Source organism: Nothobranchius furzeri, chromosome 10 (genome assembly GCF_043380555.1).
Source record: "Nothobranchius furzeri strain GRZ-AD chromosome 10, NfurGRZ-RIMD1, whole genome shotgun sequence".
NCBI classification, from domain to species: domain Eukaryota; kingdom Metazoa; phylum Chordata; class Actinopteri; order Cyprinodontiformes; family Nothobranchiidae; genus Nothobranchius; species Nothobranchius furzeri.
The window spans coordinates 74177999-74250087 of record NC_091750.1 but is presented as its reverse complement, the minus strand read 5'-3'; the positions used below and the strand labels follow the sequence as shown (position 1 = coordinate 74250087).

At 43.3% G+C, this 72089-nt stretch overlaps 1 protein-coding gene across 2 annotated transcripts; it reads left to right on the top strand.

The window, feature by feature from the left end:
• Positions 1-32806: 32806 nt before the first annotated feature.
• Positions 32807-49287, top strand: LOC129156092 (uncharacterized). 2 transcript variants are annotated; one of them, XM_070555995.1, is made up of 12 exons: positions 32807-33737; positions 38970-39086; positions 39226-39329; positions 39800-40072; positions 40171-40264; positions 40388-40455; positions 40548-40766; positions 40869-40934; positions 41012-41134; positions 41268-41318; positions 41397-41459; positions 41540-49287. In XM_070555995.1, the coding sequence occupies exons 2-12, from the start codon at positions 38978-38980 to the stop codon at positions 49166-49168; spliced, it is 8799 nt and encodes a 2932-aa protein (XP_070412096.1). In that variant the 5' UTR covers positions 32807-33737; positions 38970-38977; the 3' UTR covers positions 49169-49287. The 2 variants fall into 2 exon arrangements, with proteins under 2 accessions (XP_070412096.1, XP_070412095.1); XM_070555994.1 differs by lacking the exon at positions 32807-33737 and having other exon boundaries at positions 38711-39086.
• Positions 49288-72089: the final 22802 nt, after the last annotated feature.

Here is a 72089-nt window from a genome sequence, read left to right as displayed (position 1 = left end):
TTTGCCAGAGATTCCTGCTGATTGGGTAAAAGGAGTCCAGTAGGGAGCTGTGAAAAAAGAGTGGCGTGGCGACAGGTCAAAGTTTGAGGCTTAGCCACGCCCACACCTTTCAACTTTTGAAAAATCCGACGGTTGAATTTTTTCCCCTACGTCTTAAGAGTATATAGCAGAAGTGTGAAAGCGATTGGTGAAAAAAGCAACGGAGCATCACTCTCCAAACAACGTGTACCAAAACAACTAAATCGCGTACTTGTACCAAAATGGCCGACTTCCTGTGCGACTTTGGACTTGGCTCCAAGAGACTTTTTTGTAGGTCCTGAGACTCCACATTAGTTTACCAAATTTCGTAATCCTCAGTCAAAGCATGGCTAGGGGCTGGCAGTTTTAATGGTCCTAGAGGGCGCTATTTCAGAAAATTGGCCACGCCCACAAATTTTAGCTGTCCATTTCTATTGGGGTCAGACTAGGATCACTCACAACAAATTTCGAGGTGATATCTCGATAACTTAAGGAATGAGAGGCAAACGTATTTCCATGGCGTGATGGTGATTTTCGCCATGCTCCCAAAGCCCCGCCTTTTTTCAAAACCTGCCAGTACTGGAGACCAAGTAACCTCAAGTTGTCTACTGCTGTTTGCCACAGAATCCTGGTGTTTGGGTAAAAGGAGTCCAGTAGGGAGCTGTGAAAAAAAGAGTGGCGTGGCGACAGTTCAAAGTTTGAGGCTTAGCCACGCCCACACCTTTCAACTTTTGAAAAATCCGACGGTTGAATTTTTTCCTCTATGTCTTAAGAGTATATAGCAGAAGTTTGAAGGAGATTGGTGAAAAGGGCGACGGAGCATCACTCTCCAAACAACGTGTGCGAAAACAACTAAATCGCGCACTTGGACCAAAATGGCCGACTTCCTGTGCGACTTTGCACTTGGCTCCAAGAGACTTTTTTGTAGGTCCTGAGACACCACATTAGTGTACCAAATTTCGTAATCCTCAGTCAAAGCATGGCTTGGGGCTGACAGTTTTAATGGTCCTAGGGGGCGCTATTTCAGAAAATTGGCCACGCCCACCGGATTTTCACGTCAGATTTTTTGGGGGGCCAGACTAGGATCACTCACAAGAAGTTTCGTGACGACATCTTTAGAAATAAAGAAATGGGAGGCAAACGTAAGGCCACGGCGGTACGCCTTACTTCGCCGCGCCGCCACAGCCCCGCCCTCTGCCGAAAACTCCCATAAAGTGACGCCAAGCAACCCCCACTTGCCTTGAGTTACCAGCTCCAAATTTGTGGTGATTAAGTGAAATGGGGCAATTTGGGACCTTTCACAGTAAAACTTGACCTTTTTGGTCCTGAGGGGGCGGGGCTTGTGTGATGTCATCAACCGACCATTCAATTTACTTTGTGGGTCGATGACAAATGACCACAGAAAGTTTGGTAACGCTATTCCATTCAATTATGAAGTTATAGCAATTTAAATTTTTTTGGCGAGTAGTCAAACTTTGAGGCCTGGCTCCGCCCCTTCAACATATACGAAAACTCAGAATCCTTATCTCATTTTGTTCGCCCATCCCTTCTGAGCAATTTTACACAATTTTTGAGACGATCGTGCGAAAAATGATCGAGCAATCCAATCAGAGACGGACCCTAAAAACGGCAAAAACGGCAAAAAATCGCCATTTCAACCCAAAATGGCCGACTTCCTGTTTGATATTGACCATGGTTGCAAGAGACTTTTCTGTGCGGACTGTTGAGTACTACAAGTGTACCAAATTTCATAACTGTACGATAAACTAAGCTTTATGGAGAGGGTTTTTTTTCACTTTGTAGGGGGCGCTGTTCAGCCATTTTCTTTGCGATTTTTTTGGGACCTTTAAAATATCAAATTTTTCACCAGGCCTGACAAGTGTGCAAAATATTGTGAGTTTTGGGGTATGTTAAGGTCCCCAAAAAGCTGTTCAAAGGGGGCACGGAATAACAAAAAATAATTAAAGCTGCAAGCAGCGTCGTTCGGCCCTCGCAGCTCCGCGCCGCTCCGGCCTGGCCGGCAGCCCGGGGCACCAGGGCACGTCCGCAGAACACAAACGTCGACCACCCCAACACCAGAAACTGCTAACGGCCACCTTGTCCGCAACTCACCCTGACTCAGCATCCCCTTTGAGCCCACCATTATATTTTATGTCTCAACACTAGAGAATCCTCTATCTTTACCACACTGGTGGTGTGATGACAGTGACCAACTTTAATGCTATTCTGACCATGTTTTTTAAAGTTATCGAAGGATAACGTTATCTAGGTGGCGCTGTGACCAACTACAGAAAAGTCCCATTGAGGTCAGCTTTGGTGACATTATATAACATTCACCAACCGCTTGTGCCTCATTGGCTAAAGGGCATGATTGTTCATTGCCATATTCAGTTTCGGGCAAATCGGAGGCCGTTTGTGGAAGTTACAGTCAAATGTAAGGTCATGGCGTCACGCCAGCATTCACCATGGCATCAAAGCCCCTCCCTTTCTGGAAAGCTATCAGATCTGAATGGTCTTTAAAACATCATGAAGACACTGTATGACCTGAGTGTCATTTTCACTAAATTAGAGGGGACAAATATGGGCATTTCACCATAAAACAATAGACTTCCTGTTGTCAGGGGCGGGGCTTAGGTGATGTCAGCTGTCCACATTGTTGTTGTCTTGAGATGTGGTCAGTGATCACACAGACAAAGTTTGAATTAGATCTGATCATGCACATGGGAGTTAAGTCAAGTAATGTCATGGCGAAAGGTCAAAGTTTGAGGCTTAGCCACGCCCACACCTTTATACTTATTTAAAATCCGACGGTTGAATTTTTTCCCCTTTGACTTAAAAGTACATAGCATAAGTTTGAAGGTGATCGGTGTAAAGGGCAACGGGCCATCAATGTCCAAACAACGTGTGCGAAAACCACTAAATCGAGTACTTGGACCAAAATGGCCGACCTCCTGTGCGAAATTGCGCTTGGCTCCAAGAGACTTTTTTGTAGGTCCAGAGACCCTACATGAGTGTACCAATTTTCGTAATCCTCAGTCAAACCTTGTCTTGGGGCTGACAGTTTTAATGGTCCTAGGGGGCGCTATTTCAGAATATAGGCCACGCCCACAAATCTCAGATGCCCATTTCTATTGGGGTTCAGACTAGGATCACTCACCAGACATTTTGTGGCAATGTCACGATAATTGAAGAAATGAGAGGCAAACGTATTGCCATGGCGTGATGGCGAATTTCGCCATGCTCCCAAAGCCCCGCCTTTTTTCAAAACCTGCCAGTACTGTAGACCAAGTGACCTCAACTTGTCAGCTGCTATTTACCAGAGATTCCAGGTGATTGGGTAAAAGGAGTCCAATAGGGAGCTGTGAAAAAAAGAGTGGCGTGGCGAAAGGTCAAAGTTTGAGGCTTAGCCACGCCCACACCTTTATACTTATTTAAAATCCGACGGTTGAATTTTTTCCTCTATGTCTTAAGAGGATATAGCAGAAGTTTGAAGGTGATTGGTGAAAAGGGCGATGGAGCATCACTCTCCAAACAACGTGTGCGAAAACCACTAAATCGAGTACTTGGACCAAAATGGCCGACTTCCTGTGCGACTTTGCACTTGGCTCCAAGAGACTTTTTTGTAGGTCCTGAGACACCACATTAGTGGACCAAATTTCGTAATCCTCAGTCAAAGCATGGCTTGGGGCTGACAGTTTTAATGGTCCTAGGGGGCGCTAATTCAGAAAATAGGCCACGCCCACAAACTTAAACTGACCATTTCTATTGGGGGTCAGACTAGGATCACTCACAACAAATTTTGAGGTGATATCACGATAAATGAAGAAATGAGAGGCAAACGTATTTCCATGGCGTGATGGCGAATTTCGCTATGCTCCCAAAGCCCCGCCTTTTTTCAAAACCTTCCAGTACTGGAGACCAAGTGACCTCAACTTGCCTGCTGCTATTTACCAGAGATTCCTGGTGATTGGGTAAAAGGAGTCCAATAGGGAGCTGTGAAAAAAAGAGTGGCGTGGCGAAAGGTCAAAGTTTGAGGCTTAGCCACACCCACACCTTTATACTTATTTAAAATCCGACGGTTGAATTTTTTCCTCTATGTCTTAAGAGTAAATAGCAGAAGCTCGAAGGCGATTGGTGAAAAGGGCGACGGAGCATCACTCTCCAAACAACGTGTGTGAAAACCACTAAATCGCGCACTTGGACCAAAATGGCCGACTTCCTGTGCGACTTTGCACTTGGCTCCAAGAGACTTTTTTGTAGGTCCTGAGACACCACATTATTGTACCAAATTTCGTAATCCTCAGTCAAAGCATGGCTTGGGGCTGACAGTTTTAATGGTCCTAGGGGGCGCTAATACAGAAAATAGGCCACGCCCACAAACTTAAGCTGACCTTTTCTATTGGGGGTCAGACTAGGATCACTCACAACAATGGTCGAGGTGATATCACGATAAATGAAGAAATGAGAGGCAAACGTATATCCATGGCGTGATGGCGAATTTCGCCATGCTCCCAAAGCCCCGCCTTTTTTCAAAACCTTCCAGTACTGGAGACCAAGTGACCTCAACTTGCCTGCTGCTATTTACCAGAGATTCCTGGTGATTGGGTAAAAGGAGTCCAATAAGGAGCTGTGAAAAAAAGAGTGGCGTGGCGAAAGGTCAAAGTTTGAGGCTTAGCCACGCCCACACCTTTATACTTATTTAAAATCCGACGGTTGAATTTTTTCCTCTATGTCTTAAGACTATATAGCAGAAGTTTGAAAGTGATTGGTGAAAAGGGCGACGGAGTATCACTCTCCAAACAACGTGTGTGAAAACCACTAAATCGCGCACTTGGACCAAAATGGCCGACTTCCTGTGCGACTTTGCACTTGGCTCCAAGAGACTTTTTTGTAGGTCCTGAGACACCACATTAGTGTACCAAATTTCGTAATCCTCAGTCAAAGCATGGCTTGGGGCTGACAGTTTTAATGGTCCTAGGGGGCGCTATTTCAGAAAATTGGCCACGCCCACCGGATGTTCACGTCAGATTTTTTGGGGGGCCAGACTAGGATCACTCACAAGAAGTTTCGTGACGACATCTTTAGAAATAAAGAAATGGGAGGCAAACGTAAGGCCACGGCGGTACGCCTTACTTCGCCGCGCCGCCACAGCCCCGCCCTCTGCCGAAAACTCCCATAAAGTGACGCCAAGCAACCCCCACTTGCCTTGAATTACCAGCTCCAAATTTGTGGTGATTAAGTGAAATGGGGCAATTTGGGATCTTTCACAGTAAAACTTGACCTTTTTGGTCCTGAGGGGGCGGGGCTTGTGTGATGTCATCAACCGACCATTCAATTTACTTTGTGGGTCGATGACAAATGACCACAGAAAGTTTGGTAACTCTATTCCATTCAATTATGAAGTTATAGCAATTTAAATTTTTTTGGCGAGTAGTCAAACTTTGAGGCCTGGCTCCGCCCCTTCAACATATACGAAAACTCAGAATCCTTATCTCATTTTGTTCGCCCATCCCTTCTGAGCAATTTTACACAATTTTTGAGACGATCGTGCGAAAAATGATCGAGCAATCCAATCAGAGACGGACCCTAAAAACGGCAAAAACGGCAAAAAATTGCCATTTCAACCCAAAATGGCCGACTTCCTGTTTGATATTGACCATGGTTGCAAGAGACTTTTCTGTGCGGACTGTTGAGTACTACAAGTGTACCAAATTTCATAACTGTACGATAAACTAAGCTTTATGGAGAGGGTTTTTTTTCACTTTGTAGGGGGCGCTGTTCAGCCATTTTCTTTGCGATTTTTTTGGGAACTTTAAAATATCAAATTTTTCACCAGGCCTGACAAGTGTGCAAAATATTGTGAGTTTTGGGGTATGTTAAGGTCCCCAAAAAGCTGTTCAAAGGGGGCACGGAATAACAAAAAATAATAATAATCAGAGCAAAAACAAGAGGCCTTCGCAGCGCTTTCGCTGCTCGGGCCTAATAATAATCAGAGCAAAAACAAGAGGCCTTCGCAGCGCTTTCGCTGCTCGGGCCTAATAATCGGAGCAAAAACAAGAGGCCTCCGCAGCGCTTTCGCTGCTCGGGCCTAAAAATAATAATAAACGGAGCAAAAACAAGAGGCCTTCGCAGCGCTTTCGCTGCTCGGGCCTAATAATTAAAGCTGCAAGCAGCGTCGTTCGGCCCTCGCAGTGAAGCTGCTCGCCCTCTGTCCGCACCCTCTCCGCTCCATCCCCGACGCTCTCCAAACCCAGCTCCGCGCCGCTCCGTCCTGGCCGGCAGCCGGGGGCACCAGGACACGTCTGGCAGAACAGAAACATCAACCACCCCGACACCAGAAACCGTGAACGGCCTCCTCGTCCACACCTCACCCTGACTCAGCATCCCCTCTGAGCCCACCATTACACGTCTCACCAGTAGGAGATACTCTATCTTAACCACACTGGTGATGTGATGTTCAGTCTCGGGCAAATTGGAGGCTGTTTGTGGAAGTTACAGTAAAACGTAAGGTCACAGCGTCACGCCAGAATTCGCCATGGCATCAAAGCCCCTCCCTTTCTGAAAAGCTATCAGATCTGTATGGTCATTACAACATCATGAAGACAGTGCATGACCTTAGTGTCATGTTGACTAAATTAGAGGGGACAAATATGGGCATTTCACCTTAAAACAGTAGACTTCCTGTAGTCAGGAGGCGGGGCTTAGGTGATGTCAGCTGTCCACTTTGTCACTGTCTTCAGATGTGGTCAGTGATCACACAGACAAAGTTTGAAATTGATCTGATCATGCACATGGGAGTTATTAAGTCAAGTATCGTAATGGCGACTGGTCAAAGTTTGAGGCTTAGCCACGCCCACACCTTTATACTTATTTAAAATCCGACGGTTGAATTTTTTCCTCTATGTCTTAAGAGTATATAGCAGGAGTTTGATGGTGATCGGTGGAAAGGGCGACGAGACATCATTCTCCTAATAACGTGTGCGAAAACCACAAAGTCGAGGACTTGGACCAAAATGGCCGACCTCCTGTGCGACATTGTACTTGGCTCCAAGAGACTTTTTTGTAGGTCCTGAGACACTACATTAGTGTGCCAAATTTCGTGATCCTCAGTCAAAGCATTGCTTGGGGCTGATAGTTTTAATGGTCCTAGGGGGCGCTATTTCAGAAAACTGGCCACGCCCACAAACTTCAGCTGTCCAATTATATTAGGGGTCAGAGTAAGATCACTCATCAGAAATTGTGTGGTGATGTCACAATGACTGAAGAAATGAGAGACAAACGTATTTCCATGGCGTGATTGCGAATATCGCCATGCTCCCAAAGCCCCGCCTTTATTCGAAACCTGCCAGTACTATAGACCAAGTGACCTCAACTTGTCTGCTGCTATTTGCCACTGTTTGGTGGTGATTGGTTAAAAGGAGTCCAATAGCTGTGAAAAAAAGAGTGGCGTGGCGACAGGTCAAAGTTTGAGGCTTAGCCACGCCCACACCTTTATACTTATTTAAAATCCGATGGTTGAATTTTTTCATCTATGTCTTAAGAGTGTATAAAAGATGTTTGAAGGTGATTGGTGAAAAGGGTGTTGGTGCAACACTCTCCAAACAACGTGTGCGAAAACCACTAAATCGAGTACTTGGACCAAAATGGCCGACTTCCTGTGCGACTTTGCACTTGGCTCCAAGAGACTTTTTTGTAGGTCCTGAGACACCACATTAGTGTACCAAATTTCGTACTCCTCAGTCAAAGCATGGCTTGGGGCTGACAGTTTTAATGGTCCTAGGGGGCGCTATTTCAGAAAATAGGCCACGCCCACCAGATGTTGACATCTGATTCTTTTGGGGGCCGGACTAGGATCACTCCCAAGAGGTGTCGTGGCGATATCTCTAGAAATGACGAAATGGGAGGCAAACGTATGTCCACGTCGGTACGCCTGACTTCGCCGCACCGCCACAGCCCCGCCTTCTGCAGAAAACTCTCATAAAGTGACGCCAAGCAACCCCAACTTGTCTTCAGTTACCTGCTACAAATCTGAGATGATTATTTGAAAGGGTGAATTTTGGAAAATTTCCCAGTAAAACTTGACCTTTTAAGTCCTGAGGGGGCGGGGCTTATGTGACATCACCAATCGACCATTCATTTGTCTTCGGGGGGCAATGACGATTGTCCTTAGAAATTGTTTTAACTGTAATTCTTTCATTTGTGAAATTATAGCAATTTGAATTTTTTTGGCGAGTGCTCGAACTTTGAGGCCTGGCCCCGCCCCTTCAGTATTTACGAAAAGTCAATTTTATTGTCTCATTCGAATCGTCCATCGCTTCTGTTCGATCTCGCACTATTTTTGAGACGATGGTGCGAAAAATGACCAAACTGTTCAACCAAATATAGACCCTAGAAATGGCCAAAACGGCTAAAAATCCTCATTTCAACCCAAAATGGCCGACTTCCTGTTTTATATTGACCATGGTTGCAAGAGGCTTTTCTGTGCGGACTGTTGAGTATTACCAGTATACCAAATTTCATAACTGTACGATAAACTAAGCTTTATGGAGAGGGGTATTTTTCACTTTCTAGGGGGCACTGTCGAGCCACTTTTTTATGAACTTTCACATCGCCAGTGAAATACGTAAATTTCACGCACTTTCTATATTGAGCCAGAATTTGGTGACTTTTTGGATATGCTAAGACCCCCTAAAGGCCACCAAAAGACGCGGAAGAAAAAAAAATAAATAATAATAATAATTAAAGCTGCAAGCAGCGTCGTTCGGCCCTCGCAGCTCCGCGCCGCTCCGGCCTGGCCGGCAGCCCGGGGCACCAGGGCACGTCCGCAGAACACAAACGTCGACCACCCCAACACCAGAAACTGCTAACGGCCACCTTGTCCGCAACTCACCCTGACTCAGCATCCCCTTTGAGCCCACCATTATATTTTATGTCTCACCACTAGGTAATCCTCTATCTTTACCACACTGGTGGTGTGATGACAGTGACCAACTTTAATGCTATTCTGACCATGTTTTTTAAAGTTATCGAAGGATAACGTTATCTAGGTGGCGCTGTGACCAACTACAGAAAAGTCCCATTGAGGTCAGCTTTGGTGACATTATATAACATTCACCAACCGTTTGTGCCTCATTGGCTAAAGGGCATGATTGTTCATTGCCATATTCAGTTTCGGGCAAATCGGAGGCCGTTTGTGGAAGTTACAGTCAAATGTAAGGTCATGGCGTCACGCCAGCATTCACCATGACATCAAAGCCCCTCCCTTTCTGGAAAGCTATCAGATCTGAATGGTCTTTAAAACATCATGAAGACACTGTATGACCTGAGTGTCATTTTCATTAAATTAGAGGGGACAAATATGGGCATTTCACCATAAAACAATAGACTTCCTGTTGTCAGGGGGCGGGGCTTAGGTGATGTCAGCTGTCCACATTGTCTTTGTCTTGAGATGTGGTCAGTGATCACACAGACAAAGTTTGAATTAGATTTGATCATGCATATGGGAGTTATTAAGTCAAGTAATGTCATGGCGAAAGGTCAAAGTTTGAGGCTTAGCCACGCCCACACCTTTATACTTATTTAAAATCCGACGGTTGAATTTTTTCCCCTTTGACTTAAAAGTACATAGCATAAGTTTGAAGGTGATCGGTGTAAAGGGCAACGGGCCATCAATGTCCAAACAACGTGTGCGAAAACCACTAAATCGAGTACTTGGACCAAAATGGCCGACCTCCTGTGCGAAATTGCGCTTGGCTCCAAGAGACTTTTTTGTAGGGCCAGAGACCCTACATGAGTGTACCAATTTTCGTAATCCTCAGTCAAACCTTGTCTTGGGGCTGACAGTTTTAATGGTCCTAGGGGGCGCTATTTCAGAATATAGGCCACGCCCACAAATCTCAGATGCCCATTTCTATTGGGGGTCAGACTAGGATCACTCACCAGACATTTTGTGGCGATGTCACGATAATTGAAGAAATGAGAGGCAAACGTATTGCCATGGCGTGATGGCGAATTTCGCCATGCTCCCAAAGCCCCGCCTTTTTTCAAAACCTGCCAGTACTGTAGACCAAGTGACCTCAACTTGTCAGCTGCTATTTACCAGAGATTCCAGGTGATTGGGTAAAAGGAGTCCAATAGGGAGCTGTGAAAAAAAGAGTGGCGTGGCGAAAGGTCAAAGTTTGAGGCTTAGCCACGCCCACACCTTTATACTTATTTAAAATCCGACGGTTGAATTTTTTCCTCTATGTCTTAAGAGTATATAGCAGAAGCTCGAAGGCGATTGGTGAAAAGGGCGACGGAGCATCACTCTCCAAACAACGTGTGTGAAAACCACTAAATCGAGTACTTGGACCAAAATGGCCGACTTCCTGTGCGACTTTGCACTTGGCTCCAAGAGACTTTTTTGTAGGTCCTGAGACACCACATTAGTGTACCAAATTTCGTAATCCTCAGTCAAAGCATGGCTTGGGGCTGACAGTTTTAATGGTCCTAGGGGGCGCTAATACAGAAAATAGGCCACGCCCACAAACTTAAGCTGACCTTTTCTATTGGGGGTCAGACTAGGATCACTCACAACAATGGTCGAGGTGATATCACGATAAATGAAGAAATGAGAGGCAAACGTATTTCCATGGCGTGATGGCGAATTTCGCCATGCTCCCAAAGCCCCGCCTTTTTTCAAAACCTTCCAGTACTGGAGACCAAGTGACCTCAACTTGCCTGCTGCTATTTACCAGAGATTCCTGGTGATTGGGTAAAAGGAGTCCAATAAGGAGCTGTGAAAAAAAGAGTGGCGTGGCGAAAGGTCAAAGTTTGAGGCTTAGCCACGCCCACACCTTTATACTTATTTAAAATCCGACGGTTGAATTTTTCCCTCTATGTCTTAAGACTATATAGCAGAAGTTTGAAAGTGATTGGTGAAAAGGGCGACGGAGTATCACTCTCCAAACAACGTGTGTGAAAACCACTAAATCGCGCACTTGGACCAAAATGGCCGACTTCCTGTGCGACTTTCTACTTGGCTTCAAGAGACTTTTTTGTAGGTCCTGAGACACCACATTAGTGTACCAAATTTCGTAATCCTCAGTCAAAGCATGGCTTGGGGCTGACAGTTTTAATGGTCCTAGGGGGCGCTATTTCAGAAAATAGGCCACGCCCACCAGATGTTCACATCAGATCTTTTGGGGGGCCGGACTAGGATCACTCACAAGAAGTTTCGTGACGATATCTTTGGAAATGACGAAATGGGAGGCAAACGTAAGGCCAAGGCGGTACGCCTGAATTCGCCGCGCCGCCACAGCCCCGCCCTCTGCCGAAAACTCCCATAAAGTGACGCCAAGCAACCCCCACTTGTCTTGAGTTACCAGCTATAAATTTGTGGTGATTAAGTGAAATGGGGCAATTTGGGACCTTTCACAGTAAAACTTGATCTTTTTGGTCCTGAGGGGGCGGGGCTTGTGTGATGTCATCATCCGACCATTCAATTTACTTTGTGGGTGGATGACGAATGACCACAGAAAGTTTGGTAACTCTATTCCATTCAGTTATGAAGTTATAGCAATTTAAATATTTTTGGCGAGTAGTCAAACTTCGAGGCCTGGCTCCGCCCCTTCAACATATACGAAAACTCAGAATCCTTATCTCATTTTGTTCGCCCATCCCTTCTGAGCAATTTTACACAATTTTTGAGACGATCGTGCGAAAAATGATCGAGCAATCCAATCAGAAACGGACCCTAAAAACGGCAAAAACGGCAAAAAATCGCCATTTCAACCCAAAATGGCCGACTTCCTGTTTGATATTGACCATGGTTGCAAGAGACTTTTCTGTGCGGACTGTTGAGTACTACAAGTGTACCAAATTTCATAACTGTACGATAAACTAAGCTTTATGGAGAGGGGTTTTTTTCACTTTGTAGGGGGCGCTGTTCAGCCATTTTCTTTGCGATTTTTTTGGGACCTTTAAAATATCAAATTTTTCACCAGGCCTGACAAGTGTGCAAAATATTGTGAGTTTTGGGGTATGTTAAGGTCCCCAAAAAGCCGTTCAAAGGGGCACGAGAATAATAAAAAATTAAAGCTGCAAGCAGCGTCGTTCGGCCCTCGCAGCTCCGCGCCGCTCCGGCCTAGCCGGCAGCCCGGGGCACCAGGGCACATCTGCGGAACAGAAACGTCGGCCAACCCGACACCAGAAACCGCAAACGATCACCTCATCCGCACCTCACCCTGACTCAGCATCACCTCTTATCCCGCCATTATATTACACGTCCCACAACTAGGGCATACTCTACCTTTACGACTCTGGTGGTGTGATGACACAGACCAACTGTAATGCTTTTCTGACCACGTTTTTTGAAGTTATTGTAGGTTAAACTTATCTAGGGGCTCTGGAAAGCTTTCAGATCATGAAAAACATGGGCATTTCACCATAAAACAATAGACTTCCTGTAGTAGGGGGCGGGACTTAGGGGATGTCAGCTGTCCACATTGTCATTGTCTTCAGATGTGGTCAGTGATCACACAGACAAAGTTTGATATAGATCTGATCGTGTACATGGGAGTTATCAGGTCAAGTAATGTTATGGCGACAGGTTAAAGTTTGAGGCTTAGCCACGCCCACACCTTTCTACTTATTTAAAATCTGACGGTTGAATTTTTCCTCTATGTCTTAAGAGTGTATAGCAGAAGCTTGAAGGTGATTGGTGAAAAGGGAGATGGAGCATCACTCTCCAAACGTGTGCGAAAACCACTAAATCGAGTACTTGGACCAAAATGGCCGACTTCCTGTGCGACTTTGCACGTGGCTCCAAGAGACTTTTTTGTAGGTCCTGAGACACCACATTAGTGTACCAAATTTCGTAATCCTCAGTAAAAGCATGGCTTGGGGTTGACAGTTTTAATGGTCCTAGGGGGCGCTATTTCAGAAAGTAGGCCACGCCCACAAACTTAAGCTGACCATTTCTACTGGGGTTGAGACTAGGATAACTCACAACAAATTTCGAGGTGATATCACGATAAATGAAGAAATGAGAGGCAAACGTATTTCCATGGCGTGATGGCGAATTTCGCCATGCTCCCAAAGCCCCGCCTTTTTTCAAAACCTTACAGTACTAGAGACCAAGTGACCTCAACTTGTCTGCTGCTATTTACCAGAGATCCCTGGTGATTGGGTAAAAGGAGTCCAATAGGGAGCTGTGAAAAAAAGAGTGGCGTGGCGAAAGGTCAAAGTTTGAGGCTTAGCCACGCCCACACCTTTATACTTATTTAAAATCCGACGGTTGAATTTTTTACCCTATGTCTTAAGAGTATATAGCACAAGTTTGAAGGAGATTGGTGAAAAGGGCGACGGAGCATCACTCTCCAAACAACGTGTGCGAAAACCACTAAATCGCGTACTTGGAACAAAATGGCTGACTTCCTGTGCAACTTTGCACGTGGCTCCAAGAGACTTTTTTGTAGGTCCTGAGACACCACATTAGTGTACCAAATTTCGTAATCCTCAGTAAAAGCATGGCTTGGGGCTGACAGTTTTAATGGTCCTAGGGGGCGCTATTTCAGAAAGTAGGCCACGCCTACAAACTTAAGCTGACCATTCCTATTGGGGGTGAGACTAGGATCACTCACAACAAATTTCGAGGTGATATCACGATAAATGAAGAAATGAGAGGCAAACGTATTTCCATGGCGTGATGGCGAATTTCGCCATGCTCCCAAAGCCCCGCCTTTTTTCAAAACCTTACAGTACTGGAGACCAAGTGACCTCAACTTGTCTGCTGCTATTTACCAGAGATTCCTGGTGATTGGGTAAAACGAGTCCAATAGGGAGCTGTGAAAAAAAGAGTGGCGTGGCGAAACGTCAAAGTTTGAGGCTTAGCCACGCCCACACCTTTATACTTATTTAAAATCCGACGGTTGAATTTTTCCCCTATGTCTTAAGAGTATATAGCACAAGTTTGAAGGCGATTGGTGAAAAGTGCGACGGAGCATCACTCTCTAAACAACGTGTGCGAAAACCACTAAATCACGTACTTGGACCAAAATGGCCGACTTCCTGTGCGACTTTGCACTTGGCTCCAAGAGACTTTTTTGTAGGTCCTGAGACACCACATTAGTGTACCAAATTTCGTAATCCTCAGTCAAAGCATGGCTTGGGGCTGACAGTTTTAATGGTCCTAGGTGGCGCTATTTCAGAAAATAGGCCACGCCCACCGGATGTTCACATCAGATCTTTTGGGGGGGCGGACTAGGATCACTCACAAGAAGTTTCGTGGCGATATCTTTAGAAATGACGAAATGGGAGGCAAACGTAAGGCCACGGCGGTACGCCTGACTTCGCCGCGCCGCCACAGCCCCGCCCTCTGCCGAAAACTCCCATAAAGTGACGCAAACCAACCCCCACTTGTCTTGAGTTACCAGCTACAAATTTGTGGTGATTGAGTGAAATGGGGCCATTTGGGACCTTTCACAGTAAAACTTGTCCTTTTTGGTCCTGAGGGGGCGGGGCTTGTGTGATGTCATCATCCGACCATTTAATTACTTTGTGGGTCGATGACGAATCACCACAGAAAGTTTGGCAACTCTATCCATTCAGTTATGAAGTTAAAGCAGTTTAAATTTTTTTGGCGAGTAGTCAAACTTCGAGTCCTGGCCCCACCCCTTCAACATATACGAAAACTCAGAATTTTTGTCTCATTTTGTTCGCCCATCCCTTCTGAGCAATTTTACACCATTTGTGAGACGATCGTGCAAAAAATGATCGAGCAATCCAATCAGAAACGGACCCTAAAAACGGCAAAAACGGCTAAAAATCGTCATTTCAACCCAAAATGGCCGACTTCCTGTTTGATATTGACCATGCTTGCAAGAGACTTTTCTGTGCGGACTGTTGAGTACAAAGAGTGTACCAAATTTCATAACTGTACGATAAACTAAGTTTTATGGAGAGGGTTTTTTTTCACTTTGTAGGGGGCGCTGTTCAGCCATTTTCTTTGCGATTTTTTTGGGACCTTTAAAATATCAAATTTTTCACCAGGCCTGACAAGTGTGCAAAATATTGTGAGTTTTGGGGTATGTTAAGGTCCCCAAAAAGCCGTTCAAAGGGGCACCGGAATAATAAATAATAATAAACAGAGCAAAAACAAGAGGCCTTCGCAGCGCTTTCGCTGCTCGGGCCTAAAAAGAAAGAATAATTAAAGCTGCAAGCAGCGTCGTTCGGCCCTCGCAGCGAAGCTGCTCGTCCTCCGTCCGCGCCCCCTCCGCTCCATCCCAGATGCTCTCCAAACCCAGCTCTGCGTTTCTCCGTCCTGGCCGGCAGCCGGGGGCACCAGGGCACGTCTGGCGGAACAGAAAGTCAACCACCCCGACACCAGAAACCGTGAACGGCCTCCTCGTCCACACCTCACCCTGAGTCAGCATCCCCTCTGAGCCCAGCATTACACGTCTCACCACTAGGAGATACTCTATCTTTACCACACTGGTGATGTGATGTTCAGTCTCGGGCAAATCGGAGGCTGTTTGTGGAAGTTACAGTCAAACATAAGGTCACAGCGTCACGCCAGAAATCGCCATGGCATCAAAGCCCCTCCCTTTCTGAAAAGCTATCAGATCTGAATGGTCATTACAACATCATGAAGACAGTGCATGACCTTAGTGTCATGTTGACTAAATTAGAGGGGACAAATATGGGCATTTCACCATAAAACAGTAGACTTCCTGTAGTCAGGGGGCGGGGCTTAGGTGATGTCAGCTGTCCACATTGTCACTGTCTTCAGATGTGGTCAGTGATCACACAGACAAAGTTTGAAATTGATCTGATCATGCACATGGGAGTTATTAAGTCAAGTAACGTGATGGCGACTGGTCAAAGTTTGAGGCTTAGCCACGCCCACACCTTTAAACTTATTTAAAATCCGACGGTTGAATTATTTCCTCTATGTCTTAAGAGTATATAGCAGGAGTTTGAAGGTGATCGGTGGAAAGGACGACGAGACATCATTCTCCTAATAACGTGTGCGAAAACCACTAAATCGAGTACTTGGACCAAAATGGCCGACCTCCTGTGCGACATTGGACTTGGCTCCAAGAGACTTTTTTGTAGGTCCTGAGACACTACATTAGTGTGCCAAATTTCGTGATCCTCAGTCAAAGCATGGCTTGGGGCTGATAGTTTTAATGGTCCTAGGGGGCGCTATTTCAGAAAATAGGCCACGCCCACAAACTTCAGCTGTCCAATTCTATTAGGGGTCAGAGTAAGATCACTCATCAGAAATTGTGTGGTGATGTCACAATGATTGAAGAAATGAGAGACAAACGTATTTCCATGGCCTGATGGTGAATTTCGCCATGCTCCCAAAGCCCCCTCTTTATTCGAAACCTGCCAGTACTATAAACCAAGTGACCTCAACTTGTCTGCTGCTATTTGCCAGTGATTGCTGGTGATTGGTTAAAAGGAGTCCAATAGGGAGCTGTGAAAAAAAGAGTGGCGTGGCGACAGGTCAAAGTTTGAGGCTTAGCCACGCCCACACCTTTATACTTATTTAAAATCCGTAGGTTGAATTTTTTCCCCTTTGTCTTAAGAGTCTATAGCAGAAGTATGAAGGTGATTGGTGAAAAGGGCGATGGTGCAACACTCTCCAAACAATGTGTGCGAAAACCACTAAATCGAGTACTTGGACCAAAATGGCCGACTTCCTGTGCGACTTGGTGCTTGGCTCCAAGAGACTTTTTTGTAGGTCCTGAGACACCACATTAGTGTACAAAATTTCGTAAACCTCAGTCAAAGCATGGCTTGGGGCTGACAGTTTTAATGGTCCTAGAGGGCGCTATTTCAGAATATAGGCCACGCCCACCGGATTTTTACATCACATTTTTTGGGGGGCAGGACTAGGATCACTCCCAAGAAGTTTTGTGGCGATATCTTTAGAAATGACGAAATGGGAGGCAAACGTAAGGCCTAAGCGGTACGCCTGACTTCGCCGCGCCGCCACAGCCCCGCCTTCTGCAGAAAACTCCCATAGAGTGACGCCAAGCTACCCCAACTTGTCTTCAGTTACCTGCTACAAATTTGGGGTGATTATTTGAAAGGGCGAATTTTGGAAAATTTCCCAGTAAAACTTGACCTTTTAAGTCCTGAGGGGGCGGGGCTTATGTGACATCATCAATCGACCATTCATTTGTCTTCGGAGGGTGATGACGATTGTCCATAGAACATTTCTTTAACTGTAATTCTTTCATTTATGAAATTATAGCAATTTGAATTTTTTTGGCGAGTGCTCGAAATTTGAGGCCTGGTCCCGCCCCTTCAGTATTTACGAAAAGTCAATTTTATTGTCTCATTTGATTCGTCCATCGCTTCTGTTCGATCGCACACTATTTTTTAGACGATCGTGCGAAAAATGACCAAACTGTTGAACCAAATATAGACCCTAGAAATGGTCAAAACGGGGTCAAAATGGCCACTTTAGTCCAAAATGGCCGACTTCCTGTATGATATTGACCATGGGTGCAAGAGGCTTTTCTGTGCGTATTGTTGAGATCTACAAGTGTACCAAATTTCATCGCTCTACTATGAAAAAAGGTCAAAGCGGAGGGGTATTTTTAATTTTCCAGGGGGCGCTGTTGAAACATGTTTTAACCGACTTTCACGTTGCCAGTGAAATACGTAAATTTCACGCACTTTCTATATTGGGCCAGAATTTGGTGAGTTTTTGGATATGCTAAGGCCCCCTAAAGGCCACCCAAAGACGCGGAAGAAAAAGAAAAAATAATTAAAGCTGCAAGCAGCGTCGTTCGGCCCTCGCAGCTCCGCGCCGCTCCGGCCTGGCCGGCAGCCCGGGGCACCAGGGCATGTCTGGCAGAACAGAAACGTCAATCATCCCGTCACCGGAAACAGCAAATGGCCTCCTAGTCCGCACCTCACCCTGACTAAGCATCCCCTCTGAGCTCACCATTAAATTGAATTGTAAGGTTACGGCATACGCAAGAATTCGCCATGGCATCAAAGCCCCTCCCTTTCTGGAAAGCTATCAGATTTGAATGGCCATTACAGCATCATGAAGACAGTGCATGACCTAGGTGTCATGTTGACTAAATTAGAGGGGACAAATATGGGCATTTCAGCATAAAATAATAACTTCCTTTAGTCAGGGGGCGGGGCTTAGATGATGTCAGCTGTCCACATTGTCATTGTTTACAGATATGGTCAATGATCACACAGACAAAGTTCGAAAAAGATCTGATCATGCACATGGGAGTTATTAAGTCAAGTAATGGCGAAAGGTCAAAGTTTGAGGCTTAGCCACGCCCACACCTTTCAACTTTTGAAAAATCCGACGGTTGAATTTTTTCCCCTATGCCTTAAGAGTATATAGCAGAAGTTTGAAGGCGATTGGTGAAAAGGGCGACGGAGCATCACTCTCCAAACAACGTGTGCGAAAACCCCTAAATCGCGTACTTGGACCAAAATGGCCGACTTCCTGTGCAATTTTGTGCTTGGCTCCAAGAGACTTTTTTGTAGGTCCTGGGACACCACATTAGTGTACCAAATTTCGTAATCCTCAGTGAAAGCATGGCTTGGGGCTATTAGTTTAAATGGTCCTAGGGGGCGCTATTTCAGAAATTAGGCCACGCCCACATATTTCAGCTGTCTATGTCTCTTTGGGGTCAGACTAGGATCACTCACCAGAAGTTTCGTAACGATATCACGATAAATGAAGAAATGAGAGGCAAACGTATTTCCATGGCGTGATGGCGATTTTCGCCATGCTCCCAAAGCCCCGCCTTTTTTTTGAAACCTTCCAGTATTGGATACCAAGTGACCTCAAGTTGTCTACTGCTATTTGCCAGAGACTCCTGCTGATTGGGTAAAAGGAGTCCAGTAGGGAGCTGTGAAAAAAAGAGTGGCGCGGCGACAGGTCAAAGTTTGAGGCTTAGCCACGCCCACACCTTTCAACTTTTGAAAAATCCGACGGTTGAATTTTTTCCCCTATGCCTTAAGAGTATATAGCAGAAGTTTGAAGGCGATTGGTGAAAAGGGCGACGGAGCATCACTCTCCAAACAACGTGTGCGAAAACCACTAAATCGCGTACTTGGACCAAAATGGCCGACTTCCTGTGCAATTTTGTGCTTGGCTCCAAGAGACTTTTTTGTAGGCCCTGGGACACCACATTAGTGTACCAAATTTCGTAATCCTCAGTCAAAGCATGGCTTGGGGCTATTAGTTTAAATGGTCCTAGGGGGCGCTATTTCAGAAATTAGGCCACGCCCACATATTTCAGCTCTCTATGTCTCTTTGGGGTCAGACTAGGATCACTCACCAGAAGTTTCGTAATGATATCACGATAAATGAAGAAATGAGAGGCAAACGTATTTCCATGGCGTGATGGCGATTTTCGCCATGCTCCCAAAGCCCTGCCTTTTTTTGAAACCTTCCAGTACTGGAGACCAAGTGACCTCAAGTTGTCTACTGCTATTTGCCAGAGACTCCTGCTGATTGGGTAAAAGGAGTCCAGTAGGGAGCTGTGAAAAAAAGAGTGGCGCGGCGACAGGTCAAAGTTTGAGGCTTAGCCACGCCCACACCTTTCAACTTTTGAAAAATCCGACGGTTGAATTTTTTCCTCTATGTCTTAAGAGCAGATGGCAGAAGTTTGAAGGAGATTGGTGAAAATGGCGACGGAGCATCACTCTCCAAACAACGTGTGCGAAAACCACTAAATTGCGTACTTGGACCAAAATGGCCGACTTCCTGTGCAACTTTGCACTTGGCTCCAAGAGACTTTTTTGTAGGTCCTGAGACACCACATTAGTGTACCAAATTTCGTACTCCTCAGTCAAAGCATGGCTTGGGGCTGACAGTTTTAATGGTCCTAGGGGGCGCTATTTCAGAAAATAGGCCACGCCCACCGGATGTTCACATCAGATCTTTTGAGGGGCCGGACTAGGATCACTCACAACAAGTTTCGTGACGATATCTTTAGAAATGACGAAATGGAAGGCAAACGTAAGGCCATGGCGGTACGCCTGACTTCGCCGCGCCGCCACAGCCCCACCTTCTGCCGAAAACTCCCATAAAGTGACGCCAAGCAACCTCCACTTGTCTTGAGTTAACAGCTACAAGTTTGTGGTGATTAAGTGAAATGGGGCAATTTGGGACCTTTCACAGTAAAACTTGACCTTTTTGGTCCTGAGGGGGCGGGGCTTGTGTGATGTCATCATCCGACCATTCAGTTTACTTTGTGGCTGGATGACGAATGACCACAGAAAGTTTGGTAATTCTATTCCTTTCAGTTATGAAGTTATAGCAATTTAAAATTTTTTGGCGAGTAGTCAAACTTCGAGGCCTGGCCCCGCCCCTTCAACATGTACGAAAAGTCAGAATCTTTGTCTCATTTTGTTCGCCCATCCCTTCTGAGCAATTTTACACAATTTTTGAGACGATCGTGCAAAAAATGATCGAGCAATCCAATCAGAAACGGACCCTAAAAAGGGCCAAAACGGCAAAAAATCGCCATTTCAACCCAAAATGGCCGACTTCCTGTTTGATATTGACCATGCATGCAAGAGACTTTTCTGTGCGGACTGTTTAGTACTATAAATGTACCAAATTTCATAACTGTACGATAAACTAAGCTTTATGGAGAGGGGTTTTTTTCACTTTGTAGGGGGCGCTGTTCAGCCATTTTCTTTGCGATTTTTTTGTGACCTTTAAAATATCAAATTTTTCACCAGGCCTGACAAGTTTGCAAAATATTGTGAGTTTTGGGGTATGTTAAGGTCCCCAAAAAGCTGTTCAAAGGGGGCACGGAATAACAAAAAATAATTAAAGCTGCAAGCAGCGTCGTTCGGCCCTCGCAGCTCCGCGCCGCTCCGGTCTGGACGGCAGCCCGGGGCACCAGTGCACGTCTGACAGAACAGAAACGTCAACCACCCCGACACCAGAAACCGCGAATGGCCTCCTAGTCTGCACCTCACCCTGACTCAGCATCCCCTCTGAGCTCACCATTAAATTGAATATTAAGATTACGGCGTTACGCCAGAATTCGCCATGGCATCAAAGCCCCTCCCTTTCTGGAAAGCTATCAGATCTGAATGGTCATTACAGCATCATGAAGACAGTGCATGACCTTAGGGTCATGTTGACTAAATTAGAGGGGACAAATATGGGCATTTCAGCATAAAAAATAAATTCCTGTAGTCAGGGGGCGGGGCTTAGGTGATGTCAGCTGTCCACATTGTCATTGTTTACAGATATGGTCAATGATCACACAGACAAAGTTCGAAAAAGATCTGATCATGCACATGGGAGTTATTAAGTCAAGTAAAGTAATGGCGAAAGGTCAACGTTTGAGGCTTAGCCACGCCCACACCTTTCAACTTTTGAAAAATCCGACGGTTGAATTTTTTCCCCTATGTCTTAAGAGTGTATTGCAGAAGTTTGAAGGTGATTGGTGAAAAGGGCGACGGAGCATCACTCTCCAAACAATGTGTGCGAAAACCACTAAATCACGTACTTGCACCAAAATGGCCGACTTCCTGTGCGACTTTACGCTTGGCTCCAAGAGACTTTTTTGTAGGTCCTGAGACCCCACATTAGTGTACCAAATTTCGTAATCCTCAGTCAAAGCATGGCTTGGGGCTGAAAGTTTTAATGGCTCTAGGGGGCGCTATTTAAGAATATAGGCCACGCCCACAAACTTCAGCTGTCTATTTCTCTTGGAGCTCAGACTAGGATCACTCACCAGAAGTTTCGTAGCAATATCACGATAACTGAAGAAATGAGACAAACGTATTTCCATGGCGTGATGGCGATTTTCGCCATGGTCCCAAAGCCCCGCCTTTTTTCAAAACCTGCCAGTACTGGAGACCAAGTAACCTCAACTTGTCTACTGCTGTTTGCCACAGAATCCTGGTGATTGGGTAAAAGGAGTCCAGTAGGGAGCTGTGAAAAAAAGAGTAGCATGGCGACAGGTCAAAGTTTGAGGCTTAGCCACGCCCACACCTTTCAACTTTTGAAAAATCCGACGGTTAAATTTTTTCCCCTATGTCTTAAGGGTATATAGCAGAAGTTTGAAGGAGATTGGTGAAAAGGGCGACGGAGCATCACTCTCCAAACAACGTGTGCGAAAACCACTAAATCGCGTACTTGATCCAAAATGGCCGACTTCCTGTGCGACTTTGAACTTGACTCCAAGAGACTTTTTTGTAGGTCCTGAGACACCACATTAGTGTACCAAATTTCGTAATCCTCAGTCAAAGCATGGCTTGGGGCTAATAGTTTAAATGGTCCTAGGGGGCGCTATTTCAAAACATAGGCCACGCCCACAAAATTCAGCTGTCTATTTCTCTTGGAGCTCAGACTAGGATCACTCACCAGAAGTTTCGTAGCAATATCACGATAACTGAAGAAATGAGAGACAAACGTATTTCCATGGCGTGATGGCGATTTTCGCCATGGTCCCAAAGCCCCGCCTTTTTTCAAAACCTGCCAGTACTGGAGACCAAGTAACCTCAACTTGTCTACTGCTGTTTGCCACAGAATCCTGGTGATTGGGTAAAAGGAGTCCAGTAGGGAGCTGTGAAAAAAAGAGTAGCGTGGCGACAGGTCAAAGTTTGAGGCTTAGCCACGCCCACACCTTTCAACTTTTGAAAAATCCGACGGTTGAATTTTTTCCCCTATGTCTTAAGGGTATATAGCAGAAGTTTGAAGGAGATTGGTGAAAAGGGCGACGGAGCATCACTCTCCAAACAACGTGTGCGAAAACCACTAAATCGCGTACTTGATCCAAAATGGCCGACTTCCTGTGCGACTTTGAACTTGACTCCAAGAGACTTTTTTGTAGGTCCTGAGACACCACATTAGTGTACCAAATTTCGTAATCCTCAGTCAAAGCATGGCTTGGGGCTAATAGTTTTAATGGTCCTAGGGGGCGCTATTTCAGAAAATAGGCCACGCCCACCAGATGTTCACATCAGATCTTTTGGGGGGCCGGACTAGGATCACTCACAAGAAGTTTCGTGACGATATCTTTGGAAATGACGAAATGGGAGGCAAACGTAAGGCCAAGGCGGTACGCCTGAATTCGCCGCGCCACCACAGCCCCGCCCTCTGCCGAAAACTCCCATAAAGTGACGCCAAGCAACCCCCACTTGTCTTGAGTTACCAGCTACAAATTTGTGGTGATTAAGTGAAATGGGGCAATTTGGGACCTTTCACAGTAAAACTTGATCTTTTTGGTCCTGAGGGGGCGGGGCTTGTGTGATGTCATCATCCGACCTTTCAATTTACTTTGTGGGTGGATGACGAATGACCACAGAAAGTTTGGTAACTCTATTCCATTCAGTTATGAAGTTATAGCAATTTAAATATTTTTGGCGAGTAGTCAAACTTCGAGGCCTGGCTCCGCCCCTTCAACATATACGAAAACTCAGAATCCTTATCTCATTTTGTTCGCCCATCCCTTCTGAGCAATTTTACACAATTTTTGAGACGATCGTGCGAAAAATGATCGAGCAATCCAATCAGAAACGGACCCTAAAAACGGCAAAAACGGCAAAAAATCGCCATTTCAACCCAAAATGGCCGACTTCCTGTTTGATATTGACCATGGTTGCAAGAGACTTTTCTGTGCGGACTGTTGAGTACTACAAGTGTACCAAATTTCATAACTGTACGATAAACTAAGCTTTATGGAGAGGGGTTTTTTTCACTTTGTAGGGGGCGCTGTTCAGCCATTTTCTTTGCGATTTTTTTGGGACCTTTAAAATATCAAATTTTTCACCAGGCCTGACAAGTGTGCAAAATATTGTGAGTTTTGGGGTATGTTAAGGTCCCCAAAAAGCTGTTCAAAGGGGGCACGGAATAACAAAAAATAATAATAATCAGAGCAAAAACAAGAGGCCTTCGCAGCGCTTTCGCTGCTCGGGCCTAATAATAATCAGAGCAAAAACAAGAGGCCTTCGCAGCGCTTTCGCTGCTCGGGCCTAATAAACGGAGCAGATACAATAGGCCTTCGCAGCTTCACTGCTCGGGCCTAATTAAAGCTGCAAGCAGCGTCGTTCGGCCCTCGCAGCTCCGCGCCGCTCCGGCCTGGCCGGCAGCCCGGGGCACCAGGGCATGTCTGGCAGAACAGAAACGTCAATCATCCCGTCACCGGAAACAGCAAATGGCCTCCTAGTCCGCACCTCACCCTGACTAAGCATCCCCTCTGAGCTCACCATTAAATTGAATTGTAAGGTTACGGCATACGCAAGAATTCGCCATGGCATCAAAGCCCCTCCCTTTCTGGAAAGCTATCAGATTTGAATGGCCATTACAGCATCATGAAGACAGTGCATGACCTAGGTGTCATGTTGACTAAATTAGAGGGGACAAATATGGGCATTTCAGCATAAAATAATAACTTCCTTTAGTCAGGGGGCGGGGCTTAGATGATGTCAGCTGTCCACATTGTCATTGTTTACAGATATGGTCAATGATCACACAGACAAAGTTCGAAAAAGATCTGATCATGCACATGGGAGTTATTAAGTCAAGTAATGGCGAAAGGTCAAAGTTTGAGGCTTAGCCACGCCCACACCTTTCAACTTTTGAAAAATCCGACGGTTGAATTTTTTCCCCTATGCCTTAAGAGTATATAGCAGAAGTTTGAAGGCGATTGGTGAAAAGGGCGACGGAGCATCACTCTCCAAACAACGTGTGCGAAAACCACTAAATCGCGTACTTGGACCAAAATGGCCGACTTCCTGTGCAATTTTGTGCTTGGCTCCAAGAGACTTTTTTGTAGGTCCTGGGACACCACATTAGTGTACCAAATTTCGTAATCCTCAGTGAAAGCATGGCTTGGGGCTATTAGTTTAAATGGTCCTAGGGGGCGCTATTTCAGAAATTAGGCCACGCCCACATATTTCAGCTGTCTATGTCTCTTTGGGGTCAGACTAGGATCACTCACCAGAAGTTTCGTAACGATATCACGATAAATGAAGAAATGAGAGGCAAACGTATTTCCATGGCGTGATGGCGATTTTCGCCATGCTCCCAAAGCCCCGCCTTTTTTTGAAACCTTCCAGTACTGGATACCAAGTGACCTCAAGTTGTCTACTGCTATTTGCCAGAGACTCCTGCTGATTGGGTAAAAGGAGTCCAGTAGGGAGCTGTGAAAAAAAGAGTGGCGCGGCGACAGGTCAAAGTTTGAGGCTTAGCCACGCCCACACCTTTCAACTTTTGAAAAATCCGACGGTTGAATTTTTTCCCCTATGCCTTAAGAGTATATAGCAGAAGTTTGAAGGCGATTGGTGAAAAGGGCGACGGAGCATCACTCTCCAAACAACGTGTGCGAAAACCACTAAATCGCGTACTTGGACCAAAATGGCCGACTTCCTGTGCAATTTTGTGCTTGGCTCCAAGAGACTTTTTTGTAGGCCCTGGGACACCACATTAGTGTACCAAATTTCGTAATCCTCAGTCAAAGCATGGCTTGGGGCTATTAGTTTAAATGGTCCTAGGGGGCGCTATTTCAGAAATTAGGCCACGCCCACATATTTCAGCTGTCTATGTCTCTTTGGGGTCAGACTAGGATCACTCACCAGAAGTTTCGTAATGATATCACGATAAATGAAGAAATGAGAGGCAAACGTATTTCCATGGCGTGATGGCGATTTTCGCCATGCTCCCAAAGCCCTGCCTTTTTTTGAAACCTTCCAGTACTGGAGACCAAGTGACCTCAAGTTGTCTACTGCTATTTGCCAGAGACTCCTGCTGATTGGGTAAAAGGAGTCCAGTAGGGAGCTGTGAAAAAAAGAGTGGCGCGGCGACAGGTCAAAGTTTGAGGCTTAGCCACGCCCACACCTTTCAACTTTTGAAAAATCCGACGGTTGAATTTTTTCCTCTATGTCTTAAGAGCAGATGGCAGAAGTTTGAAGGAGATTGGTGAAAATGGCGACGGAGCATCACTCTCCAAACAACGTGTGCGAAAACCACTAAATTGCGTACTTGGACCAAAATGGCCGACTTCCTGTGCAACTTTGCACTTGGCTCCAAGAGACTTTTTTGTAGGTCCTGAGACACCACATTAGTGTACCAAATTTCGTACTCCTCAGTCAAAGCATGGCTTGGGGCTGACAGTTTTAATGGTCCTAGGGGGCGCTATTTCAGAAAATAGGCCACGCCCACCGGATGTTCACATCAGATCTTTTGAGGGGCCGGACTAGGATCACTCACAACAAGTTTCGTGACGATATCTTTAGAAATGACGAAATGGAAGGCAAACGTAAGGCCATGGCGGTACGCCTGACTTCGCCGCGCCGCCACAGCCCCACCTTCTGCCGAAAACTCCCATAAAGTGACGCCAAGCAACCTCCACTTGTCTTGAGTTAACAGCTACAAGTTTGTGGTGATTAAGTGAAATGGGGCAATTTGGGACCTTTCACAGTAAAACTTGACCTTTTTGGTCCTGAGGGGGCGGGGCTTGTGTGATGTCATCATCCGACCATTCAATTTACTTTGTGGCTGGATGACGAATGACCACAGAAAGTTTGGTAATTCTATTCCTTTCAGTTATGAAGTTATAGCAATTTAAAATTTTTTGGCGAGTAGTCAAACTTCGAGGCCTGGCCCCGCCCCTTCAACATGTACGAAAAGTCAGAATCTTTGTCTCATTTTGTTCGCCCATCCCTTCTGAGCAATTTTACACAATTTTTGAGACGATCGTGCAAAAAATGATCGAGCAATCCAATCAGAAACGGACCCTAAAAAGGGCCAAAACGGCAAAAAATCGCCATTTCAACCCAAAATGGCCGACTTCCTGTTTGATATTGACCATGCATGCAAGAGACTTTTCTGTGCGGACTGTTTAGTACTATAAATGTACCAAATTTCATAACTGTACGATAAACTAAGCTTTATGGAGAGGGGTTTTTTTCACTTTGTAGGGGGCGCTGTTCAGCCATTTTCTTTGCGATTTTTTTGTGACCTTTAAAATATCAAATTTTTCACCAGGCCTGACAAGTTTGCAAAATATTGTGAGTTTTGGGGTATGTTAAGGTCCCCAAAAAGCTGTTCAAAGGGGGCACGGAATAACAAAAAATAATAATCAGAGCAAAAACAAGAGGCCTTCGCAGCGCTTTCGCTGCTCGGGCCTAATAAACAGAGCAAAAACAAGAGGCCTTCGCAGCGCTTTCGCTGCTCGGGCCTAATTAAAGCTGCAAGCAGCGTCGTTCGGCCCTCGCAGCGAAGCTGCTCGCCCTCCTTCCGCACCCCCTCCGCTCCATCCCCGACACTCTCCAAACCCAGCTCCGCGCTTCTCCATCCTGGCCGGCAGCCGGGGGCACCAGGGCATGTCTGGAAGAACAGAAAGTCAACCACCCCGACACCAGAAACCGTGAACGGCCTCCTCGTCCACACCTCACCCTGACTCAGCATCCCCTCTGAGCCCACCATTCCACGTCTCACCAGTAGGAGATACTCTATCTTTACCACACTGGTGATGTGATGTTCAGTCTCGGGCAAATCGGAGGCTGTTTGTGGAAGTTACAGTCAAACGTAAGGTCACAGCGTCACGCCGGAAATCGCCATGAGGTTTTAACTACAGTCTCTTAGCAGGTAAATAACAAGGTCATCACAATCTCTAATATTTCGTACACACTAAATGCACTGATGCAGCTCTAGCTCCCTCAGGTGGACATGTAATAAACTCCAGCAGCAGGTAGATTGAGTTAGGAACAGGTTTAACTTGTGTTTGTTATTTAATCTGAAGTCCCCTGCTAGAAAACATCAGTTTAGTTAAGAAAAAAAAGATTATCACATTAAATGCTCAGGAAATGTTGAATATGTAATGATGTTTTGCAAAAGCTTTTCTTTTCCTGTCTTTTCCTCCTTGAACGGTTGATCAAAGGCTCTTTCCCTTGACAAGCTAGAATTTAAATAGCACACTGAGCAGGATAAGCATTTCATCAGATGGTACAGTTCAAAACGGCTTCATGTTAATTATAGTTGGTCTTCTCAGTTCAAAATTGATGGCTTATTGATTATAGATTATTTGATTCATCTGTGCCTAATTATATTTAAATATGTGATGCTATTTTTATGAACTTGGCGTCCTATTATTACATCAGACAGAAAGGAGGTGTGAAGCTGTGCCTTGGTCGAAAATTAATAAGAAGCGCCAGCTTGCTTAACACGTCTCGATAGCTGGGGGTTTTAATGTGAAGAAATGCAAACCTCTGTAGTGTTCAACTGGTTCAAATCATGGTTCTGGTGTAAACTGCGCATGCATCACATACCAGAAGTACGTCGGCTGAGGAGAGCCTAGAGTCTAGAGTGGAAAAAGGTTTTCTACTATTTTGTGTGGCCAAGACCGCTGCATGGCTAATCTGAAAGGGTTTTCAATGCAAATGTTCAGTTAAAGGCCAGATGGACTAATTCAATGGTCAAGACAAAAGGTTACATATTAACGCTCTTGGAAAACATGAAGCTTCAGAATACTGTCAACAGCAGCTCTTTAGATGTCATGGTACACCTCATTTCTACTAAAGTTGTGCATAAACTGAATCCTTTAAATGGCGCTCATCATTTTGATGAATGTTAAATTCGTGGTTATTTAATTTAGGGCTGCAGCTATCGAATATTTTTGTAATCGAGAACTCTATCGAATCTTTTATCGATTAATCGAGTACTCAACTCTTTTGCTTTTGTAAATCATTAAATCAAATAGCATGTTATAAAATATGAAAGACCTCTTAAAATGAGCAAGCAATTGCCAGTTATTTTTCAAGTTTTATTCAGAATTAGTTTTCAAAACTTCAGCACTTCAACTTTACTTCACAGTAAACAAATGCCTGTGCAAAAAATAAGTATGCAACCTGAGCCGATTTTCCCCTCGTGAGAGAATCTGCCAGCACCAGAACCGTTCACGGCGCATGCTCAAACACGGCTCGCCAGCTGTTTGCCTATTAACACACGTCCGTTTTAATTTCTACACTTTTTTCACACAATAACAAGGATTGTTGAGAAAGCATGTTTGCCGCGTAGGGATGGGTACCTTTGGTATTTGAATCGATTCGGTACTAATTCCCGGTACCTACGAATCGATACCGGTACTTAACGGTACCAGTTTTCGATACTTTTGAGTGTTTAATATTTTTAATTCTCATTTATAATTTAGTATATATTTTTCTTAATTTATAACCATATTTGATAAATGTCACGATAAATAACATACAACTGTTTGTATTTTAACATCGTCCTTGTAGTTTTATAAGTTGATAATTAAACTGAAGCAAACATCTTTACTGTGAACTAAATTTACTGTGTATCTTCATTCCTTTTGCCGTCCTTTTTCATTGATTTTTCCTACTGGGAAGTTAGAATTTCCGAGGAGAAAGCGAACGCACCATTAGATGATAACAATGGTGGCAATGGAAGCTAACATATCAAGCTAACATTATCTTAAACAGTTTATTTAACTGCTGGAGCAGATTTAAACGATGATGCCTCACACTTAAATCGTTGTCGCTGGTTTCATCTTCACCCAATCACCCGTCGCATTTAGTAAAGTGAAGCCAAACTTTAGAGCGCGCTCATGTTCTTCTAGTTGGAATTTTGGAGTTCCGAGGAGAAAGCGAACGCACCATTAGTGAAACGGAAGCTAACAAATCAAGTTAACGTTATCTTAAACATTTTATTTACCTACCGGAGCAGATTAAGATGAGGATGTCTCACTTAGATTGTTGTTGCTGGTTTCACCATGCTGCTGTTTACAACTCGCTTGCAGCGACCGATGACATAACGCTCTTGCGCATGCGCAGCTGTCTAGGCAAGTTCTCGTTATGAAGGACGGGTACCGAAACGAGGCACCGTTTCAAATGAAGTGAATCGGTGCTCGTTCGGTACTGTGGAATTCGGTTGTTACCTTAAAAAGTACAGAATTTGGTACCCATCCCTAAACATTTATTTACTTTTTCGTTTTCCTCCGCCAGTCTCATAAATAACTGTGTCCTCCTGCAACAATCTCGAGGAGCAACAGACATCAATAACAACGCAATAAAAAGTCCGACGTGTTGTGTAAAAACTGCTATTTTTAGCACATTTTTAGATACGACGTGTTGCTACCAGACGCACAGTGTGAGTTGAAACTGAGTGCTACAAACGAGAAAGTCGCACAGCGTCCGCAGAATATATAGCGGACCCCCGAGTCGGCTTGCAGAAGTGACATTTACACGTGGATGTTTCCTGGTCAGGTGCTGTAGCATGGAGGATGTGGTGTTGTGGTAGGCTACCATCCTTTGACCCCTTTAAAGATTACAATTAATTTGTGGATCCATCTAATCTTCACCCTTCTCTCTCACACCCCCCTGAGCAGACCGTACCTCCAGTGGAGTGAGCACTACAAGTGAATTATCATTACTCCACTGATCCTCCTGTGGAGTACTTTTTGTGTATCTCGCTTGTGAATAAATCTTCTTTAAGTTATTCAGTTTGTCTCTGGGTCAGCTAATTTGAGTCCATCATTATTCATTATGACACAGTTTTAACTCACCACGGTGTGAGGGTTGTTTTGTTGACTTCTGGCAACTGTATGGTAGTCTCCTCCATGATTGTGATGTTGTTCAGGATGCACTCTCTAATGTGCTTGTAAGTACGAATGATGAGGGTCCACCTTGAAAATGCCACACCTTCCACTGTCTTTGGGTTTGGGTAAGCCATGCAGAGCTGGACAAAAAGGGCTTCAACAATCCGGCCACTGTCCAGGAATGCGTGCTCCAGAATAGAACCTAGGAGGACAAAAGTAAGAGAAATGGACTCAGGCAAGATCTGTAGAAGAATATGCATCAGTGGCTGAACAGCTGTGAGCAATATACCGTTTTGTCGACTCAACGCCTGGTGCAACGATTTTTTTTGTTGCTCTAAAACGGCCTTTGTTCAGGGTTGTTTGGTGGCGTGGTTAAAAAACGGTGCGCTCCTTCTTGTGCTTTGACAATCTTTTCCAAAGAGCGACAATGTTATTGGAGTCTTCAAGGGTGAGAGCCAGGCTGTGCTCTCTCAGACTGAAGAGTGCTTCAGTCAAATTCTGCACAGCTCTGAAACCTTATGTGTTGTCGGGGCCAACGGAGTCCTAAATGTTGTTTGTCACGTATTTATAATAAAAGAAATGGGCAAAAGTAGCAAAATCATATCTAACTTACCTGTCTCCTTGATGTCCCTGGAGCAGGTGTCATCAGAGTGGAAATCAGACAGCCTTGATGGAGATGCAGCTAAACATTAGTATCAAAACCTTTTATTAAACACACACACACACACTTTCAGACACAGGTTCATAGAACAAAATTAATCAGTAACCTGGTTCTAAAGTCACTTATGTCATGTGACTTTACATAATAAAAGAATCCATCTTGACTTTCCCATCTATGTGATATTTGGGCATGAACATCACTCACTTTCTTTTATTGCATCCACAGGAGCATGTTTAACTTCTACAGATGCTATCTCTAGGAAGGGTTCAGATGCAGGTGATGTCAAGAAGTCATGTGAACAGGCAGGTTGAGGAGTCTGGAGCATGGTTTCCAAAATGGGAACTGTGAGATCCACAAAATCCTCAGACTCTTCAAAGTCCTCATCTTCTGCCACAGCTACGTCCTCTGTCTCCAATGCTGCATTTGCCACTCTGCGGTCCTCAAGAACATCTCCTGTTTGGTCGTAGATATACTTGACCCCAATGAGTTTCCCTGAAAGCAATCAATCAAAAATTAACTTTAACTTTAATTAACGTTTGTTTTAACTGTAAGTCACTGTCACGACACAATTTCAGCAAACAAACACATTGTTGACTTTTAATTAGCTAGCATGAAATATTAATCTAATCAGAGCTTGGTCAAAGCTGAACTTCGTCTCCTCTGACTCGTGCATCAGCTCAGGTAACACACCTGTGTACGCCTGTGGCCCTGTGTAATTCACACAGCTCTTCCCGAGAACTTCCTGTGACAGCTGGTTTGCAGCATGCCTCAGGAGGCTGCTTTAGGGGTGAGGCTCTTATCTCCCTTCTGCTGACATGGTCTTCGTTACACCTGGCCAGGCCATCCAACAGATACGCTTGAAAAAAGGTGTCACTTGCCAGCAGTGGCGGCTGGTGAAAAATATTTTTGTTGGGGCTGTGCTATTTTTTTTTTAAACAAACTTGTGCTTTTTGAGTTTTGTGCACAACTTCACTATTTCTTGAATTAAGCACAGCTCTTTTATTTCCTGTCTTACATTATTGGACAAAGGGATTAATCCACGTATGTCTGACTACTGGCACGCTGCCTTGCGGACCAAGGTTGAAAAATACTGCATTAAATTGCACATAAAATAACATGACCATATATGGTCCACATCCACATTACTGTTTGTGAAACTAACATACTGGAGAATTTAATCAGAATAATATTAAATAAACAAGTATGTACCTGATCTTTTGCATGCTGTTGGTGAAGCTCTGGATGACCCCTGTGATGGAGACAGAGTCAATGTTCCTCTTCTGCAGCTGTCCACATGTGGCATGATCTTGTGACACAATGCCAGCAGAAAGCCGTAATCTTCCTCCAGCAGTCTCACAAAGCCTCCTGCCTCTCTCTCAGTGACTGGATTAAAGTAATCCGAGTCTCTGATCATCTGGAAAAATCTGAGGAGGTCATCCTTGTGCTCATACACTGTGTTGACAACTCTCTCTTGGACAAAATGTGCCGGTTCTGATCCACTTCTTCATTGTGTTTATTCACTGCAAGCCTGCGTCCCTCGTCTCTATCTGCATGGCTATGTTAGCTCTGCCTAGCATAGCTAGCTTCACCGTGTTGTCCATGTGTGACTGGGATAACTCATGTTTCTTCACCTTCTCAGAAAAATGTTTCATGTCCGTAACTCCTGACTCAATCCATGCCTCATCTGTCACAGTCGTTTGGAAAGCAAAATAACGCATTAGCGTGATTGCATCCAGCTAGCCAAGCCTTCCCGAAGCCTCGTGTGTACAGTTTACCTCTCTCCTCCTCCTGCTGGCTTATCTTTACGTCGGGCTGATCTGGTCCAAGCTCTTTGATATTAAGTTTTTCCACCATAGTTCTCCTCTTGAACGGATATTGGAGAAGAGACCGAACTGAATTCATTGGCTGCTGAGATCCGGTATCCATGCTGCTGCTGGTTGTAGGCGCACTGGCGTCCATGTTTGTTACGTCTGCGTGATGGCCGTGAGGAGTGACGGCCAAAAACGTGCTGGAGTCGAGAATCTCCGAGTTCTACCGAGCACTAACGAAAGCCTTTGGCGGTAGCTCTATTGCCCATCATCATCAAAGCTGAGTCCACGTATCTTCGGCTTCGTGAGGGGGCGGTCTCATGTAAAACCGAAACCATACATGGATGTAACGTGGTCTGTCGTTCAAGAAACTGATTGGTTTATTTTGAAATTTCCGAGTCTGGCTTACTGATTGGACGATAGTACATTGTGTGTTGAATAAACTTCAATCTAATTGGGAGTTTTTTTCCACGTGATGTTTTCCATCCCGCCGATTGGCTCACAGTTTGGCTATATATGTGTCATTTGAACTGCATCTAACGTCTTTTTTAGTAAGACTTCTCAGAGTGCACACGTACGTTTGTTTGGATCTTTATCTGTTGCGTTTCTTGTTCTCTGTCGTTTGTTTTAGTATGTTTGTTTATTTTTAAGCATTTTTAGTTGTTTTCATCTTGTTCACTTCTTGTCATGGTGAGTAATGAATGCTTTGATAAATAACTTCTTGTCATGGTGAGTAATGAATGCTTTGATAAATAATTTCTTGTGCAGATCTTTAAGCAAGCAGTTTTATTATCCCTGTGATTTAATTTGGAACCGAGTAAAGCTAACTGGTTGGATGGTGTGGATTCAGTTACACAGAGAGTGAAAGTGTTTGCTCAGTGCGCTAATCTGCCTATCTTTTTTGTTGAGAGATCAGCAGTGTTTGGATCCACAAAGTGTGACTACTTTGATAGTGGAAACTGTGTTTATGGCTTATTTTGTGCATTTAAAGTTCAACCGCCATTGATAGTTGTTAAAAGTTGTTAAACCTGTGCATATGAAACAAAAAATAACGCTTTTTGTTATCGATTTATTGTGAAATAACGGAAGGTGTGCTTGCTCCTTTTCCTGTTGAGCGGTTGTGATTTCTGTCCATTGACTGCGTAAGTGCTCTGTGTGTCTCCGCACTGACGCAGAAGAATGTAACGGTTTCAATATTGATTGCTGAAGTATGTTACAAAAATGTAGACATATTCGTTTTGTGGGTCATTTTTGTCACGTTTTATTTAATAGTCAATACTTGAACATTTTTCTGCATAGCAATAAAGACGTAAATGCTACATGTGCGTTTGAGAAGCAATGGCCCATCCGCCATTTTGGGTGGGTGTTTCAGTCTTCAAATGCAAGGGAACTTGTCCGTCTAACGAATGCAATGTGTTGAATGGCTTCCCATTAAACATGGCGCTGTTTCCGTCATTTTGGGTGGGTTTTTTAACTTCAATGATGTGAGTGGGTACCCATCTAAGATGGCGGTCAGCTGCTACGTCATTTCTTCCTTCAGTCGTGTAGATCAGGGATTCCCAAAGTGTGGTGCGTGCGCGAGCTGCCGCTAGGGGGTGCGCGAGGTGAAAAGTGTAATGGCTGCAGAGCTCAGAGAATTCTGTCAAAAGTCACCATTAGCGTAGCCAGAAACTCATTTGTGGGTGGTAGGGATCATGATAAAGATCTATTGGAGATCTAACCCAACTTTTGGACTGCTCTGCCAGTCACTGTGGCTCAAGCTGAGAGGAGCTTTTCAAAACTTGATCAAGTCATACCTGAGGTCACCTATGTTTCAGGGGCGGCTGACTAACCTGGCTCTGATTAGTATCAATCACTCAGTAGGGGAGCAGATTTCATATGTTGACATTATTGATGACTTTGCATCAAGGTTAGGTTTTAATTTTAGTTTGTGTTTTCTGTTCTAAGTGTAATGCTGTAGTGATTATCTTTAGTTTGTTATGTGTGAAATAATTTTGCTATTTAGTAGGGCTGCACGATATTAGGGAAACCTGCGATATTCGATAACAGTGCTTAATTTTGCAATACCGATATTACTCACGATAGATGAACAAATACTAAAGTATGCAGTGTTGATGTCGTCTGGTGTGTGACGTCTGCTCTGGGTTCAAAGCAAACAAAAACTAATGCATGAATTCCATTACAGCATACCATTTTTATTGAAAAAATATGCAGCTGCACCTGCTACTGTATTAGCAGCAAAACAACAAACTGCATGCAGGCAGTTTCTCAGTGACTTTAAAACATCACCTCCACCATAAAACTTTTTCTGATGCTCCAAATACAGGAAAACATCCCTTACCAGGGTTTTTGAATAAATAAAAAAAAAACAGAAAATAAGTTTAAATGTTAAATAATAGTTAACATCACTTAAATGCAACAGCAAATTCTCTCATTGCTACTGAACATTTTCTCCACTTATGTGGTTATGATATAAGGCTGTTGCTGTAATTGGGAAGTGAACTGTGCTGGGCCAAACTAGGAGAATATTAAGATTTTCTGAGGGAAAGAGAAAAACAATTGTCTACCTTTCAGAAGAGGAACTGGCAAAAAACTACATGGAAAATATGTGAAAACGTTTGTTTTTAACCCCAAATTGAACAAGTTTACCTGGATCTCAAAAAGCAGCTCAGATGATGAAACTGCAACTATGATTCTGATAACAAGCTAACAAATTGAACTAGCTCCTCTAAGATAACCGGCTAGCAGAGCTTCTGACTGACAGTGTATGTGCAGCAGCAAATCAACTATCCTGATTAACAAGGTTATAAAAGATCATAAATGAAAAATCACTTTGATGTGTGGGGGAACTTTTCCAGGCCCTCTTTAGCAGGGTGGGACTGGGAGGAGAGTGCTGTAGCCTTTTAGCTGGAAGCTAACTTGAGCCTGGGGCTAACGGTGGGTTGGTTCACAGGCACGTGTCGGAGTCAACCCCGTTATTATCAGCTGCTTAATGACACCGAGCGGACTCACGTTCACGTTTGAAAGCAACACTGATTACAGAAACCTCAGCACAAAGTGAGTTCGTTAATCTGAGCCAGCATGACGAACAAGGGAAGCGAGCGGCAGTGGAAAGCGGGGGGCAGAGCAGAGATAGTGGAATTTTGGGGTAAGGGTCTACGTAGGGGGCGGGCGTATTACGTGAACGGACCCGTCTGATTGGCTGCATATCAGAAGGGCTACATTTGATTGGTCAAATAATACTTCCGCTTAAAAAACAGAGTTGGTTTACAAAAAGTTGATGTATGGCACGGATACCTCAAAGGGGGACTTGCCCGGGGAGTAATTCCATGTAGAACCGCCACTGGGAACAAGCACAATTCAGCCAAAGTTTCATCATCAGGGAACATTTTCTGTGAGAAGTCTCTCTGAGAAACCGGGTTTGGAAAACTCTCGCTTCAGTGGAAGGAATCTTCCTGCATGGTTCTGCAACGTTCTCCAAGCCCCTCTCCACATCTTCAGCTCGCTGTGCACCTTATGTACATGCTGACAGTGAGCTGCACTGAGCGGTGTCCAGCTCAGATGTTCAGAAGGGAATCTTTTCTTGAGTGATTTAGCAACATCTGCGATTTGCGAAACGAATAAAGTGTCAGTTCGTCTGCGTGCGTCGGAGTAATTCTTTCTTTCTCCGTCAAAATAAATGGCCAAATACGGGAACTGTCCGGTCAACACAAGCCCTGCTTTTAACTGTTCTGTTTTCTTGTGAAAATAGATCAAATTAAACTTGATTAACACCAGAGGCAGGCGCACTGCGCCATTATCTCTGTCACTATAAATGAGGGAAAAATAAAATGATCGGATCCTTTTCTGACCTTCCCCACCTACAAAGTTTAATTACAACAATCAAACGTGACAGAGCCTGGATTTGTATTCTGAAGTCTAAACATGTTTTTTAAAAAGAAACGTATGACAAAAGTGGCACCTGCTCAGTAAAACCACCAACAGGGTGTAAAATATCAAAATATTGTAGGCAGAGACGGGCTACAGCTTCTGGATCCACTTTATATAAATCGTTTTATTGATTATCATCTTATGAAAGAGCTTTGACGTACACGAGCGACTGGTACCGGCTGTTGTCACCTGTTGTGAGCAGCGCTCTGCTGTCTGACGGTTTTGTGTTCTGGGGCAGCGGCTGGATCTCTGGGACTTGGAGCTCTCTTAGTCTCCTACACATCTTTGGGGGCAGATCTGTGGCCCCTCACGCTCTCTATTGGATGCTTTTATAGAGAAATCTTACATAAACAAGCGCGTGTACACACACAAGTGCTCACACGGTGCTCTCATAAGTATGGGGTTGGGCACGTTCCACACATGTCTTAACGCTGTCGTTGCCACTAAATGCACTATGATTTATTATTATCGTGTGATTGTATTTCTTCAAGTTGACACAGTGATGGCTTGCTCCTGTTGTGTTGTTGTGTGTCCCATTTTTTCTCTCTCTTTCTGCAGGCCTAGAAGCAGACTCTTGTGCATTATTGTTTATTTTTGTGGACCCCCACCCCCTTTTTCTCCCCCCACCTTTTGTCTTTGTCTTTATCTTTCACCTCTGATTCCGTGTCTGGTCGGAATGACAAATTATTCAAAAGCAATAAAGTTTAAAGTATCAGACGTGACATTAGCTTTGATGCTCCACCTGAGAGTAAATCTGTAAGGCTTTTCACCAACATTCAGACATCAATTCTGTTTGCTTCACAGCCAGACAGGACACGGGGAAAAAATTATAATAAAAATAATGTAATATTGTGAGTTTATTTTTAGTCATGCGAAGTTTAATGTAGAAATAAGTAAAACGTTATTAAAAGTTACAGTACTTAAAGCTAAACTGAGATTAAGTAAAATAATGTAAATACCATAAGACTATTCAAAAGTTTGACTGATAACAATGGGGTGTTTAAACTATTAAAGTTGCATTGTTTAAGACTAAATAAAAAAATATGTTGTGACTGAATATTTCATACAATGCAGTTATGAATAAATGTTTTTTAGTACATGTATTGCTGACTATTTAAATTAGTCTAAGCATTCTATATAAAATACAGCAGGTGTATGTGCACTTTCATAAGTGCAAGTAAGTACTAATCAAACTTGACATTTAATAACTTTTGATATTTTTAAACAATAGTTTGAAATTTAGCATGATTTAAAACTTCATTCTTGGGGTTTGATTAGATATTTTCATTTTTATATTATGATTCCTTGTTCAGGGGTTATCAGTAAAGTAGTAATAATTATGTTAATGTATTTTGTCATAGATGTCACACACAAGTTATGAATTTTTATCCTTTAAATTAGATTATACTGTGATTAACTCATTTAAAGAGCAAGTTGCCCCCAAATCAACTTTTTTTCTGATAAACTATATAAATGTGTGTCTAATCGTGCTACAGAAATGCGCAGTCAATAGTTCTGCACTTTAGTGCATTTTAGTTAAGATTTTAATTTTCTGCCTAAAACTGTCAGTGTTGTGCCGTTGTCAGATAAAAACTCTGCACTACATTTGAATTTAAATCTGTCATAGCTATTGACTAAGAGGTACACAGTGATGTTAGATGGTAGATTATGATGTCACAATGTTGTGAGTGTGTGTATTTGTTTGTGGCTCTACCCTCTCTATCTGCTAGACAACAGCATTTGTTGCATTTTTCAAACAGGAAGTGGGAGTTGAGTAAGAATGTGGTCATGGGTGACTTGCTCTTTAAAATTTAGGATTGTTTTTACATTTATATAAGTTTAGCAAATTGATGGTTGCATAAGATTCTAAAAGGTGTGAGTGAGTGAGTCTAATTCTGTCTTTACTGAGTACAGACACATGATAACATAGAAATCCATAGTGTTTGTGTTGCTTTTCTAATAGTGCTGTCATGTATTTTATGTTTCAAACAGCATTCACTATGCCTGGCAAAGAGTCCAAACGCAAGGCGGATGCTGCTAAGCGCAGCAATCGTCCAGCTCCGCCTATTCGTATCGGGATTCCAACGCACAGCAATGATGATGCTAATTGTATGTATTGCAGTATTATTTCGCAGAACAAAATATTGTAGTGTTTTGCAATTCATTTAATCTATACTGTATTTATGTAAGATGAAAAATTATTAGCCAAAAAGATTGTTAATTTTTGTGTGTGTTTTTGTTTTGTAAGTTTCTGGAACTGGCTTTCGTCATCGAGTTCGTCGTTGGCCGACCAGTGTGATTTCTAACAAAGCTCACAAGTTGGTCCTTCCAGATGAGATTCCTGAGAAGAAAGTGAGTGTAATGTCCACAAATATTTAAAATATAAATATAGATTTTCTTCCAATACTATCTAGCAGTACTCTGGGATTCTAAGGAAACGATCAGATGGTGTTGAAGCCGCTATCAGTTACAGTGCTGCAAACAGACTGAATCGGCTTCTTTTTGACATGTGCCTCAAGTCTACCAACTTTTGAATCTTAATAGAAAACCTAGTTGTGTTCATCTTCCTTTTTAGTCGGTGCTTCTCAATCTGTGATTTAGAACTTAAGCTGCTCAGTTATTTTTACATATCTTTATTTGTATTTATGTTGGTGTATTCTGTGATTAGTTTTACCATTTCATGTTTTATTGTTTGTAAACTTTGACTGTTTAATGTGATCTCTTTCTTCCTGAAAAGCATATTGCATTGCCGTTTGTATGAAATGTCATAGAAATACAGATTGTTTTATATTGAAATGTATTTATTAATTTTTCTAATTTAGTTCATCCTACTTGTTGGGGACTCCCACTTGAGGTCCGTGGCAGACGGCATAGTCCCTATGCCGGTTGGCGGCCTCGCTTTTGGTGTGATGTCCACTCCAGGAGCTTGTGCAGATCTTCTGCGCCTTGAGGTTTCACAGGCTGTGTTACCTCGGGAGCCTGATGCTGTTTGCGTCATGGCTCCTTCTAACAACCTTACGGCCAGCAGAACAGTTGAAGAGGCAGGGGATGCATTTGAGCGGTACCTTTTGGCTGTTCTCAGTCGCTGGCCTAAGGTGAGAGGCTGATTTGTGTAATTTTGAAGGTATGAGAAATGACAGTAAACGTACATCTTTAAAAATAATTGTATTCTTTCTTCTTTTTTTTTTTTTAGGTTTTCTGTACCTCCATGATTCCCCGTTTAGTTGGTTCCTGGGAGCGTCAAGACCTGTTTCAGCAGGAGTACCACCGCAGATCGGCTAAGCTTGGTAAGTTGCAACATAATTAGATGAAACGGTAGTATTAACGACAAGCGTTATTGCTATTTACTCTTAGGTATCAAACAATCACAATGTATAACTTTACATGAATTTTTTCTTTCTGCTTCGAAGGTGTAAGTTATGTGCCGATCCACGATCACCTACCCAGGTACCGTCTTAAACTGTGGTGCCGTGATGGTGTAAGTATATTGCTTGGAAGAAAACAAGGTAAAGGTTCTTAAGTTTGAGATGATAAATTTGTATTTTCTTTTGTTCGTGTTTGTGGTTGCAGATCCACCTCAGTGATAATCACGGGATGCCTATACTCACGCAACTGATGTGGAATGCCTCCTATCAGTTCTTGGAGACACACGCACCAAAGCCACTGGTGCAGCACCAGGTGTCTCGTCCGCAGAAAGCGAGTATTGTGCCCCGTGTGGTTGTGAAGGGTGTGGAACGCATTCCACCTCCACGCCCTTCCGAATGGACGTTTGTGAGACCTAGCGGGAAGGTGAGAGACTTTATAAAGTATAAATATTGTAAAATGTTTATAATTTTAGGCAACTGGGCCAGTAATGCTTCTAAATGTGTTTTCTTTTATTTACCATTGCAGAGGAACCATTCAGGGGAATTTGAAAAGACTTCTAATTCCCCCAAGAAACGAGTGGTTGTTTCTAAGGTTTGTGAATGTTTTTGATTGATCTTTTTCAAAGAATTTTGATTAGATGATAATATGTGGTGAATTTTCTTCAATAGGCTGATGACACTTCAGTGGCCTTGAAGGAGTGTTTCATCCCCCTGAATCCCGTTAGGTTCTCACCTTCAATTCTGGCTGCCATGGACACGATTGCTCCAGCGGATGGTCCCACAGATATACAAGTAGCTTTAAAGCAAAAGTTTATTATTATCTTTTAATGTAAAGTGTAATGTTGTTCCTGGTGCTTGTAATATGGGCTGTCTGTATGGTATATTTGAAAATATTGTACTTAACCGTATTATTTTCTGTTTGTAGACTACATCTGTGCGACATTTTAAGAAAGCAGCTAGGCGTGTCCAGCAGGAGGTTGATTCATTAAATTATCTGGCATACAAATACATTGTGGTGTTATTTTTCTTCACCGTTGTTGTTCTTGAATTATAGGTTGCATCCACACCTTGCATAAATCCTCTTGCAGAGGTGGAGTCTGTTCGGTCTAGGAAGGAGGTAAGAAGCGTGTGTTTCAAACATAAAATCTAAACTAATCTTTATTGACGATGTATTGACCTTTAATTTCTTCTGTATAGGTGTTGGACTGTGACCAGCTGCCTTCACCCCACCATCAGGAGGCATCTGGTTGTCCTGGGTCTGTCTCTGGGTCTGTTGCTGCCCATGCTGTGATGCTTCCTTCTGGCCATCATGCGCATGCATCACCCAGAGGTCAGTCTGCTAACACCCCTTCTTGCGTGCGTTCACAGGTTTTGCTGTCGTCTCTATTTCCAGAGACAACTGTTCAAAATCCTGTTGTAAATAATTTTGATAAAGATAAAACAATTTTACACAACAATGATACAGTTTTAGACTCTGTCCTAGGATCATTTCACCAGGGAGATGGGCGTTTTAAATATGGGGGAGTTCAGTGTGCAGCTATTACTGTTGTTGCTTTAACAAAGCACAAACAGAAGAGTGTTTTCTCTTGGGATTTTGCCGTGTTGGATAATGTTGTTGAGTTAGGAGATGAGCTGTACACAGATTTGCGCGACAACAAGAAGATTAGAGGTGGACATGAGTTTCTCTCTGTTCCAGACTTGCCAAAGGAAATTGACATGGAAGAACAGCGTTTTAAGCTTGTTTATGGGGATTTCGTTTTAGGAGATGTAGATGTAGCTGAAGGCGAGTTAATAGATGCTGGTGTGTACACTCCTCTCCTGGATGGATTGAAGAAGATGTGCACACAGCATGAAACTTGCATTATGACATTAAGTGGCAATACTTGTGCTATCATTTGTGATAATGGACGTTATGCTGTAGTAGATTCCCATGCACGCTCCGCAGACGGCATGGTAGACCCGACAGGACAGAGTGTAGTTCTGTACTTTGCGAACCTTGATAATGTTTTTCAACATTTTCAGAGGTTTGCTAGTGAACTGGTGGGATCTCAGAGGTTATTTGAGATCACTGGAGTGGATATTGTTCAGATGGACACATTTAAACATGTATCTGAACAAACAGATGACATTGACATAAACCCTGTTATTTTTGTTAGTGATGCTAGTACTAAAGATTTTCATTTCAGTCCCGTTTCTACAGACGTGTCACAGGCATTGAGTAAATGTCTGAATGTGAAGTCTGCGATGGTTGAATCATCTCCTGTTCCTTCATGTAGCACAAGTGTGGTTAACGTTGATGATGACAACAGTATTGTAAACAATGATACAATTTTAAGCTCACTTACAGGATCATTTAATCAGAGCGATGGGCGTTTTAAATATGGCGGCGTTCAGTGTGCAGCAATAAGTCTTGTTGCTTTAACTAAGCACAACATACAAAGTGTTTTTTCATGGGATTTTGCCATGTTAGACAATGTTGTTGTTTTGGGCGATGAGCTGTACACATATTTACGTGACAGTAATCTAATAAGTGCTGGGAATGTGTTTCTTTCTGTTCCAGAATTGCCAAAGGAAATCGTTATGGGCAAACAGACTTTTAAGTTGAATTATGGGGATTTTGTTTGTGGAAATGTAGATATCGTTGAAGGCGAACTTATAAATGCTGGAGTGTACACTAGTCTTTGGGATTGTTTGAATAAGATGTGTACACAATATGAAACATGTTTTATTACACTTGGAGACAATACTTGCGCTTTACTTAGTGAAGATGGACATTATGCTATTGTTGATTCACATGCTCGTTCTGCAGATGGAATGGTTGACCCAAACGGTAAAAGTGTAATTCTATATTTTAGTAGTCTTGACAATGTTTTTAGATATATTCTGAGGTTTGCCAGTAAATTAAATGGAACTCAGAAGTTATTTGAGATTAGTGGAGTTAACATTGTTCAGATGGACACATTAAAAAATGTTTCTGAACAAACAAGGTTGCCTCCAACAACAGGAAAGGAGGTTAGGCGTGAAGAGTCATTTCCACTCTCGGAACCAAAAAAGTTACAGACAGATGACACCGACATAAACCCTGTTGTTTTTGTTAGTGATGTTAGCACTAAAGATTTTCATTTCAATCCCATTTCTAGAGACGTGTCACAGGTGTTGAGTAAACGTCTGAATGTGAAGTCGGCAATGGTTGATGAATCATCTCGTGTGATTGGTGAATTGGGTGTACCATGCATGAATCAATCAATAGTGGCAGATGGAAACTGTTTTTTTAGAGCACTTAGTCAAGCTGTTTATAGCACCCAGGAATATCATAGAAAAATCCGTCTTGCTTTGGTCAATCAGTTAAAAAAGAATCCTCAAACGTATCAAACCATTTTAAGAAGTGAGTATTCCTCAGTTTCGCAGTACCTCACCTCATCCAGGATGCAGTACGTTGGCAGTTGGGCAACTGAAGTGGAAATTCAAGCTGCTGCTGATTATTTTGGCATTAACATATTTACTTACTGTAATGATAAATGGCTTAAATATACTTCCAACAGCATCTTTTCACAGCAGGCTGTTTATTTGGAGAATAGTAATGGTAACCATTATGAGACAGTGGTTTGTGTAAAACAACCTAACACAGGAACTTGTTATGGTTATTGTGGCCCTGTAGATAGTGTTTCTGGTAGATACAATACTCGACATGCTGCTACAGAACATTTAAAATGTTCAGTAGAAACTGTGACGCTTGAGCCGAGTTCCATAGATACAGATGGTGTTGGTGTTCATTCAAATACTTTATTTACTCCTATGTCTGCAGATTTTTGTAAAACTCTGTGTAATCGGTTGAAAATTGATTTTGAGAAACACAATTCCCAAGAGTCCACATCAGGTGGGCCTTTAGGAAATGTGTGTAAGACAGAACATATTATTGAAGATGGTAACAGTTTTTTTAGAGCTGTGGCTCATGTAATTAGTGGGTCACAGAAGGGCCATCGTAAGATCAGACTCGCTGTTGTTTCTTATATGTCCAAAAATGCTGAAGAGTGTGAGAAGTTTCTGGGAAAAGAACATGCTTCTGTGTCAGAATACATAAAAAAGTCACAGATGAATTATGTCGGTCACTGTGCTACAGATGTAGAATTTAGAACTACAGCCAGTGTTTTAGGGATACCCATATTTATCAACAATGGCACAGAGTGGGTCAAATATAGTTCTCAAGCTGGTAATTTCGTCACTGAGGGACTATATTTGTCAAACTGTAATAATAATTTTGAACCCATTATTTGCATAAGACTGGGTAATAAAGAAACATGCTTTGGGTTTTGTAAAGTTGATTCTTTGTCAGACAACGTAAACAAATGCAGAAGGTCAACTATGATGCAGGTAAATGCTGACCCAAACATGGAAAAGGTAAAAACGAGGAAGAGTTTTTCCAGATATTTAAAGCAAAATAAGGCTCATGCAGAAGCCTCTAATTATAAAACGATAAGTGCAGTTAAAGACAAAATAAAAAGTCAGAAGAAAAATGCATACAAGGAAAATGTTGCTTACAGAATGAAAAAGATCAGCACGACCAAATTTAAATACAAATTTCTTCTTGCACATAATGAGAAAGTGAAAAAGATGGCTTTGTTTAACTACCATTGCAACTTGTCTAAGAAAGAGAAAGTTAAACAGAGGGCCAAACATAGGTCCATTTTCAACTACCATCATAATTTGGCTCACAAAGACAAAGTTAAACAGAGGGCCGTTTTCAACTACCATCATAATTTGGCTCACAAAGACAAAGTTAAACAGAGGGCCGTTTTCAACTACCATCATAATGTGGCTCACAAAGACAAAGTTAAACAGAGGGCCGTTTTCAACTACCATCATAATTTGGCTCACAAATTCAAAGTTAAACAGAGGGCCGTTTTCAACTACCATCATAATTTGACTCACAAAGACAAAGTTAAACAGACGGCCAAACATAGGTCCATTTTCAACTACCATCATAATTTGACTCACAAAGACAAAGTTAAACAGAGGGCCAAACATAGGTCCATTTTCAACTACCATCATAATTTGACTCACAAAGACAAAGTTAAACAGAGGGCCAAACATAGGTCCATTTTCAACTACCATCATAATTTGGCTCACAAAGACAAAGTTAAACGGAGGGCCATTTTCAACTACCATCATAATTTGGCTCACAAAGACAAAGTTAAACGGAGGGCCATTTTCAACTACCATCATAATTTGGCTCACAAAGACAAAGTTAGACGGAGGGCCGTTTTAAACTACCATCATAATTTGGCTCATCAAGACAAAATGAAAGAGTTGAGTAGAAAGAAATACCTTAATGTTAAACATAAGACATGTTTAATAGAAAGTATCCAGCATAAAAGAATGCTGATTAAAGTAAATTCACAAAACTTTGATTTTGTTGTAGATCAGTTTTTAGAGAAGGTGAAAGATGGACCTGATTTTGTGTGTTGTGTCTGCTCACGGTTGTTGTTTAGACATCAGGTCTTAAATTTTAATCAAGAATACTATAGAAAAACCAAAGAAATGTCACTTATAGCAGATAAATGTATAAGTGACAATCATCTACACAAATGCAATGATGCGTGTAGATTACCTTGCAAATTGAATGTATGTAGAAATAAACTGTACATCTGTTACACGTGTCATTATAAAATTAGTAAATGTCAGATACCCCCAGAAAGTTCAATCAACAGGCTGACTGTTGATCCCATCCCACCTCAACTGGCATGTTTAAATACATTAGAGCAACATTTAATAGCGATGAATATACCATTTATGAAAATGTTGGCTCTGCCCAAAGGTGGTCAGAATGGGGTTCATGGCCCGATATGTTGTGTTCCTGCAAATATAGTGGAAACGTGCAGTTTGTTACCACGTACCAACATGGAGGGGTCTTTATTACCTGTAAAGTTAAAGCGTAAATTGACATATAAAGGACACTATGATTATCAGTATGTTGACACACAGCATGTTCAGGAAGCTCTTCAGTATTTAAAACATCATAATTTGCATTACAAAGATGTAGAGTTCAATGAGTCTTGGATTAACACTTTTACTCAGGAAGATGAGTCATCGGTCTTGGAAGACGATAGTGGTTCTAGTAAAGATGAAGATACTTGCATAGATGGAGAAGATGAGTTATTGCATGACAGACAACAGCACTGTATGTTTCAGGACACCTGTCTCATGCCAGTAGATATAGGACAAGAAGCATTGGACCAGTATGTGGATAACATATTAAATTTAGCTCCAGGTGAAGGTAACAATCCAGTGAAATTGCTTTCAGATTTTACAAATGAAGCAAAATGTTTTCCCGTCTTGTTTCCTTCAGGATCGAATACTTACTATGAAAGCAGACAATTTCGTTTGACTCTGAATCGGTATTTCAACAACAGGCTTCTTCATGTCGATGGTCGATTTGCTAACAATGTAGAATATATATTTTTTGCACAGTACATGTCTGAACTAGAGCAAGTTGTGTCCAAAGTTTCTATAGCTTTGCGTAAAGGTAAAAGCGGTGAATCTCAGAAGTTGGGTAATTTGATACAGGATCAGGATTCTTTGAATAAGCTGTTAGAGTTTGATGATGGCTACCGGTTTCTTAAACCAATTCGCGGCACACCTGCTTTTTGGCAATCTGCACAGCGAGACCTCCTGGCCTGTGTAAAAATGTTGGGCAAACCTACTTGGTTCGCATCATTTTCGTCGGCAGATTTGAGGTGGACTAACCTTCTTTATAGTATTTTGAAACAGGAAGGCAGAACAGAGACAGTGGAACAGCTGGAGTGGGCTGATAAATGTGACCTCCTACGTAGGAATCCAGTAACTGCTGCCCGAATGTTTGATTTTAGATGGCATGTCTTCTTAAGGGAAGTGCTAATGTCTCCTGCCAATCCCATTGGTAAAATAGAAGATTATTATTATCGTGTTGAGTTCCAGCAGCGTGGTTCTCCTCACTGTCATTGCCTTTTCTGGGTTTCTGGTGCTCCCATTTTAGATAAGAACACAGATGAGGAGGTCATTGCATTTGTTGATGAATATGTGACATGTGAACTTCCTTCTGAAGACGATTCACTACATGAAGTTGTCTCATCTGTCCAGCAGCACTCCAAACGGCATTCAAAGACTTGTAGAAAGAAAAAAACTGTTTGTCGTTTTAATTTTCCACGACCCGCATCTGTTAGAACTTTTATTAGCCGCGGTGAAAAGTATCAAGATGCAGTGAAGAGTTGCAAGTGTGATAAAACAGATAGCACTGTACAGTGTGCCTGTGCGTCTCAAGATAAAGGTCGTAAACAGGAAATGGACAAAGAAGTAGCAAGTGCCATTTTAACTAAAGTGAAGACTGCTATTTCTAGTGAAGACTGTCCATATAACAGTGTAGAAGGTCTGTTTCAGGGCCTAGGTATCATTCAGGAACTATTTGAAATGGCATATAAACGATTTAGTCGAAATACACATGTTGTTTTGAAAAGGGAAGTTAATGAAATCTGGATTAATCAGTATAGCAAGTTGCTGTTAAAAGCTTGGAATGCTAATCTTGATATCCAGTATTGCGTCGATGCTTATGCGTGCTGTGTATACATAATATCATACATGTCTAAAAGTGAACGGGAAATTGGCCTTCTGCTTGCTAATTCTCAAAGAGAAGCAGCCAAAGATGGTAATCTTAGTGCAAAAGAGGCCTTGAAGAGTCTTGGCAATGTTTATCTTCATAATCGGGATGTTTGTGCGCAGGAAGCAGTCTACAGGCTAACTAACATGCATCTAAAGGAGTGTTCTAGGAAAGTTGTGTTTGTTCCCACCGGTGATAATATAGTGAAAATGAGTTTGCCTATTTCTGTTTTGAAGCAAAAAGCAGCATCACAGGATCTTACTTCAGATGACATGTGGATGACCGGATTAGTTGATCGTTATAAGAAGAGGCCAAATGATGATGTGTTCAATGATATGTGCCTGGCTACGTTTGCATCAGAATATCGTGTTTTGAGTAAAAACGAAAAATGTAGAAATCCTATAAAGTTAAGTAATGATTTAGGATTTGTTACAAAAAGAACTCGGACTAAACCAGCGGTTGTTCGTTACGCGCGTTTCTCTGAAACCAAAGACCCAGAGAAATTTTTTCAAAGCATGTTGCAGTTGTTTTTACCGTACCGCCATGATAGTCAACTTAAGCTTAACTGTGAAACTTTTGAGGAATTTTACAGAACTGGTTTAATTAGATTTTTTGATGGAACAAACCACTCTGTAAAGGCTGTTGTAGATTTAAATCGGAGTAAATTTGAGTTAGAATCTGATCATTTGGATGCTGTGAATAATCTAGTCGGTGATGTAATGTTAGAAGATGCATGGTGTGAGTTGTGTCCGGCAGTTGAAATGGAACGTTTGGAGTGTGTTGAAATACTGAAAGAATCAGAACCGACAGTAAGTGACGAGGCAGAAGTAATCCCAGATTTGGCTCCATGTTCAAACCAAACTGCACATTTAGAGAAGAGAAACACGATGAGTAGAGGTGAAGGTCTGGCATTGATTAGGTCTTTAAATGAAAAACAGTTTTCTGTTTTTAATCAAATCAGGCAGTGGTGTGTAGATAAAGTTAATGGTAATAACCCTGAACCGCTGCATGTTTTTGTTACAGGCGGGGCGGGCGTTGGGAAAAGTCATTTAATTCGAGCAATTGAGTATGAAACGCAGAGATTACTGTCACCAAGCTGTAGACATCCTGATAATGCATGTGTAGTATTGGCAGCTCCTACTGGGATTGCAGCATATATTTTGGTGCAACAACAATCCACACTACACTGTCTATAGGAAAGGATGTACGCTTACCGTACACTCCTCTGGGTGAAGAAAAACTAAATTCTTTACGTACAAAATATTGTGATCTGCAGCTCCTTATTATTGATGAAATATCAATGGTAGATCATAACCTGTTGTCCTATGTTCATGGTAGATTACGTCAAATTAAACAAACGGGTGATTTTTCACCTTTTGGAAATGTCAGTGTAGTGGCTGTTGGAGATTTCTTCCAGCTACCTCCTGTTAAAGGGAAGCCACTCTATTCTGATGGTGTAGGTAGCAACTTATGGTCAAGCCTATTTAAAGTTGTACAGTTAACTGAAGTCGTTAGACAGAAAGATGCTGTGTTTTCTGGACTGCTAAATAGAATCAGAACTCATACAAAAGGTACACCATTATTACCTGAGGATTTAAAGGTTTTAAAAACGTGTGAAACCGGTGAGGCAAGCTCAGCATTGCACATATTTGCAACAAATAATCAAGTAAATAATCACAACATCCATCAGTTATGTCACGTTTGTCCTGATTACATATCAATTACAGCCAAAGATTATGTTAATGATAAAAGAACAGGCAAACTGAAGTTGTTGGAAGGGAATCATGCCAGAGCTTCTAATACTAACTTGTCAGAAGTGTTACAGTTGGGGAAGGGTGCTCGTGTAATGTTGTGTAAAAATGTGGATCTCAATGACGGTTTGGTAAACGGAATTTGTGGTACATTGACAGAAATGGTAATGTTAGAAAATGACACCTTTCCTAAAAAGGTTTATGTTCAGTTTGATGACCATCGTGTCGGCTTGCAGAGGAGGAAAACCTCCCAGTCTCTGTCAGCAAATTTAGCTGGATCTACACCTATTGAACCCGAGGAGGAAAGAGCCACTGTTAAAGGTGGATTACGTCGACAATTTCCTCTTAAATTAGCTTGGGCGGTTACGGTTCATAAAGTTCAGGGACTCACTCTTGAAAACGCCGTTGTTAGTTTTAGGAAAATATTTGCACCAGGTCAAGCATACGTAGCACTTAGCCGTGTAACAAGTCTTTCAGGGCTCACAATTCAGGACTTTGATGAAAAACGAATCTATTGTAAAGATGACATTACAGTTGCAGTTAGTAATATGACACCTTTTTTGACTCCAAACTCACAGTTCGACAGATTTAACTCTTCTGCATTCACTGTGTTTTTAATGAATGTCCAAAGTCTGAATCGACACGTTAAAGACTTAGCTTTCTGCACACAGCATTTGCAACCTAATTGCATTGCTGTCACAGAAACATGGGTATCTACAGACAGATCAGATGCAGTACAGATTGATGGCTATAGTTTTTACAACTGCCCACGAGGTTTAGCTTATTCTAGTACCCATGAGTCTTTGATTGCTTTTCAAGAACAACAACATGGTGGTGTTGGCTTTTATACTGCAGATGGTGTGGCATTTAAAATGTTGCAGGCTCCAGACGTCAACTTGGAGAGTTTAGTGTATAACTTTGTTAACTTACACATAGTACTTGGACTCATTTATCGACCTCCTTTGTATCCCCTTTCTTTGTTTAAAGTAAATTTAACAAAGTTGCTTGATTGGCTGGAGGTACAAAGCGAGACATTAGTACTAATGGGAGATTTTAATGATGACATTTTAAAATCATCAACAATATTAAAACTTTTGACTGACAGAGGCTATGCCCAAATAGTCAAACAGCCAACAACCGAGAAAGGCACTTTAATAGATCATGTCTATGTAAAATCCAACAAGTATATAACAGAAGCATCTGTTATTCCAACATATTTTAGTGATCATCAGGGCATCATGTGTTATTTTACACGGCTTTAGTTTACCTCAAAAAGCACATTTGATTTGATCAACACCTAACTACAGAATTTGTAATGTAAAGAGGTGTGTGTGTGTGTGTGTGTGTGTGTGTGTGTGTGTGTGTGATCAATTTTAGCTTTACTTTTACTAATATTACCTTTCCTTACATGAGCTATCTCTACTGAGAGCAAAATCTATTTCGTTGTACATCTATGCAATGACAATAGAACATATATATATTGTACATATAGTCTGTCAGAACTTTTCTATATGAAATATATTGGATGTATTGTTTTTAAGCAGTGTACATGTTTCGATGCTGTTGAGGGGTTGTGCACACTCAGGACAACTTCGCTGCCGCGTTCCATGTGTGAGAGCAGGGGTTGCAGGACATTGTGCGCACAGGAGTGTAGCAAGATTTTTAAACTGTGGGTGTTGAAATTTCTCTGATGCATATAGGTGAGAAGTGTTACATTCGCAAACTATTTCGCTGTCGTGAGAGCAACGAAGGGGGTAATAACGCGCGGAACGTTTTGGTGTCGTGCATTTGTCATGGCACTAGAATTTCGGGTGTGGTGCAGCACCACGCCTATGTAGGAAAAACCACTAACTGCTGTTGTATGCTTCACCATTTCTGTGTTTTTTTTTTTTTTTTTTTTTTTTTTCAAATTTCATGTCCCCAACTGACCTAGTCAAAATAACATTTAGCCATTTCCCTCCTTCTCTCAGCTCTAGAATGCTCTTTCCCCTTGTCCTCTGCATTAATCTCTCACCCACTTTTTAATCAAAACTAAAAACATTTCTGTCCAGATCAGCAATTAATACACTAATTTTATTGTTTTAATGTGTGTGTGTGTGTGTGTGTGTGTGTGTGTCATCTTCTTTGTTGCAAAATGTCTAGGATGTATTGGAAAGCTTTTAAACATGTCTTTTTTTTACATCAAAATTAAATGTGTTATTAAATTAAAAGCTTTCTAAAGGTTTCGTTTCCTGCATTAAGATGGCATTTATTGAAATTAAACTGAAAACCTTTTGTACAATTGGCTTCTCATTCATCACTATTGATGATGTAACAATTCAACACCAAATTATGCATGATGTTAAAAATTAAACTGGTTAATTACATGCTGTTTTAATGCAGGGTTTGCTTTACCTGGTAAAATGCACAAAAAAGCAAAGGCAATGGTCTGGTCTCCCACTTGTGGGACAGGGTTCAAATCCCTGTGTTGCCCTGCTAATTGTGTTGATCAGTGGAAAAAACTATTATTCAAAAAGGCGAAAAACAATAAAATGTAAGTTTAAAATCTTACTTGCTGCAATTCACCCTAGAACTAAACACCCATTTTGATTTCAAGGACAACTGATAAGATCACACCCATGGGCATTTCTAGCCTGCTTTTGTGAGTACTGAAGCACCCCTAAATTCATCTCTAGCACCCCTAAAGTTTAACATTTATTTATGTATTTTTACAATTTATGGTGATTTTTAAACACATTACTAATATCTAAAAACAATAGAACAAAACATTGTTTTACAAACAATAATATAGCAAATCTCCCCTGTCTCAAAAATGGTTTGATCGTGCTCACCTTTCCAGCCTGTACTCTGAGCCTTCCTGAGTGGCTGACATGCTGCCATTAGGAACCACGTTTCTTTCTGTGGGAAAGTCCTGAATCTACATTATTTTTCACAGGTCTTTGAATCTTGCATAAACTGATTGTGAGGTGAAAACAGCAGCTGTCAATCAAACTAGAAGGTGGGACTTTGACGCAGGTCTAGCCACTCACGAACCTCCAAATGGTAACGTCAGAGTGATCCAGGACTCATGGGAGATGAGCGCAGTGGAGAAATGCTGTTACAATAAAGGCTGAAGGGTTAAGCTTGGTTTATGCTTGACGCATTCACTTTCCGCGCGGTGATGCGGCTCGCGGCTGGAACGCGCTTCACAACTCGCAGTGTTTATGGTTTGTGCGGCTCGTCTCTGCGGTGAGCCAATATTCTCCCAAACTGAACGGGGCAGCATGGAGCTCTACGGCATGCATCCAACACTACACCACAGTAGAAGTAGAAATCACTGTTTACAACATGGCATTTCAGCATTTTTAACAGCGTTCTCGTCTTTTCCGACAGTGCGAGCTATTTCTCTCCAAGAATTATTAACAACATGTTGATCACGGTGATCTTTGAGCGCTGAATCATACAAATGTCTGTATTTACGAACCTCTGCCGTGCCGGTCCGCCATGTTTTTCCGCGTCCGACCGTCCGCGTGGTTAGAAATTTTCCGAGGTGCGCGTTGCGGAAATCTTGGGCCGTGCGGAGACGCGGTGGAGGGGCGTGGTTGTTAAAATGACGCAACTTTTCCGCGCAGAGCCGTGCGGACCTCGCGGACGCGTCAAGCATAAACCAACCTCTAAACTTGCTCAGGTTCTTCAGTAATCAGACAGGCTGGTGCTAAAGAAGCCCAATAATAAGCTTCTAATACAGACAAGGTACTTGTGTTGTTTCATAGCCAAACCCTTTTGAATAGCATTTAACAGTTGAAAAAATCTAATTAAATCCTTGATTATTTCTTCAGACATGTCTGAGGAAAAAAATCAGAACATTAAATTTAAATCTAACTTATGTCAGAGATCAAAGTCACTAATTATTGTTTTCTCTCCTCTAAATTTCTACTGTAAGAGACTATTTGTCATTTTTGCTAAGCCACCATTCTGTTTTAGTTTTTTAATTTCTGGGGGGAAAAAAAGACAATTTATCAAAAAAATTGGATTTATTTCAATGGGATGTTGATATTAGTGGAAAATTGTGAAAAAAATCAAATCATGCATATGTCATACAAAGCAAACAATGTTTAAGGAAATGGTGCTATATTGATTTTGCTGAGCTAGTAAAAACATTTACCAGTGTTGTGTGATAAAATACAACAACTTTGGCATGTTTGTGACTTTATTTGTTGATGTTGTTCAAGTTTTAATTCATCTAGATGTTGCTGTCTTTAATTCACGTAAAATCTCTTTGAGCTGTTCTTGAGAGAACCAAAATCAATGTGGTGTAAATTGGTGTAAATTACACTGCATATTTTATCTAGAGCCAATTGTCTGTAGAAATTATTACACTTTTAAAAGTTTGTAGGTTGCACTGTAGAGAAAATGGATCACATGCAAGAACAATTTTCACATAGTTCAGTTAGAGGTTGCATTTATAGGCGCTTACCAACTGCATAAGTTCCTAGAACCATCCTTCCAGTAAGAACATTTTCACGTTGCATTCGCACAGCACTCAGAAACCTTTTGGAGGCGGCCATGACAAAACCACATACAGCAGTGTGAAATATTAAGTGCCGGAATAACAACACCAAGAAGCTAAGCTCACAATTACACTAACGGGGCTGAGGAGGTGAGACTCTGCATCCCCTCTGAGCCCACCATTATATTACACGTCTCACCACTAGGGGCATACTCTATCTTTACCACACTGGTGGTGTGATGACAGAGACAAACTTTAATGCTTTTCTGACCACGTTTTTTTTTAAGTTATTGTAGATTAAATTTATCTAGAGGGCGTTGTGACCAACCACAGAAAAATCCCATTGAGGTCAGCTTTGGTTGACAAAGATGGTTTTCTGTTATTTTGACATTAATCAGACACTGTGTGTTCTTTCTAAAACCAGTGAGCTGAAAGGGGCGGAGCTACAGGGATTAAAACCAACAACCACATCAATGTGTTTGGTGCAGCCACGTGATGTCTCGGGCAGATCGGAGGCTGTTTGTGGAAGTTACAGTCAAACGTAAGGTCATGGCGTCACGCCAGAATTCGCCATGGCATCAAAGTCCCTCCCTATCTGGAAAGCTATCAGATCTGAATGGTCATTACAACATCATGAAGACAGTGCATGACCTTAGTGTCATGTTGACTAAATTAGAGGGGACAAATATGGGCATTTCACCATAAAACTAGACTTCCAATAGTCAGGGGGCGGGGCATAGGTGATGTCAGCTGTCCACATTATCTTTGTCTTCAGATGTGGTCAGTGATCACACAGACAACGTTTGATATACGATCTGATCATGCACATGGGAGTTAAGTCAAGTAATGTAATGGCGAAAGGTCAAAGTTTGAGGCTTAGCCACGCCCACACCTTGATACTTATTTAAAATCCGACGGTTGAATTTTTTCCCCTTTGTCTTAAGAGCACATAGCAGATGTTTGTAGGTGATCGGTGAAAAGGGCGACGGGGCATCAAGGTCCAAACAACATGTGCGAAAACCACTAAATCAAGTACTTGGACCAAAATGGCCGACCTCCTGTGCGACTTTGCACTTGGCTCCAAGAGACTTTTTTGTAGGTCCTGAGACACTACATTAGTGTACCAAATTTCGTGATCCTCAGTCAAAGCTTGGCTTGGGGCTGACAGTTTTAATGGTCCTAGGGGGCGCTATTTCAGAAAATAGGCCACGCCCACAAACTTCAGCTGTGCAGTTCTATTGGGGGTCAGACTCAGATCACTCACCAGACATTTTGTGGCGATGTCACGATAATTGAAGAAATGAGAGGCAAACGTATTGCCATGGCGTGATGGCAAATTTCGCCATGCTCCCAAAGCCCCGCCTTTTTTTCAAACCTGCCAGTACTGCAGACCAAGTGACCTCAACTTGTCAGCTGCTATTTGCCAGAGATTGCTGGTGATTGGGTAAAAGGAATCCAATAGGGAGCTGTGAAAAAAAGAGTGGCGTGGCGACAGGTCAAAGTTTGAGGCTTAGCCACGCCCACACCTTTAAACTTATTTAAAATCCGACGGTTGAAATTTTTCCTTTATGTCTTAAGAGTATATAAGAGAAGTTTGAAGGCGATTGGTGAAAAGAGCGATGGAGCATCACTCTCCAAACAACGTGTGCGAAAACCAGTAAATCGAGTACTTGGACCAAAATGGCTGACTTCCTGTGCAACTTTACATTTGGCTCCAAGAGACTTTTTTGTAGGTCCTGAGACACCACATTAGTGTACCAAATTTCAAAATCCTCAGTCAAAGCATGGCTTGGGGCTGACAGTTTTAATGGTCCTAGGGGGCGCTATTTCAGAAAATAGGCCACGCCCACCGGATGTTCACATCAAATTTTTTGGGGGGCTGGACTAGGATCACTCCCAAGAGGTTTTGTGGCGATATCTTTAGAAATGACGAAATGGTAGGCAAACGTAAGGCCACGTCGGTACGCCTGACTTCGCCGCGCCGCCACAGCCCCGCCTTCTGGAGAAAACTCCCATAAAGTGACGCCAAGCAACCCCAACTTGTCTTCAGTTTCCTGCTAGAAATATGGGGTGATTAGTACAAAGGGCGAATTTTGGACAATTTCCCAGTAAAACTTGACCTTTTAAGGCCTGAGGGGGCGGGGCTTATGTGACATCATCAATCAACCATTCATTTGTCTTCGGGGGGCGATGACGATTGTCCATAGCAAATTACTTTAACTGTAATTCTTTCATTTATGAAATTATAGCAATTTGAATTTTTTTGGCGAGTGCTCGAACTTTGAGGCCTGGCCCCGCCCCTTCAGTATTTACGAAAAGTCAGTTTTATTTTCTCATTTGATTCGTCCATCGCTTCTGTTCGATCGCACATTATTTTTGAGACAATCGTGCGAAAAATGATCAAACTGTTCAACCAAATATAGAGCCTAGAAATGGCCAAAATGGGGTAAAAATGGCCACTTTAGTCCAAAATGGCCGACTTCCTGTTTGATATTGACCATGGGTGCAAGAGGCTTTTCTGTGCGTATTGTTGAATTCTACAGGTGTACCAAATTTTATCACTCTACTATGAAAAAAGGTCAATGCGGAGGGGTATTTTTAATTTTCCAGGGGGCGCTGTTGAAACACTTTTATACCAACTTTCACATTGCCAGTGAAATACGTAAATTTCACGCACTTTCTATATTGGGCCAGAATTTGGTGAGTTTTTGGATATGCTAAGACCCCCTAAAGGCCGTCCAAAGACGCGGAAGAAAAAAAAAGAAAAAAAAAAAAAAAGAAAGAAAGAAAGAAAAAAAAAAAAGAAACGGAGCAGATACAATAGGCCTTCGCAGCGCTTCGCTGCTCGGGCCTAATTAAAGCTGCAAGCAGCGTCGTTCGGCCCTCGCAGCGAAGCTGCTCGCCCTCCTTCCGCACCCCCTCCGCTCCATCCCCGACGCTCTCCAAACCCAGCTCCGCGCTTGTCCATCCTGGCCGGCAGCCGGGGGCACCAGGGCACGTCTGGCAGAACAGAAAGTCAACCACCCCAACACCAGAAACCGTGAACGGCCTCCTCGTCCACACCTCACCCTGATTCAGCATCCCCTCTGAGCCCAGCATTACACGTCTCACCACTAGGAGATACTCTATCTTTACCACACTGGTGATGTGATGTTCAGTCTCTGGCAAATCGGAGGCTGTTTGTGGAAGTTACAGTCAAACGTAAGGTCACAGCGTCACGCCAGAAATCGCCATGGCATCAAAGCTCCTCCCTTTCTGAAAAGCTATCAGATCTGAATAGTCATTACAACATCATGAAGACAGTGCATGACCTTAGTGTCATGTTGACTAAATTAGAGGGGACAAATATGGGCATTTCACCATAAAACAGAAGACTTCCTGTAGTCAGGGGGCGGGGCTTAGGTGATGCCAGCTGTCCACATTGTCACTGTCTTCAGATGTGGTCAGTGATCACACGGACAAAGTTTGAAATTGATCTGATCATGCACAAGGGAGTTATTGAGTCAAGTAACGTAATGGCGACTGGTCAAAGTTTGAGGCTTAGCCACGCCCACACCTTTATACTTATTTAAAATCCGACGGTTGAATCTTTTCCTCTATGTCTTAAGAGTATATAGCAAGAGTTTGAAGGTGATCGGTGGAAAGGGCGACGAGACATCATTCTCCTAATAACGTGTGCGAAAACCACTAAATCGAGTACTTGGACCAAAATGGCCGACCTCCTGTGCGACATTGCGCTTGGCTCCAAGAGACTTTTTTGTAGGTCCTGAGACACTTCATTAGTGTGCCAAATTTCGTGATCCTCAGTCAAAGCACGGCTTGGGGCTGACAGTTTTAATGGTCCTAGGGGGCGCTATTTCAGAAAATAGGCCACGCCCACAAACTTCAGCTGTCCAATTCTATTAGGGGTCAGAGTAGGATCACTCATCAGAAATTGTGTGGCGATGTCACAATGATTGAAGAAATGAGAGACAAACGTATTTCCATGGCGTGATGGCGAATTTCGCCATGCTCCCAAAGCCCCGACTTTATTCGAAACCTGCCAGTACTATAGACCAAGTGACCTCAACTTGTCTGCTGCTATTTGCCAGTGATTGCTGGTGATTGTTTAAAAGGAGTCCAATAGGGAGCTGTGAAAAAAAGAGTGGCGTGGCGACAGGTCAAAGTTTGAGGCTTAGCCACGCCCACACCTTTATACTTATTTAAAATCCGTAGGTTGAATTTTTTCCCCTTTGTCTTAAGAGTCTATAGCAGAAGTTTGAAGGTGATTGGTGAAAAGGGCAATGGTGTAACACTCTCCAAACAACGTGTGCGAAAACCACTAAATCGACTACTTGGACCAAAATGGCCGACTTCCTGTGCGACTTTGCACTTGGCTCCAAGAGACTTTTTTGTAGGACCGGAGACACCACATTAGTGTACCAGATTTCGTACTCCTCAGTCAAAGCATGGCTAGGGGCTGACAGTTTTAATGGTCCTAGAGGGCGCCATTTCAGAAAATAGGCCACGCCCACAAACTACAGCTGTCCAAATCTATTGGGGGTCAGACTAGGATCACTCACCAGACATTTTGTGGTGATGGCACGATAATTGAAGAAATGAGAGGCAAACGTATTGCCATGGCGTGATGGTGAATTTTGCCATGCTCCCAAAGCCCCGCCTTTTTTCAAAACCTGCCAGAGGCGTAGCCACGCCCACACCTTTATACTTATTTAAAATCCGACAGTTGAATTTTTTCCTTTATGTCTTAAGAGTCTATAGCAGAAGTTTGAAGGCGATTGGTGAAAAGGGCGATGGAGCATCACTCTCCAAACAACGTGTGCGAAAACCACTAAATCGAGTACTTGGACCAAAATGGCCGACTTCCTGTGCGACTTTGCACTTGGCTCCAAGAGACTTTTTTGTAGGTCCTGAGACACCACATTAGTGTGCCAAATTTCATAATCCTCAGTCAAAGCATGACTTGGGGCTGACAGTTTTAATGGTCCTAGGGGGCGCTATTTCAGAAAATAGGCCACGCCCACCAGATGTTCACATCACATTTTGTGGGGGGCTGAACTAGGATCACTCCCAAGAGGTTTTGTGGCGATATCTCTAGAAATGACGAAATGGGAGGCAAACGTAAGGCCTAAGCGGTACGCCTGACTTTGCCGCGCCGCCACAGCCCCGCCTTCTGGAGAAAACTCCCATAAAGTGACGCCAAGCAACCCCAACTTATCTTCAGTTACCCGCTACAAATTTGGGGTGATTATTGGAAAGGGCGAATTTTGGAAAATTTCCCAGTAAATCTTGACCTTTTAAGTCCTGAGGGGGCGGGGCTTATGTGACATCATCAATCGACCATTCATTTGTCTTCGGAGGGCGACGACGATTGTCCTTAGAACATTTCTTTAACTGTAATTCTTTCATTTATGAATCTATAGCAATTTGAATTTTTTTGGCGAGTGCTCGAACTTTGAGGCCTGGTCCCGCCCCTTCAGTATTTACGAAAAGTCAATTTTATTGTCTCATTTTAATCGTCCATCGCTTCTGTTCGATCGCACACTATTTTTGAGACGATCGTGCGAAAAATGACCAAACTGTTAAACCAAATATAGACCCTAGAAATGGCCAAAACGGGGTCAAAATGGCCACTTTAGTCCAAAATGGCCGACTTCCTGTTTGATATTGACCATGGGTGCAAGAGGCTTTTCTGTGCGTATTGTTGAGTTCTACAAGTGTACCAAATTTCATCACTCTACTATGAAAAAAGGTCAAAGCGGAGGGGTATTTTAAATTTTCCAGGGGGCGCTGTTGAAACATTTTTTTACCAACTTTCAGGTTGCCAGTGAAATACGTAAATTTCACGCACTTTCTATATTGGGCCAGAATTTGGTGACTTTTTGGATATGCTAAGACCCCCTAAAGGCCATCCAAAGACGCGGAAGAAAAAAAAAGAAAGAAAGAAAAAAAAAATTAACGGAGCAGATACAATAGGCCTTCGCAGCTTCACTGCTCGGGCCTAATTAAAGCTGCAAGCAGCGTCGTTCGGCCCTCGCAGCTCCGCGCCACTCCGGCCTGGCCAGCAGCCCGGGGCACCAGGGCACGTCAGGGCAGAACAGAAACGTCAACCACCCCGACACCAGAAACCGCAAATGGCCTCCTAGTCCGCACCTCACCCTGACTCAGCATCCCCTCTGAGCTCACCATTAAATTGAATTGTAAGGTTACGGCGTTACGCCAGAATTCGCCATGGCATCAAAGCCCCTCCCTATCTGGAAAGCTATCAGATCTGAATGGTCATTACAGCATCATGAAGACCGTGCATGACCTTAGTGTCATGTTGACTAAATTAGAGGGGACAAATATGGGCATTTCAGCATAAAACAATAGACTTCCTGTATTCAGGGGGCGGGGCTTAGGTGATGTCAGCTGTCCACATTGTCAGTGTTTAAAGATATGGTCAATGATCACACAGACAAAGTTCGAAAAAGATCTGATCATGCACATGGGAGTTATTAAGTCAAGTAAAGTAATGGCGAAAGGTCAAAGTTTGAGACTTAGCCACGCCCACACCTTTCAACTTTTGAAAAATCCGACGGTTGAATTTTTTCTCCTATGTCTTAAGAGTAAATAGCAGAAGTTTGAAGGCGATTGGTGAAAAGGGCAACGGAGCATCACTCCCCAAACAACGTGTGCCAAAACAACTAAATCGCGTACTTGGACCAAAATGGCCGACTTCCTGTGCGACTTTGCACTTGGCTCCAAGAGACTTTTTTGTAGGTCCGGAGACACCACATTAGTGTACCAAATTTCGTAATCCTCAGTCAAAGCATGGCTAGGGGCTGACAGTTTTAATGGTCCTAGGGGGCGCTATTTCAGAAAGTAGGCCACGCCCACAAACTTAAGCTGACCATTCCTATTGGGGGTGAGACTAGGATCACTCACAACAAATTTCGAGGTGATATCATGATAAATGAAGAAATGAGAGGCAAACGTATTTCCATGGCGTGATGGCGAATTTCGCCATGCTCCCAAAGCCCCGCCTTTTTTCAAAACCTTACAGTACTGGAGACCAAGTGACCTCAACTTGTCTGCTGCTATTTACCAGAGATTCCTGGTGATTGGGTAAAACGAGTCCAATAGGGAGCTGTGAAAAAAAGAGTGGCGTGGCGAAAGGTCAAAGTTTGAGGCTTAGCCACGCCCACACCTTTATACTTATTTAAAATCCGACGGTTGAATTTTTTCCCCTATGTCTTAAGAGTATATAGCACAAGTTTGAAGGAGATTGGTGAAAAGGGCGACGGAGCATCACTCTCTAAACAACGTGTGCGAAAACCACTAAATCACGTACTTGGACCAAAATGGCCGACTTCCTGTGCGACTTTGCACTTGGCTCCAAGAGACTTTTTTGTAGGTCCTGAGACACCACATTAGTGTACCAAATTTCGTAATCCTCAGTCAAAGCATGGCTTGGGGCTGACAGTTTTAATGGTCCTAGGTGGCGCTATTTCAGAAAATAGGCCACGCCCACCGGATGTTCACATCAGATCTTTTGGGGGGGCGGACTAGGATCACTCACAAGAAGTTTCATGGCGATATCTTTAGAAATGACGAAATGGGAGGCAAACGTAAGGCCACGGCGGTACGCCTGACTTCGCCGCGCCGCCACAGCCCCGCCCTCTGCCGAAAACTCCCATAAAGTGACGCAAACCAACCCCCACTTGTCTTGAGTTACCAGCTACAAATTTGTGGTGATTGAGTGAAATGGGGCCATTTGGGACCTTTCACAGTAAAACTTGTCCTTTTTGGTCCTGAGGGGGCGGGGCTTGTGTGATGTCATCATCCGACCATTTAATTTACTTTGTGGGTCGATGACGAATCACCACAGAAAGTTTGGCAACTCTATTCCATTCAGTTATGAAGTTAAAGCAGTTTAAATTTTTTTGGCGAGTAGTCAAACTTCGAGGCCTGGCCCCACCCCTTCAACATATACGAAAACTCAGAATTTTTGTCTCATTTTGTTCGCCCATCCCTTCTGAGCAATTTTACACCATTTTTGAGACGATCGTGCAAAAAATGATCGAGCAATCCAATCAGAAACGGACCCTAAAAACGGCAAAAACGGCTAAAAATCGTCATTTCAACCCAAAATGGCCGACTTCCTGTTTGATATTGACCATGCTTGCAAGAGACTTTTCTGTGCGGACTGTTGAGTACAACAAGTGTACCAAATTTCATAACTGTACGATAAACTAAGTTTTATGGAGAGGGTTTTTTTTCACTTTGTAGGGGGCGCTGTTCAGCCATTTTCTTTGCGATTTTTTTGGGACCTTTAAAATATCAAATTTTTCACCAGGCCTGACAAGTGTGCAAAATATTGTGAGTTTTGGGGTATGTTAAGGTCCCCAAAAAGCCGTTCAAAGGGGCACCGGAATAATAAATAATAATTAAAGCTGCAAGCAGCGTCGTTCGGCCCTCGCAGCTCCGCGCCGCTCCGGCCTGGCCGGCAGCCCGGGGCACCAGGGCATGTCTGGCAGAACAGAAACGTCAATCATCCCGTCACCGGAAACAGCAAATGGCCTCCTAGTCCGCACCTCACCCTGACTAAGCATCCCCTCTGAGCTCACCATTAAATTGAATTGTAAGGTTACGGCATACGCAAGAATTCGCCATGGCATCAAAGCCCCTCCCTTTCTGGAAAGCTATCAGATTTGAATGGCCATTACAGCATCATGAAGACAGTGCATGACCTAGGTGTCATGTTGACTAAATTAGAGGGGACAAATATGGGCATTTCAGCATAAAATAATAACTTCCTTTAGTCAGGGGGCGGGGCTTAGATGATGTCAGCTGTCCACATTGTCATTGTTTACAGATATGGTCAATGATCACACAGACAAAGTTCGAAAAAGATCTGATCATGCACATGGGAGTTATTAAGTCAAGTAATGGCGAAAGGTCAAAGTTTGAGGCTTAGCCACGCCCACACCTTTCAACTTTTGAAAAATCCGACGGTTGAATTTTTTCCCCTATGCCTTAAGAGTATATAGCAGAAGTTTGAAGGCGATTGGTGAAAAGGGCGACGGAGCATCACTCTCCAAACAACGTGTGCGAAAACCACTAAATCGCGTACTTGGACCAAAATGGCCGACTTCCTGTGCAATTTTGTGCTTGGCTCCAAGAGACTTTTTTGTAGGTCCTGGGACACCACATTAGTGTACCAAATTTCGTAATCCTCAGTGAAAGCATGGCTTGGGGCTATTAGTTTAAATGGTCCTAGGGGGCGCTATTTCAGAAATTAGGCCACGCCCACATATTTCAGCTGTCTATGTCTCTTTGGGGTCAGACTAGGATCACTCACCAGAAGTTTCGTAACGATATCACGATAAATGAAGAAATGAGAGGCAAACGTATTTCCATGGCGTGATGGCGATTTTCGCCATGCTCCCAAAGCCCCGCCTTTTTTTGAAACCTTCCAGTACTGGATACCAAGTGACCTCAAGTTGTCTACTGCTATTTGCCAGAGACTCCTGCTGATTGGGTAAAAGGAGTCCAGTAGGGAGCTGTGAAAAAAAGAGTGGCGCGGCGACAGGTCAAAGTTTGAGGCTTAGCCACGCCCACACCTTTCAACTTTTGAAAAATCCGACGGTTGAATTTTTTCCCCTATGCCTTAAGAGTATATAGCAGAAGTTTGAAGGCGATTGGTGAAAAGGGCGACGGAGCATCACTCTCCAAACAACGTGTGCGAAAACCACTAAATCGCGTACTTGGACCAAAATGGCCGACTTCCTGTGCAATTTTGTGCTTGGCTCCAAGAGACTTTTTTGTAGGCCCTGGGACACCACATTAGTGTACCAAATTTCGTAATCCTCAGTCAAAGCATGGCTTGGGGCTATTAGTTTAAATGGTCCTAGGGGGCGCTATTTCAGAAATTAGGCCACGCCCACATATTTCAGCTGTCTATCTCTCTTTGGGGTCAGACTAGGATCACTCACCAGAAGTTTCGTAATGATATCACGATAAATGAAGAAATGAGAGGCAAACGTATTTCCATGGCGTGATGGCGATTTTCGCCATGCTCCCAAAGCCCTGCCTTTTTTTGAAACCTTCCAGTACTGGAGACCAAGTGACCTCAAGTTGTCTACTGCTATTTGCCAGAGACTCCTGCTGATTGGGTAAAAGGAGTCCAGTAGGGAGCTGTGAAAAAAAGAGTGGCGCGGCGACAGGTCAAAGTTTGAGGCTTAGCCACGCCCACACCTTTCAACTTTTGAAAAATCCGACGGTTGAATTTTTTCCTCTATGTCTTAAGAGCAGATGGCAGAAGTTTGAAGGAGATTGGTGAAAATGGCGACGGAGCATCACTCTCCAAACAACGTGTGCGAAAACCACTAAATTGCGTACTTGGACCAAAATGGCCGACTTCCTGTGCAACTTTGCACTTGGCTCCAAGAGACTTTTTTGTAGGTCCTGAGACACCACATTAGTGTACCAAATTTCGTACTCCTCAGTCAAAGCATGGCTTGGGGCTGACAGTTTTAATGGTCCTAGGGGGCGCTATTTCAGAAAATAGGCCACGCCCACCGGATGTTCACATCAGATCTTTTGAGGGGCCGGACTAGGATCACTCACAACAAGTTTCGTGACGATATCTTTAGAAATGACGAAATGGAAGGCAAACGTAAGGCCATGGCGGTACGCCTGACTTCGCCGCGCCGCCACAGCCCCACCTTCTGCCGAAAACTCCCATAAAGTGACGCCAAGCAACCTCCACTTGTCTTGAGTTAACAGCTACAAGTTTGTGGTGATTAAGTGAAATGGGGCAATTTGGGACCTTTCACAGTAAAACTTGACCTTTTTGGTCCTGAGGGGGCGGGGCTTGTGTGATGTCATCATCCGACCATTCAATTTACTTTGTGGCTGGATGACGAATGACCACAGAAAGTTTGGTTATTCTATTCCTTTCAGTTATGAAGTTATAGCAATTTAAAATTTTTTGGCGAGTAGTCAAACTTCGAGGCCTGGCCCCGCCCCTTCAACATGTACGAAAAGTCAGAATCTTTGTCTCATTTTGTTCGCCCATCCCTTCTGAGCAATTTTACACAATTTTTGAGACGATCGTGCAAAAAATGATCGAGCAATCCAATCAGAAACGGACCCTAAAAAGGGCCAAAACGGCAAAAAATCGCCATTTCAACCCAAAATGGCCGACTTCCTGTTTGATATTGACCATGCATGCAAGAGACTTTTCTGTGCGGACTGTTTAGTACTATAAATGTACCAAATTTCATAACTGTACGATAAACTAAGCTTTATGGAGAGGGGTTTTTTTCACTTTGTAGGGGGCGCTGTTCAGCCATTTTCTTTGCGATTTTTTTGTGACCTTTAAAATATCAAATTTTTCACCAGGCCTGACAAGTTTGCAAAATATTGTGAGTTTTGGGGTATGTTAAGGTCCCCAAAAAGCTGTTCAAAGGGGGCACGGAATAACAAAAAATAATCAGAGCAAAAACAAGAGGCCTTCGCAGCGCTTTCGCTGCTCGGGCCTAATTAAAGCTGCAAGCAGCGTCGTTCGGCCCTCGCAGCGAAGCTGCTCGCCCTCCTTCCGCACCCCCTCCGCTCCATCCCCGACGCTCTCCAAACCCAGCTCCGCGCTTGTCCATCCTGGACGGCAGCCGGGGGCACCAGGGCACGTCTGGCAGAACAGAAAGTCAACCACCCCGACACCAGAAACCGTGAACGGCCTCCTCGTCCACACCTCACCCTGACTCAGCATCCCCTCTGAGCCCAGCATTACACGTCTCACCACTAGGAGATACTCTATCTTTACCACACTGGTGATGTGATGTTCAGTCTCTGGCAAATCGGAGGCTGTTTGTGGAAGTTACAGTCAAACGTAAGGTCACAGCGTCACGCCAGAAATCGCCATGGCATCAAAGCTCCTCCCTTTCTGAAAAGCTATCAGATCTGAATAGTCATTAGAACATCATGAAGACAGTGCATGACCTTAGTGTCATGTTGACTAAATTAGAGGGGACAAATATGGGCATTTCACCATAAAACAGAAGACTTCCTGTAGTCAGGGGGCGGGGCTTAGGTGATGCCAGCTGTCCACATTGTCACTGTCTTCAGATGTGGTCAGTGATCACACGGACAAAGTTTGAAATTGATCTGATCATGCACAAGGGAGTTATTGAGTCAAGTAACGTAATGGCGACTGGTCAAAGTTTGAGGCTTAGCCACGCCCACACCTTTATACTTATTGAAAATCCGACGGTTGAATGTTTTCCTCTATGTCTTAAGAGTATATAGCAAGAGTTTGAAGGTGATCGGTGGAAAGGGCGACGAGACATCATTCTCCTAATAACGTGTGCGAAAACCACTAAATCGAGTACTTGGACCAAAATGGCCGACCTCCTGTGCGACATTGCGCTTGGCTCCAAGAGACTTTTTTGTAGGTCCTGAGACACTACATTAGTGTGCCAAATTTCGTGATCCTCAGTCAAAGCACGGCTTGGGGCTGACAGTTTTAATGGTCCTAGGGGGCGCTATTTCAGAAAATAGGCCACGCCCACAAACTTCAGCTGTCCAATTCTATTAGGGGTCAGAGTAGGATCACTCATCAGAAATTGTGTGGCGATGTCACAATGATTGAAGAAATGAGAGACAAACGTATTTCCATGGCGTGATGGCGAATTTCGCCATGCTCCCAAAGCCCCGCCTTTATTCGAAAGCTGCCAGTACTATAGACCAAGTGACCTCAACTTGTCTGCTGCTATTTGCCAGTGATTGCTGGTGATTGGTTAAAAGGAGTCCAATAGGGAGCTGTGAAAAAAAGAGTGGCGTGGCGACAGGTCAAAGTTTGAGGCTTAGCCACGCCCACACCTTTATACTTATTTAAAATCCGTAGGTTGAATTTTTTCCCCTTTGTCTTAAGAGTCTATAGCAGAAGTTTGAAGGTGATTGGTGAAAAGGGCAATGGTGTAACACTCTCCAAACAACGTGTGCGAAAACCACTAAATCGACTACTTGGACCAAAATGGCCGACTTCCTGTGCGACTTTGCACTTGGCTCCAAGAGACTTTTTTGTAGGACCGGAGACACCACATTAGTGTACCAGATTTCGTACTCCTCAGTCAAAGCATGGCTAGGGGCTGACAGTTTTAATGGTCCTAGAGGGCGCCATTTCAGAAAATAGGCCACGCCCACAAACTACAGCTGTCCAAATCTATTGGGGGTCAGACTAGGATCACTCACCAGACATTTTGTGGTGATGGCATGATAATTGAAGAAATGAGAGGCAAACGTATTGCCATGGCGTGATGGTGAATTTTGCCATGCTCCCAAAGCCCCGCCTTTTTTCAAAACCTGCCAGTACTGGAGACTAAGTGACCTCAACTTGTCAGCTGCTATTCGCCAGAGATTGCTGGCGATTGGGTAAAAGGAGTCCAATAGGTAGCTGTGAAAAAAAGAGTGGCGTGGTGACAGGTCAAAGTTTGAGGCTTAGCCACGCCCACACCTTTATACTTATTTAAAATCCGACGGTTGAATTTTTTCCTTTATGTCTTAAGAGTCTATAGCAGAAGTTTGAAGGCGATTGGTGAAAAGGGCGATGGAGCATCACTCTCCAAACAACTTGTGCGAAAACCACTAAATCGAGTACTTGGACCAAAATGGCCGACTTCCTGTGCGACTTTGCACTTGGCTCCAAGAGACTTTTTTGTAGGTCCTGAGACACCACATTAGTGTGCCAAATTTCATAATCCTCAGTCAAAGCATGACTTGGGGCTGACAGTTTTAATGGTCCTAGGGGGCGCTATTTCAGAAAATAGGCCACGCCCACCGGATGTTCACATCACATTTTGTGGGGGGCTGAACTAGGATCACTCCCAAGAGGTTTTGTGGCGATATCTCTAGAAATGACGAAATGGGAGGCAAACGTAAGGCCTAAGCGGTACGCCTGACTTCGCCGCGCCGCCACAGCCCCGCCTTCTGGAGAAAACTCCCATAAAGTGACGCCAAGCAACCCCAACTTGTCTTCAGTTACCCGCTACAAATTTGGGGTGGTTATTGGAAAGGGCGAATTTTGGAAAATTTCCCAGTAAATCTTGACCTTTTAAGTCCTGAGGGGGCGGGGCTTATGTGACATCATCAATCGACCATTCATTTGTCTTCGGAGGTCGACGACGATTGTCCTTAGAACATTTCTTTAACTGTAATTCTTTCATTTATGAATCTATAGCAATTTGAATTTTTTTGGCGAGTGCTCGAACTTTGAGGCCTGGTCCCGCCCCTTCAGTATTTACGAAAAGTCAATTTTATTGTCTCATTTTAATCGTCCATCGCTTCTGTTCGATCGCACACTATTTTTGAGACGATCGTGCGAAAAATGACCAAACTGTTCAACCAAATATAGACCCTAGAAATGGCCAAAACGGGGTCAAAATGGCCACTTTAGTCCAAAATGGCCGACTTCCTGTTTGATATTGACCATGGGTGCAAGAGGCTTTTCTGTGCGTATTGTTGAGTTCTACAAGTGTACCAAATTTCATCACTCTACTATGAAAAAAGGTCAAAGCGGAGGGGTATTTTTAATTTTCCAGGGGGCGCTGTTGAAACATTTTTTTACCAACTTTCACGTTGCCAGTGAAATACGTAAATTTCACGCACTTTCTATATTGGGCCAGAATTTGGTGACTTTTTGGATATGCTAAGACCCCCTAAAGGCCATCCAAAGACGCGGAAGAAAAAAAAAGAAAAAAAAAAAAAATAATAATAATAAATAATAAACGGAGCAGATACAATAGGCCTTCGCAGCTTCACTGCTCGGGCCTAATTAAAGCTGCAAGCAGCGTCGTTCGGCCCTCGCAGCTCCGCGCCGCTCCGGCCTGGCCGGCAGCCCGGGGCACCAGGGCACGTCCGCAGAACACAAACGTCGACCACCCCAACACCAGAAACTGCTAACGGCCACCTTGTCCGCAACTCACCCTGACTCAGCATCCCCTTTGAGCCCACCATTATATTTTATGTCTCACCACTAGGGAATCCTCTATCTTTACCACACTGGTGGTGTGATGACAGTGACCAACTTTAATGCTATTCTGACCATGTTTTTTAAAGTTATCGAAGGATAACGTTATCTAGGTGGCGCTGTGACCAACTACAGAAAAGTCCCATTGAGGTCAGCTTTGGTGACATTATATAACATTCACCAACCGTTTGTGCCTCATTGGCTAAAGGGCATGATTGTTCATTGCCATATTCAGTTTCGGGCAAATCGGAGGCCGTTTGTGGAAGTTACAGTCAAATGTAAGGTCATGGCGTCACGCCAGCATTCACCATGACATCAAAGCCCCTCCCTTTCTGGAAAGCTATCAGATCTGAATGGTCTTTAAAACATCATGAAGACACTGTATGACCTGAGTGTCATTTTCATTAAATTAGAGGGGACAAATATGGGCATTTCACCATAAAACAATAGACTTCCTGTTGTCAGGGGGCGGGGCTTAGGTGATGTCAGCTGTCCACATTGTCTTTGTCTTGAGATGTGGTCAGTGATCACACAGACAAAGTTTGAATTAGATCTGATCATGCACATGGGAGTTATTAAGTCAAGTAATGTCATGGCGAAAGGTCAAAGTTTGAGGCTTAGCCACGCCCACACCTTTATACTTATTTAAAATCCGACGGTTGAATTTTTTCCCCTTTGACTTAAAAGTACATAGCATAAGTTTGAAGGTGATCGGTGTAAAGGGCAACGGGCCATCAATGTCCAAACAACGTGTGCGAAAACCACTAAATCGAGTACTTGGACCAAAATGGCCGACCTCCTGTGCGAAATTGCGCTTGGCTCCAAGAGACTTTTTTGTAGGGCCAGAGACCCTACATGAGTGTACCAATTTTCGTAATCCTCAGTCAAACCTTGTCTTGGGGCTGACAGTTTTAATGGTCCTAGGGGGCGCTATTTCAGAATATAGGCCACGCCCACAAATCTCAGATGCCCATTTCTATTGGGGGTCAGACTAGGATCACTCACCAGACATTTTGTGGCGATGTCACGATAATTGAAGAAATGAGAGGCAAACGTATTGCCATGGCGTGATGGCGAATTTCGCCATGCTCCCAAAGCCCCGCCTTTTTTCAAAACCTGCCAGTACTGTAGACCAAGTGACCTCAACTTGTCAGCTGCTATTTACCAGAGATTCCAGGTGATTGGGTAAAAGGAGTCCAATAGGGAGCTGTGAAAAAAAGAGTGGCGTGGCGAAAGGTCAAAGTTTGAGGCTTAGCCACGCCCACACCTTTATACTTATTTAAAATCCGACGGTTGAATTTTTTCCTCTATGTCTTAAGAGTATATAGCAGAAGCTCGATGGCGATTGGTGAAAAGGGCGACGGAGCATCACTCTCCAAACAACGTGTGTGAAAACCACTAAATCGAGTACTTGGACCAAAATGGCCGACTTCCTGTGCGACTTTGCACTTGGCTCCAAGAGACTTTTTTGTAGGTCCTGAGACACCACATTAGTGTACCAAATTTCGTAATCCTCAGTCAAAGCATGGCTTGGGGCTGACAGTTTTAATGGTCCTAGGGGGCGCTAATACAGAAAATAGGCCACGCCCACAAACTTAAGCTGACCTTTTCTATTGGGGGTCAGACTAGGATCACTCACAACAATGGTCGAGGTGATATCACGATAAATGAAGAAATGAGAGGCAAACGTATTTCCATGGCGTGATGGCGAATTTCGCCATGCTCCCAAAGCCCCGCCTTTTTTCAAAACCTTCCAGTACTGGAGACCAAGTGACCTCAACTTGCCTGCTGCTATTTACCAGAGATTCCTGGTGATTGGGTAAAAGGAGTCCAATAAGGAGCTGTGAAAAAAAGAGTGGCGTGGCGAAAGGTCAAAGTTTGAGGCTTAGCCACGCCCACACCTTTATACTTATTTAAAATCCGACGGTTGAATTTTTTCCTCTATGTCTTAAGACTATATAGCAGAAGTTTGAAAGTGATTGGTGAAAAGGGCGACGGAGTATCACTCTCCAAACAACGTGTGTGAAAACCACTAAATCGCGCACTTGGACCAAAATGGCCGACTTCCTGTGCGACTTTGCACTTGGCTCCAAGAGACTTTTTTGTAGGTCCTGAGACACCACATTAGTGTACCAAATTTCGTAATCCTCAGTCAAAGCATGGCTTGGGGCTGACAGTTTTAATGGTCCTAGGGGGCGCTATTTCAGAAAATAGGCCACGCCCACCAGATGTTCACATCAGATCTTTTGGGGGGCCGGACTAGGATCACTCACAAGAAGTTTCGTGACGATATCTTTGGAAATGACGAAATGGGAGGCAAACGTAAGGCCACGGCGGTACGCCTGAATTCGCCGCGCCGCCACAGCCCCGTCCTCTGCCGAAAACTCCCATAAAGTGACGCCAAGCAACCCCCACTTGTCTTGAGTTACCAGCTACAAATTTGTGGTGATTAAGTGAAATGGGGCAATTTGGGACCTTTCACAGTAAAACTTGATCTTTTTGGTCCTGAGGGGGCGGGGCTTGTGTGATGTCATCATCCGACCATTCAATTTACTTTGTGGGTGGATGACGAATGACCACAGAAAGTTTGGTCACTCTATTCCATTCAGTTATGAAGTTATAGCAATTTAAATATTTTTGGCGAGTAGTCAAACTTCGAGGCCTGGCCCCGCCCCTTCAACATATACGAAAACTCAGAATTCTCATCTCATTTTGTTCGCCCATCCCTTCTTAGCAATTTTAACCAATTTTTGAGACGATCGTGCGAAAAATGATCGAGCAATCCAATCAGGAACGGACCCTAAAAACGGCAAAAACTGCAAAAAATCGCCATTTCAACCCAAAATGGCCGACTTCCTGTTTGATAT

What these genes read in the sequence shown, in the direction of transcription:
- LOC129156092 (XM_070555994.1), top strand. Translation starts at nt 38,948, where the DNA reads ATGTATTTTATGTTTCAAACAGCATTCACTATGCCTGGCAAAGAGTCC. An exon ending in TTCTCAGTCGCTGGCCTAAG is followed by an intron (nt 40,073 to 40,170) that starts GTGAGAGGCTGA and finishes TTTTTTTTTTAG; the next exon opens with GTTTTCTGTACCTCCATGAT. An exon ending in AACTGTGGTGCCGTGATGGT is followed by an intron (nt 40,456 to 40,547) that starts GTAAGTATATTG and finishes TTGTGGTTGCAG; the next exon opens with ATCCACCTCAGTGATAATCA.